At 45.6% G+C, this 72,089-nt stretch overlaps 1 protein-coding gene and 1 long non-coding RNA gene across 2 annotated transcripts; one reads left to right on the top strand and one right to left on the bottom strand.

The window, feature by feature from the left end:
• Positions 1 to 3,682: 3,682 nt before the first annotated feature.
• LOC144892492 (uncharacterized) lies at positions 3,683 to 6,347 on the bottom strand. The gene is made up of 2 exons (XM_078779455.1): positions 5,640 to 6,347; positions 3,683 to 5,550 (listed from the first exon to the last, which is right to left on the bottom strand). The coding sequence occupies exons 1-2, from the start codon at positions 5,733 to 5,735 to the stop codon at positions 3,985 to 3,987; spliced, it is 1,662 nt and encodes a 553-aa protein (XP_078635581.1). The 5' UTR covers positions 5,736 to 6,347; the 3' UTR covers positions 3,683 to 3,984.
• A 31,369-nt stretch (positions 6,348 to 37,716) lies between these two features.
• On the top strand, positions 37,717 to 52,601 carry LOC137429641 (uncharacterized). Its single transcript, XR_013623699.1, has 4 exons — positions 37,717 to 37,846; positions 37,998 to 38,056; positions 39,339 to 39,515; positions 52,527 to 52,601. It is a non-coding gene; the product is annotated as an uncharacterized LOC137429641 (long non-coding RNA).
• The last annotated feature ends 19,488 nt before the right edge of the window (positions 52,602 to 72,089 follow it).

The raw sequence follows: 72,089 nt of genomic DNA, 5'->3' as shown, positions 1-72,089 counted from the left end.
GAGGTGAGAAGCGTATGGAGAAAGAAGTGAGAAATAATACGGCTAGGTTACAGGGGAGCATAGAGGGTCTGACAGAGGAGGTGGAACAGCTGACGGAGGGACAAACTGAGTTAGTGGAGCAGGTTCAAAAGAACACTGCGGTACTAGGAGGGTTAAAGGCGACACAAAAAGAAATTAAAAACGAATTAATAGCGACGCAGAGGCAATGTCAGATGGTACGTGAGGAACTGACAATGAGGGTGGACGAGGTGACAGAGATAATGGAGACGAAGGACCGAGAGGTGAGGATGCACATAGAGACGGTCACGGTAGCCTTAGAGGACGAACTTGAGGAGACGCACCGAGAAATAAAAGAGGTTAAGCAAAAATTAGAGGAAGTGGAAGAAGAGGTGAGTGAAATTAAGAAGGGACGGACAGAAACTAAAAGAGAAATCCAGGAGGAGGTGATGGAATATGTGCAAGGTCGGTGCTCAACTCATAATGTGATGCTCACTAACCAAATAAAGAGTTTGCAGGTGGCAAAAGAGGTGCGGAGACGAGGTACGGAGGTGAGTGGCAATGTACATGATGTGAGGAAAGCTTCAGTCGGCTTGGGGATTGGTTTGGATCCGGGTGTTCGTGAGAGGCCGTTGGTGAAGTGTGCGACAGGTCTGGTGTGCGAAAAAAGAGGTGTGCGAGAATGTCCGACCATGGGGTGTGTGAGGAAAAAGTGCACGCCAAGGAGTGAGTGTGCCGTCAAGAGTGAGTTGGTCGAAGCGCGTGTGCGAGGGGGTGCATGGAAGCGCGGTGTGGTGAGTGTTACAGAGGAAGTAACGAGAGAGTGTACACCTGTGGTGAGTGTTACAGAGGATGTAACGAGAAAATGCACGCCTGTGGTGAGTGTTACAGAGGGTGTAACGGGAGAGTGTGCGCAAGAGTGTGCGCGAGAAAGGTGTGTAACGGACAGGTGCATGAGGAAAGAGTGCGCTGTCAAGAGTAAGGGTGAGTGCGCGACCGAGAGTGGAGGTGAGAGTAGTGAGAGTGACACGGAGCGTGAGTTGGTTGTGACAGGTGAGCGAGGATGTACACCTGGAATGGAAGAATGCACGCTGGAATTGGTAGTGAGGCATGTGGTTGGGTGTGCGAGTGAGGGCACACCTGTGATTGTCACAGAGGAGGTGACCGAGGAAGGGGCGTGAAGAGGTGTGTTGGTGAGGTGTGCGAGCGACGAATGTGTGCCAAAGTGTTCGGTGGTCAGGGGTGTGACCAAGTCTGTGAGCGGAATGAGTGTACCGAGGTGTGTAAGGAAAGGTACGAGGAGCATGGGAACAGCTGGAGGTATGAGCAAGAAAGGGGTAGCGTATGCGTGTCAGCATCCAGGTAAAGCATCGACGGTAACCGGGTTAGAGGTTAGAACGACTTATAGCCGAATCGGGCCCTCGGTGCGCGTCGGGCAGCTTCGCGTGCCGCGAGGACCAGCGGGGATCCGAACCACGGCGGTTTCGAAAGAACCGCCGTACGCGATCCACGCTGTGCCTCGCTTAGAACGGCCGCGTCCGGGCTCCACTAGGCGGAGCGGGCAGCCCGATAGGAAGGGTCGTCATGGCGACCACTTTTTATTGAGACGTGCCGGCAGGTCGAGATCGGGACATTGGATGGCTCCACGCCGAGGTGGTGCGTGGGATCTCGGCCCGGGTAAGCCCCCGTCCCTGCCCCGAATGCGGGACGTATCCAGCCGCTGGCACAAAAGAACCCGCGTTCATTGCTCGGCTGTACGAAGCCGAGCTTTAGAAGGGAATTGGCGCACCGAGAGGATGTAATAAGTAGACGGGTGATGAGGATAGTGTTTTGGACCCAAAATTAGAAAAAAGCAAAATTTGATGATGGTAGAGTGATTGACAAATTTTTGATTTGTTGGAATTTGGTAAGCAAAATTTATAGTAAGAGATGCCCCATGTGGAGGGATGGCAAATCCACCATCCCTCACAAGGGGGGCAAATGCGCTATAGCTTATGGGGTTGATGGCAGTGAAAACTAGCCCGGGTGGGTTAGGATATATCGTGTGTAGGGATCTAGCGAAGATGACATTAGGTAACGTTAAGTTTAGTTATTGACTGATACCTGTAGTGGGGACGCAGGTAGTTTAGTGTGGATGATAATGACGTGGGAGCGCAATAGTTTAAAGGGACGACTGGCAAGCGCAAGTTTCAGAAGGGAGTAGTTAGCTGAGATGATGCCGTGTGTGTGAAGATTGAACAGGTGAGAATTGAACAGGTGTGATTGCACAGGTGTGCAACTGAACAGGTGAATGGAGCAGTGTATGAGGGAGTAGTGGTGATTGCGTGTTGTGCTGACCAAATGGTCCAGGAAGAAAGGAGGGTGCAGGTGGCACCAGGTGTGAGGGCACAGGTGTGCAACAACAGGTGTATGTGGCTGTGTGGAATAAATGGTAGGGTGGAATAAATGGAGTATTGGAATGGATGGTCGTGGAGTGAGTATGGTGGAAATTGTGGAGTGGAGTGGATGGTGCGAAGGTGTGAATGGGGGAAGAGTGGACCCCCATCACGGATACCCGGGGCGGGTAGTGTAAGTGTTAGGTAGAGGGTATAGGTAAATTGTGGTTGGATATTGGCAGCTGTGGTGCGGGTGAAAGAATGGTCTTTGAATGGGTGCAGCAGTGTGCTGGAAATGGCTGGGCGTGTAGCCTGTTAGTGTGTGTAGTTGGTTTGGGCACTCCACCACTGTGAGGATGTCGGCCAGGTGAGGCCGCAGGTGGGCTCTGGGAGCCGGTAGTAGTTGTTGTGGATGGGGCCCGAGGATCCGGAGGATGGACCCGGGTAGCCCAGTGCCAGAGGGCACCAAGGGGTGACAGAGCCAGGAGAGGGCCTTCCCCAGTTAGTTAGGTTAGGGTGAGGAGCTAGGTAAGCTCGGGTGGCAACTGCAGTGGTGGAGGTGTGCAGGTGGGTAGACCTGCTGGGAGAGCTACACGTCGCAGCCCAGAAATTGTGCGAGGGCACCGGGAGATGAATCGGGGGAGTGAGACCCCAAATTGAGAAGCACCACAGTTTGGTCAATGGGAATTGGTTATTAGAACCCATAGTGTAAGTGGCCAATGGATTGGCAGGGAAAGACCCCAGGTAGTGTAAAGTGTGTTAATGTCATTTAGAAAGTAGTTAGGATGAAGTCTCCTCGCACCATCTGCATCCACTCACCTGAGGTGACAGGTACTCCACACCATGCCATGTTTTATTATTTTTTACTGTGCAAATGTTTTGGATTGTGAGACGCATCATGACGTGGGTGTGACATTGTGCATAATTCCATCTCTCCCTCCTTATGAGGATTGATGATGAATTGGTGATGGCAAATTTTGAAGTCGAGGGATTGTGGAGACGAATTTGGTATAGAGGAAATATGGGGAAGATGTGACAGTAGTGACGAATTTGTAAATGGGTAGATTTTGTAAATATGGGGTAAGGGCAAGGGTAGTGTAGGTGACAGGGGGGTGACGTACGGTAGGGACGAGCTTTCTCACTTCGCCCTCCGTACGCATTTCGCCTTGCATTGCCTTATTGACGTGTACTAGGGTGCATCAAACGCCCCATGATTTTCAAAAAGTTGTTGTATTTTAATGTCTATTCCCTCAAATGTTACACCTGTTGGTAGAAGTATGTATGCAAAAAATAGATGAAATCAGAGGTGGTCCTGGGTGGCCACCGGCCACTTTTATATATTTAGGGCCATTTAGGGCCACAGCTAAACTACTTTACAAGATAATGTAAAATTAACTACAAGATAATGTAAAATTAACCATTATACCTATATACAAAAGTAAAGTCCTACTTTTACTAAATGCCTAATATCAAACAGTTAAAACAACCTTACATGTCAATGTAAAATTAACCAAAATCGTTCTTCATATTACAAAGTTGTAGTACAGTGTTGTAGTATTGTACTTTCATTGATTAAAAGTTTGAAAATGTATTAAGCACAACGCCAATGTCACTACTCCAACTTTGCTCGTTTCCGCAAATTTGGCCTCGCTTTGCGGTCACATTCAACCACTTGAAGAAGATTTTGGAAGTGGTCTTCTCTTCTTGCAGTTGAGACAAAATCAGTTGCGAGCTTTACTGCTCTCTCCGCAGGGTCATTCACAACATTAAGCCCATCCACAATGGACTTGGCTGCCTTGAAGTGCTCATTGTTCTGCCAAGTGTCAACATCCTCTGTTAGGAAGGTCATATCTAGGTGAAGAAGGTTTACTGTAAACCACGAGTCCTCGTTCACAAGATCAGCCAGGGTTGTCGCTTCTGTAATTTTTGGAAATGACGGTTTGCCATATCCAGAACCGTAGCGGTGTTTTGGAGTGCTTGGCATTTCATCTGGTTGTATGGCCAGTAACACATCTGCAAGGGCACGACGATCCTTTTGAGGAATTGCATTGCTGAACAGTGCCAAAACAACCAGTTCTGGGGTTAAATACCACAAATGTCTATCAAAGGCTTTCACAGCGCTGACTGAAATGGTTGAGTTGACAGCTTTATAGTTGAGCAGAGTCTTGTAAAAGCACAAATCAAACCATGGGGCATTTGAAGCAGACTGACATATGAGCCACCAATCACAATAAATATAAACAACAAAAACAACAAACTCCTTCAGTTTTTTCTGTTGATGTTGTGTTGTTACAGTTCCTCGAGGTAGTAGAGAAATTTGCTCTTCAAGTAGGCATATTTTGATGGAATAAAGAATCTTTGACATCCACCTTGCTTTATGCATGGCCCCTGGTCTGTGGAGTGTTCCTTGTTTTGTGACATCATCATCGAGGACTACCTGGCAGAGTTGTGCCATTTCCTTGTAGTCTTCCCTACAGTATGAAGCGCTTGTGCGGATTGTGCTTAAAACCTTGTTTTTGCAGGATAAAAGCAGCTGTTGTGCATAGTCATTGTACATGGAAATGTCAATTTTGGTTAAACTTTCATTCTTTGCATGCGATATGCGTTCCCAATTCTTCTGGAATTTTTGGAACAAAGATACTTCTGGAGACTTTGATGCCTCAATTTTGAGAACGTCAAACACATGATCCAGGATTACCTCTCCAACATGATGGCGACATGCACACCACAGAAGAGCACGGTCCAGTTTTGATTGAATGGTAACACAGGCAGCTGTAACGTGTCCAGTGTTTGATGCTGTTGTGTCAAAACATAAGTTGACAACTGATTGTTTGCACTTCCATGAATGTAGATACGTGTAAGTGTGCTCGGCAATGATGTCACCTGATGACCTATCACTTCCAGGAGGATATCTAGCCACCCCCAGTAGCTTTACATCAGTGGCATTCCCAACCAACACTGGCAATCTTTCTTCCTTGACATTCTTGTTTGTGAGCGTTGGTATCTGCTTGCCATCCCAGTGAAGTGTTGCAGCTGTTGGGGCGATCCAATTTTCTTGAATATCTTTGGCGATAGCACTTGTTATTGATCGTCGAGCCTTATCAGCAGTTGAGTACGACTTGGCCACACGACGTGGATCACCTCCTGCCTCTTGAATTACAGCTTTGGTGAGCGCAACCTGTTGAACAGGAGTTATGTTTAGTCGAGTAGCAACAGACACAACTGAATGTCTTTTCAGAATATCATGAGGAATAAAGGCAGATGTACCTGCATATGTTGATCTGTGGTGACTACGCTTCCTTTGAAACTCTGGAATCGCCTCTTCTTCAGTTTCTTCCAAGCTATCTGCAGAGTCACTATCATCAGAGCATACAGAACTAATTGTCATCTCTTGTACACTGGATGATTCATGACGTTCTCGTCTTGAAGCTTCCGCTAAGAGGCGTTTTTCTTTTCTATGATCTTTATCAACTTTCTTCTTGTCAACACCACCAAATGAGGCTACTCTGTCAGATTTCATTGACTCTAAAAATACTCTATCTTCCTCATTCTTAATGTTTGTCATTGCATCTTTTGTCCATACACCAAAGGTCTTATCAAGACGTTCATTCATGGTTTGCAACTTAGCCAAAGTGCTTGGAGATTCTCGGCGAGAAACAGGTATTTGACGCAATTTGTTATTGTCATTAAGAAGGTCAAGTATTAGTTTGCAGCATTGATGGTCTGAAAGCATAGGAATATTTGCTTTAGTGTAGAATTTTTTCAGCTGGATAAGGACGATGCTGGCAGATTTCCATTTCAGTGGCTGAGTTTGTTTGCCTTCACATATTTCTTTCTGGATGTACCACATCACGCATCGAAGAACCTGCCGGCAAGTTGGGAGGCGGACTCCTGTCAATGTACCATCTGCTTCTGTAAAAGCATTGCCAAGACCAAAAATGGCACTTGCTAATCTGGTCTTCTTATCTGCCATCTGAAAGAAAATAAAGGATATTATTAGACTACTAGTATGGGACCCACGATTAGACCTCCGATTTCATTCATGTAAAAATACAAACTAATTATCAAACCATCGTTTTTTGCATAAAATTGTTATATTTGTATTCCTCTCATCAAGACCTTCAATTTGATACCAAACATGACTAGGTTTGGGTGTAAAATAACAAAATCAAACATTTTTACATAGTGCGGCCCCGAAAATGGCCCTAAATATATAAAAGTGGCCGGTGGCCACCCAGGACCACCTCTGATTTCATTTATTTTTTGCATACATACTTCTACCAACAAGTGTAACATTTGAGAGAATAGACATTAAAATCCAAGAACCTAAGGGCGTTTGATGCACCCTAACGTGTACCCTTGTGACCTTACCCCTCGCTCAATTGTCTTTCTTTTGTCTCGCACATGACCTGTGCGCCATTGGGTGCCGAGGGGAGCATGCGTGAGGTGGCCATTGTGCGCCCGAGATTCCCAGAACCAGCATGCATTGCGTTGATGTACCACTTTATGGACCGCTGTTCTGCGGCCAAGTACCACTTGATGGACCCCAGGTTCTGGGGCAGGGCACCTCTGTTGGAGACCGGCCATAGTGGCCAGGGAATCTTGCTTGCGGACCTCGGTAAGGTGGCACCTATGCCAAACAGGTGGACCACCCTTAGTTGGCCCCTGAGGCCCTAAATAAAAAATGAACACAAGTTGTGCTTTTTATTATGTCCAAATAGGCCGCATGAAGCCAGAAGACGTCGGGAAGAACATCGGCCCAGCAGAGAAAGTGAAGACCACCACCAGTTGTTTTGTTGTGTTTATTAAGAACCATGGTGACTGCGCACCGAGTGGTGCTTTTGGTGCTTTGTGGTGCTTGTGGTGCTTTTGGTGCTTTTGGGTGCTTTGGTGGTATTGGTACTGGTGCATCGATGCAATGCATGCTGTCTCCTCCCTCCCAACAGGAATTTCTTTTTCTTGTTCCCTAAGAAAGAAACAAAAAAAACACAGGTCCTGGGTTGCGTTGTAAATAAGAAATCACGTCATTGTAAATAATGCTCCCCACCGTAAATGTATAGTTTGAGAATAATTCCGTAATTCGGTTAGCTGTGGGCTTGAGTCTGTTAGATAGGGTGCAATGCAATAGGGGGACATACTTATTTGTGTTTTAAGATTGTCACACTCAGGGTCAGGTTAATTGTAGAGGGAATTACACCTATGTGTCACACTAAGTTAAAGTTTAGTAGGCCCGAGCACGGGCCTGAAGAAAGGAGGGTGCAGTGTAACGGTTCTGAGAAGTGTAACGGTTTTTTTTGAGAAGTGTAACAATTTTGGAGGAAGTGTAACGAATGTGAAAACGTTACAATGTGAACGTTACAAAAGTATGGTAACACCCTGGTAATGTAAATAATGGTCGCAGCCGTCCTCCTAGTTAATTCCATGAAACTTACACGCAGGTCACGATATATCTTTTAAAATAGTGTATTTCCTTATTCTATGTAGGCTAAATATGTGTTTCCCACTAGATTGACTTTGCATTGTATCAAACAAAATAAGCATAGGCCCTTGCAATTTCCCCAAACATCTCCGCTCTCCAAAGTTCCTTTAAAAAGGGTGCGAGTTGTGTTCAATCCCGCAAGCCGCCATTGCCCATGTGCTAACCTCGGAGAAGAAAGGCATGTCTTCACCTCGTCATAGAGGGGAGGAGTGAGCCAGCCCTAACAGCCAATCAGCACCGCGGTGAGCGACCCGGTAGGCGTGCCCTCGCAGCCGGCGGCTTGATTCCGCCTGAGGTGATAAAAGCGACTGTAAGGGACTGCTTCACCAGATGACCTGGGAGAGGAGCGAAGAGGCGGCACCAAGAGGAGCGGGGAGATGCGAAACGCTCCAAGCCAAAGAGGAGAGGTACGCGGAAAGGAAACCAGCTTTGGAGAGACGCGCTGAAAGGAGGGAGACGGCTCCACCAGAAGGAGAGGAGCAGGTGTGCCCGAGCCAGCGCGTGACGTCTAAAGCATCGGCAGCGGATACGCGACGAAGGGTTTTCCCGCCAAAAACCGCGAGGAATTGAGAGCTGCTGCCTCCGACCATCCTCCCTCTCCAGCAATCCACCTCAAGCCCTACCTGCCTGCAATATCCCCTGAGTAAGTGTGAACGTCGTCTGTCCTACTCGTTGTCTTGGGGTTAAGTAAAATGAATAGTGTAAGTTAACGATTCGCTGTGTGACTGCTACTTCCATCCATTGCTTGTGTGTGTATAATAAATCTGTTCTTCCTCCATACTCTGTCTTCTTCTCTTTTCATTCTCTTTCGGTCACTTTAGAGGTTTCCCGATTGAATATCTGCGGTGCGATCTGGTCAACGTCGGGTGGAATCGGGTTCTAATCAGGGAGTAACTGTTCGGACGCGGTAATACCAACCGCTCGGTAAAATAACATCAAAACCGCGTCTGTAACAATATATAGTATATATATATATATATATATATATATATATATATATATATATATATATATATATATATATATACACTCTAGGCCGATTTGCAACGTCACTACTGAATCTGACGTCAGAGGCTGTGCTGATAATAGTAACAAACATGATATTATTGGGTAGCGGTTCAGGTAATTGTTCCTCGTTTACATCTAATTGCCATCATCGGTTGGTGGATTCACATTTTTTAACACAGGTTCAAGCGGTAAATGCTATGGCATGCGGAATTTGGCACAGCACATGCAAGTTTTTTTTTTTCCAGCGAGCAGGATAGCGCACTTTGAGCAATGTAATATAAACACCGAACCAGTGAAATGGAGAGGACACATTTGGGACAGAAATTTGTGAAAGGTTGTTTAATTTGTCAAAGGGATGTTATGTTTACTATGATGTCACAACTTGTGATTATGATGATTAATTAATGTTCTTATTTTGTGTGCAGCACAAGAGGGCAAGTTTGAATCAATATTTTGCTGTCGGTGTGACTGTGCCACTGATGCAGTGCCCCCTGCAGGTTAGAGCAGGTATTGGCAGCTTGTTGAGGATGCTGGCAATAACTCGCTGACTCTTCCTGACAGTAAGATTTTTAACGTCTACCATTTAATACCAGTAGACGGGACACTCAGTTTAACGTCCATCTGATGACGCACACGTTGATGCATCGCCCTACCTGAGAAACACCAGGATGACAGTTTATAGTTCTGCCAATATTCAAACCTCGGCGAGGCAGCTCAAAGGTGGGTGTGTATACCTCTATGCTATCCTGCCAGCCCTATGAAAGTGTGAGCTATCTGTAGCGAAAATGTTTTCACTTTGTGCGAAGGGTTTTCCACCTTGGCGAGGTTAATCATCCAGCTTCTTCTTCTTCACTTAAACATCTACCGTGACAAAGGCGAGTGGATTTTCGCCAAAACGTCGGCTTACCGACTTGTAAGTGCAGCTTTTTTCAATTATAAACTTTTACTGATTTACCATCTTAGGTGTAAAAATAAAACTGCAAGACAATTATGTAAAGGCTTTACCACCTTTACCTTTCACCCAGCATGTTGTGCTCTAGAATGCAGCACTCTGCTGCCAACACGGCAAAAGGCAGCTTGCGGTTGGCTTGAATTTATAAAGGAGCTGAACTTCCATGATGATTCAAATTCATATGATATCAAGGAGAAATGCACCTGTGTGGAAGGACACCTCCCTCTGTTCCCCGCACGTGGTCTGTGCTGTTGCTAGAACCTGTCCACAGCCTCACTGTGACCACACTGGGTGAAGTAATCTAAACTTTGGGACATGAGCAGCATGCCTACCTGGCCAGCCTGTTGCCAGTTGCTCTGACGACATCATTGCACCTGTGATTTTCAACGTCAGCTCGAAGACGCGAAACAATAATTCTTCTGTCTTCGTATCTTACACTGATTGCACTCAAGTTGTGGAAATGTCGATGAAAATGGTGCTACATACGCGACAATATTGTTCATTGAACCTCCAATCATAACCTTCCTTCACTCCATTGTTTGTTTCAGCAGGCGGTATGCACCTGGCTAAAGCACATTTGGCTATAAACGTAAACTGTCAGAGGCTCTCTGCTATTGAAGAAAGACAAATAAGCAGCGATGTTTGAGGGATTGCGGTTCGGAAACAGAAGGTTGTTTGCGGCATTGCTTTTGAGGGACCGGCTCAGTCTGGGGACAGATTAAAGTTGGAGATTATCCCAGGTGTCTGACCCAGGCGCCGCTGTGAGAGTGATGACTCCATAACCAGGGTGTGTCATGCAATCCAGCTCAGTATCTGCTCTTCTCTATCCTTTCCTTTTCACCCTTCATAAAGTAGGTTACCTCATTGGTGGCCTACCTAGTCCAATTAACTTTCACTTCTCTATCTCCACCTGTCTGCCCATTTCCACTCATATGAAGAATGCTAACCCTAACCCTAACAAAAACTTTTGAACTCTGTTTACGCACCCCGGTGTACCAAGCTCATGCTCAATCCTAGCACAACATTCCACCTAACAAAAGTAAAAGATACTAAAAAAATAAGAGAAACTTGATCAAAAGAAAAATAAAAAGCAAGGTAATTTCCAAACAGGTTTGGGATTTGCTAAAATATGTGATTTTTCCATCTCATCTCAAATATCATCAGTGGAGTTGGGGTCCACATATAGCGGTTGTCCATAAGGATGTTAAAGGTCCATATGCCATGCTTCTTAGAGCATTGATAAGAGTATTTACCTCTTGGAAGTATCCAGTCCCATTTCTTCACTTGCAAATTTGTTTTGAACAGTAAAAACCTTATAGGAAGGTCTGTAAAATCATCAACCTGTTGCACAACTTTCTCTTCTTTCATTTCAATATCGACTGAGATCCTTCTGGATCTAAGACACATTTCCTTTGCTTGTAAGTCTGTACTACATGTTTTCATAACTGGAAATACACATTTGTGTTTGCAGCTTAAACAGGTGACTTGTAGCAAATCATTTGGCTACGCAAACTCAGGCCTTGGTGTTGTTGTTGTCTAAAGGGATGCCTTTGTTGTTGTTGTTGTTGTTGTTGTTGTTTTCAGAACTACTTTAGTTGCTGCTGCAGAAATGAATCATACATTCATTTCCCTTTTCTGATATATTTTTCATTTATCTTTATCCACAGATCCTGTCTCTGCAGGTAAGTGGATTGATCAAAGAGCAAGTTCCACTTAAAGAAGGATAGTGAGAGAGCCGTGAAATCTGCTATAATTAGTAGCCCACGTTGGACTTGGTCCGAAACGCGGGCTTTTGGATTGGGTCTTGTGCATCCGCAACCATATCTCAGAGATGTTCATACTTGGCATAAAGATAATACATGATTGTAAACACTGTATGCACATCGTGTTGTTTCATGACGAGATCGAAAATGGCCGACTGTCGGCCATTATAGTTGTAAAAAACCTAATGTTGAAAATGTCCTCAAATATTCCTCGGACCTGCATTTACCGATCTTGTACAAACTTGGCACACAGATAAAGGATGATGGGTTACATATTGTTATGTTTATGGGGGTAGGTGGAAGGATACCGTCAGGAAGGTATCACTGTATAATTATAGCATGGACCATGGACTCATTGGAGAAATCTCGATGTTCTTAAGTAGGGAAACTGCAGCTTAAGATTGTTTATGTGTTTTAACACAGGGGATGAAGCAGTGCTAATTAGCTATAAGGATTAAAGCTAATTTTCCCCAATGCATGCTTTCCCTCTGTAACTTTCCCCTAACGTTTAACATTTACCATGGCCAGCCATAAAAATCTCCATTTAACGACAATAACCATGCTGGCAAGACGCCAAACAGAGCCTATTGGACCAAGCCCCGCACCCAATGGACCTGTAAAGGAAAAAGGCCACGCCCCAGAGTGATGTGATGGGGGGTGGGGGTAGAGAGAAAGCCATCAGACCACGCTCCGAACGCACTGATTGGCTGACGTGAGTGAAGAGAAAGAGCGTGTGTCTCTGGGCTCTTGGAGAAGAAGGGCGCCATCTTTTTCAATTGGTGCTGACCAAGTTTGGTTCACGTTTTGGACGAGGAGCTCTTGGCGGGGACTGCAGCTATTGAGAGAGGTTTCGAATGTTGGACTCACCAGGGAGCTGAAGGCCACGTTGTGCTCGTGCAGGCAGTGGAGGAGGAAGGTGGCCATCCTCACGAGCTTACCACATTCTTGATAGCGAGAGCCTTCGATGCATGGCGCTGCCGCCATTTTGAGCTTCCATTTCCGTCATTTTCGCCACAGCCATTTTCGGCCTGCCGCCTCGGAAGTAAAAACGTTAGGCTATTTGTCATCCAGCGGTCTTAATTGCTGGTGACAGGACAATGTGCACGTCATTTTGCTTCGAGGTCAGATCCAAGATGGCCGACTGGGAGGTTTTGAGCATCGAGCTTCAATGGCCACCAACCTCCTCAAAAAGGTGTAATTTTGAGGCCAAAGTTAAGTGCTGGCACAAAAAGGACATTTTATTTTATTTTATTATTCCCCTGTTGTGTGTTGTGAATCTGTGTGGAGGTTCCTCACATTAGGAAATTAATTTAACTCCGTTTTTATTTTAATATTTTCATTCCTTTCTTTATAACATTTAAATCATTATTATTGTTGAATTTTCGTTGTCTTGTTTGCATGGTGTTGGGTTCGGGAATAAACCCGTGTGTTTTCAGCTCGTGTGCATCAGAATCGCCATTTTCGGCCTGCTGCCTCGGGAGTAAAAACGTTCGGCTATTCGTCATCCAGCGGTCTTAATCGCTGGTGACAGGACAATATGCACGTCATTTTGCTTTGAGATCAGATCCAAGATGGCTGACTGGTGGCCATTTTGTTACTTAAACATTTCCCCAAACATTTCTCAGACATGCATGGACCAATTTTGTTCATGCTTGGCAGAAAAACAATACATGAGAGTATGCATCAGGCGGACGATTTTGTTTTATAATTCGACCAAAGATGTCTGACTAGCAGCCTTTAACTCCGTACAGCAAAATTACTAAAACCACGGGGGCTATGGAACTTTATGTATTTTTCTCATTGTTTTTGTCTCATTTTGGCTTGAAAATACAGGCGGGCATTGTCGTCAGGTACTGGCACAATTCCCAACTTCTGCCTCCTAGGCCGCACAGCATAAGACTGTTTCCATGAGTCTGAATGCGATTACAAATATGAACACCAGCATAGCACAAGGACTACCATACAAACCAAGATGTCTAAATCAGTCATCTGAGTATTTGTCTGTTCCCAAGGCAAAGTAATAATAATTCATGTGTGTTTTTCATGGGAGTCTTTGTGTGTGGTTTGCACCATTTGGGGTTTTCCCTGAAATGCAGAGAAGAACAAAAAGAAGGAAAATTCACCAAAAATGCTTTTAAAAAAACACACGATGTTGAATCGTTCTAATCGATATTGTTATATTTGGGCCTATCTATTCATTAGGTCGTCACCGGTCGGATATGGAAGAGAGGGAGGGGATGTGGTTGGCTCGGAAGTAGGTCAGAGATTCCTCTACATTTCAGTGTGTAAGTAATCCATGGTCCCCTATCCTTGCCTTGTACGGCAATGCAAGTAGAGAGTGCATGTTTAATCCAGTAATTAAAGTTGAAATATACTGCCGTGACGAATATAAGGTTGAAAGATACTGCCATGTCAAAAACTGCTTACAAGAACTCATAAGGAAAAGCCTGAGGATTCCTTAGTTCGCAATGTATTAGTTCAGAAGTCAAGAATTACGTTTGTCTTCCTCAGGTGTCTTCCTCATATGAAGCCCCCACATCCACAATGTAGGAACCAAAGCAGTTGCATGTACTGTATATACAGGGTGATACAGAAGGGACTAAATATTTTTACAATTTTAATATGGTCTAGCTTTGTCATATAAATTACTAAAGAGTTCATAGAACACGTTACCCTGCACAGTGTTGATGCCTATGCTAATATTAAAATAAAATAATGATTTTTAATTTAGTTTAAAAAATTCCATGAAGTTTAGCGCTATTGAAACACCACCCTTATACACCACCTTATTTAACATGGCCAAGTACTGCAAAACTGGAGGTTTTTGGAAGCAGTAAAAAGACAAATTGTGTTCTACAGTGTTCAACTATATAATACAATTTAAATAAAATATAGATTGCAAAGATTGTATCAATTAATTAATTCTGGAATTTAACGCCATTGACACAGTGTCTGTGTCACCCTATGTAACACCACCCTATGTAACACATTCATTAGTTATTCATGCCTTGTGTTTGTGTCCTTTATGACTTCCTTAAAAACAATAAGTTTCCTGTTTTGAATGATTTTCAATTTTGTTTGACTGCTAAACAGCCAGATAGACAAAAAATAAATATCATTCCTCTGTGCCCATGTGTGATCGGGACAAATTCAGAGACCAAGTACTGTAAAACGGCAAGTTTGTTTTCCGATTCATGTTCAATACATAATGTTCAATTTAAATAGGTTGTTTTTCGATCATAAACTGACGTGTATGGACAGACTGACAGACATTAACCAATTTCATAGCCCTGCTTTTAACTTCACGTGTGCGGGTCCTGCATGATGGTGCGCCTGCGCATTATGCTGCCAATGTACGCAAGGCCCTTAATTTGAACTTTACAGACAAATGGATTGGCCATCGTGGTCCGGTTGAATGGCCGCCGCGGTCTTGTGATTTAACAAACGCCCTATGATTTCTTCCTTTGGGGTTTCCACACACACAAAGTGTATGCGAGGAATCCTACGACCCTTCGAGACTTGAAACAATTCAACCGTAATGAGACTGCTGCCTTAACGACTGAAATATGCAGAACTGTGTGTCAGAGTGCAGTTTGAATCTCTCTCTCTCTCTCTCTCTCTCTCTCTCTCTCTCTCTCTCTCTCTCTCTCTCTCTTTCTCTCTCGCTCGCTGTGTGTGTGTGTGTGTGTGTGTGTGTGTGCTTGTGTATGTGTGCATACACTACATAAACAAAAGTATGCGGACACCCCTTCTAATTAGTGGATTTGGCTGTTTCAGCCACACCCATTGCTGACAGGTATATATATATAATCAAGCACACAGCCATGCAATCTCCATAGACAAACATTGGTAGTAGAATGGGCCGTACTGAAGAGCTCAGTGACTTTCAACGTGGCACCATCATAGGATGCCACCTTTCCAACAAGTCAGTTTGTCAAATTTCTGCCCGGCTAGAGCTGCTCCTGTCAACTGTAAGTGCTGATATTGTGAAGTGGAAACGTCTAGGAGCTACAACAGCTCAGTCGCGAAGTGGTAGGCTACATAAGCTCACAGAACGGGACCACCAAGTGCTGAAGCGCGTAATGCATATAAATCGTCTGTCTTCGGTTGCAACACTTACTACCGAGTTCCAAACTGCCTCTAGAAGCAATGTCAGCACAACAACTGTTCATTGGGAGCTTCATGAAATGGGTTTCCATGGCTAAGCAGCCGCACACAAGCCTAAGATCACCATGCGCAATGCCAAACGTCGGCTGGAGTGGTGTAAAGCTCGCCGCCATTGGACTCTGGAACAGTGGAAATGCGTTCTCTGGAGTGATGAATCACGCTTCACCATCTGGCAGTCGGACGGACGAATCTGGGTTTGGCGGATGCCAGGAGAACGCTACCTGCCCAAATGCATAGTGCCAACTGTAACGTTTGGTGAAGGAGGAATAATGGTCTGGACTGTTTTTCATGGTTCGGGCTAGGCCCCTTAGTTCCAATGAAGGGAAATCTTAACACTACAGCATACAATGACATTCTAGGCGATTGTGTGCTTCCAACTTTGCTTGCTTCAGCAACAACCTGCTTCAGCATGACAGTGCCCCCATGCACAAAGCGAGGTCCATACAGAAATGGTTTGTTGAGATCGGTGTGGAAGAACTTGACTGGCTGCACGGAGACCTGACCTCAACCGCATTGAACACCTTTGGGATGAATTGGAACGCCAACTGCGAGCCAGGCTTAATCGCCCAAAATCAGTGCCCGACCTCACTAATGATCTTGTGGCTGAATGGAAGCAAATCCCCACAGCAATGTTCCAACATCTTTATAGCAGCAAAGGGGGGGGGGGGGGGGGGAGGACCACTCCATATTAATGCCCATGATTTTGGGATGAGATGTTCGAAGTTCGGGTGTTCACATACTTTTGGTCATGTAGTGTGTGTATATATATATATATATACATGCATGTCTCTCTCTCATTTCTCTCGTGGAATATTTATCCATTCAGCCATGTGCGTTGGGCCTGCTGCAACTTGCTGTTAACCGCCTATAATTGCCAATGTATAATTACAGAGACTTTCTGACCTCCGACTGAGCCAGCGACCAGATCAGCTCATGTGGTTTGGAACGGCAAGAAGTGACTTGTTTTTGTATACCAGGTCGAAACAGTTAGTCATTGATAGAACCTCATAATTGAATTGAAGTGTGATAATATTAATATATTCACTGTTTAACAAGTTTCTTTCATTGTGGGTGAAGTGCGCTGCACTTCATGTGTCAGCAGAATTTTTGTTCCGATCACAATTTTCCTTCGAGGGCAATTAACAGTAAACCACTAAGCGTGGATGTTTGCCACCTTTAGACCAGATTAGGCATGACAGGTAAGTTACCTACTTCTTGAGAATCATTTGCAAGTTAGATGGGTTGTTATTGACAATCCGACAGCGACATACAGTAATTCCCCTGGGATTAACTTGTAGCTCAGATTTCAGAACCTCAACATCCAAATCCTTCATAATGATGCCTCCATCCAAATGTGAACCAACAGCCAATGATGTGCCAATCTCACATCAATGGAAATAGATTCACAAGGTCAGAAATAACATTTTAAAATTTCACTTTTTCAAACATGAGTTAAAAGATGAATGTTCAAACTAGTAACTAATTTTCAGTCGGAATGCAACAATAACAGTTTTTAAAGTCTCACAGTGACCTTTTCTTATGCTATTTTTTATTATTGGGAAGCAATTACTTCTAGTGGGGCGTCTTAGCCCAAATATTCAAAAGAATTGTGCATTTTGTGAAACAAGCACCAAATTTGGCACAAATGTACATTAATATGTTGCGAACATTTTCAGATATTGGGCCACTTGAAATTCCGTAATTTTTTTTTTCAAATTTTTTCAAATTTCGTAATTTCAAATTTTTCGGGTGACCGTCACAATTTCGGTCTTCGAGGCCGGCCGATAGGCAAAGTGTGACCGGAAGGGACGAGGTTCTCCTGACCACGTGGCCCTCGATCTGGGAAGCGAGAGGCGTTCCATTAGTGGACGCGCCCCTCACGCCCGACTTTTGGGCGGCCCCGGCAGGCCGTTTGTTTTGACGTTCCGTGACAGGCCCCGCACCCCCACCTCCGGGCCGACCGGAAGCTTGTGCTGAGTACATCATACCTGAACAACTCAGTGAGGCAGAACACAGCAGTGCACACCAGGGTGACCCCTTCAGTGCATAAACCAATTAACCTGTCCACTGCAGGGCATATAGAAATGAAGTTATTTTCTGCATATAATAATAATATAAGTTCAGTTCTATATAACAATTTCTGTTATCACCACTACCACTACAACTACCACTACTACAAGCTTTGTCTGGAATTTTGTGGACTAACAGACAAACAGACATACAGACAAGCTGGGATCAAAACATTACCTCCTTCCACCATTGAGTATAGAGGTAAACATCATGGAAATTATATCATGCCCTAGATTTAATTCATGCTTACCCGTGTATTTGCTTCACTGGTTCACAAGGTCTTTTGCATACATGTAATTCAGACTCTCGTCTTCATTGCTGACCACACAATGTTCGCAACATATTAATGTACATTTGTGCCAAATTTGGTGCTTGTATCACAAAATGCACAATTCTTTTGAATATTTGGGCTAAGCCGCCCCACTATATCGGCCGGCCTCGAAGACCGAAATTGTGACGGTGTCACCCGAAAAATTTGAAATTACGAAATTTGAAAAAATTTGAAAAAAAAAATTACGGAATTTCAAGTGGCCCAATATCTGAAAATGTTCGCAACATATTAATGTACATTTGTGCCAAATTTGGTGCTTGTATCACAAAATGCACAACAGGTTTGCTATGCTGCTACACTATTCAGGTCGTGGGTGACATTGCCTGTCAAAGTAAATTTCATTTCATCTCATCTTTGTTTATGCCAAGAGGGGACATTTTCTGTTTGAATCCTAGCCCAACCAAGTCATGAAAATAAATGGTGGAAATTTTTGTCACTGAGAAATATAGTTATTTTATGACTCTCAAATAATCCTGAATATGCATATATGTGGGGCATTCAAAAGTTTCTTTGGATTCACTATAGTTTAAAACATGGCAAAAAAGTATGAAGTACGTATGTGTGTGTGTGTGTGTGTGTGTGTGTGTGTGTGTGTGTGTGTGTGTGTGTGTGTGTGTGTGTGTGTGTGTGTGTGTGTATGTGTGTGATATATATATATATATATATATATATATATATATATATATATATATATATATATATATATATATATATATATTGTCGCATCTAGCCTGTAGTGAAGACCTCAGGGTGACAGATGACCAAACGAGCTTTAACTCCGAGGCGTATACCCAACTATGGTGGTACCTTTTGCACGTGTGGGGGTGGCGGAAGGTAGCGGGGTCCTATCCTGCACGGACGAACTGCACACGGGGGGGTTATCCAATCCCCACATCAAATAAACGTACAAGACAGGAAAATCAACAATACAACAAATGAAATGCAACAAATAATGGTTTAATGAAAATAAATGCCAGGATAACAAAAATGAAAGGTAAGGTAAAATCTAATTCCTAAATGAGGGACCCTCCATATGGACTAGTATACAACACAAGGGGATGATGAAATAAAAATAACATGTAGTGTGGTGCGTTCGGTGATACCCGCCTGGCGTCTTTGACCGGTCTCGGAACAACCACGTGGGAATCGCACAAGATGGTGCGCAGTCGCACCCAGAGCAGCCACCGACCCGCGGAGCGATGGCCAAACTCCCTCCTCCTCCGATCGTCCCACGCTCACAAAGCTCCGATGTTTCTCTCAGGCACACACGGCAAGAAGCACAGACATCACGAAGCCAGCGCCAAAGAGAGGGAAAATATGCAGCCGCTTCCATCAATGCCAGAACAGAGAGAGACAGGGAAGTGTGACCACTTGCGCTCAAGTACAGGACAGAGAGAGAATGCAAAATGCGACCTTCGTGCGAGGGACAGGGAGAGCAGGAAGTGCCAACGCTCGTACCAAGAGCCCGGGCCAAGAGAGAGAGAAAATGGCGGTGCTTTCGCTTTTTACTCCGATTGTCACGAACGTTCTCTCTGACGTCTCCCACGCTCCAATCAACGAGAACCACTCGCTCACCTCATCGTTCTTTACCCAATCGTTATTTGGGGCATGGCCTCACGGCCACACTTGGCGCCAATCAAGATGATTCAGCTAGGTTGTGTAGTCTCGTCTGGGTATCGTCAGCAATGATGTTATTTGCAATTCCATGCTGATCGCATGGCTGGCCGAGTGTGCTTTATAAGAATGAAAGGAAAAGTCGCAAGGGTAATTACACACTGGGAGTTTGTCCATATGCCCTGACTAATTAGCATAGCTCCACTCCTCACATGGAGACACATAACGCTTACACGGACATCCGGCCTTGACTTAAATACATGATTTCTTCTTCGCAACATCTTGAGCACACTATACAATTCTACCTCAACTAAGGTAATTCATTACCGACCCCCATACACGTAACAATATATACCACATATATATATATATATATATATATATATATATATATATATATATATATATATATATATATATATATACAAAATCCTGCTTCAGCAAATTTATGTTTATATATATATATATATATATATATATATATATATATATATATATATATATATATATATATATATATATATATATATCTTATATTATAATAGCCGTAGATGATTCTGTCTGTCTGTCTGTCTGTCTATCTGTTGGGTGTCTGTCCGGGGTGTGGCTTACTCGGTTTGCAGAGTAGCTCCACCCATAGCTCCACCCATTCTGGGAGTGGCTATAAACAAATATCCACCATTTTATTAACTCGCATAGCTTTGAGATTGAGTCCTGTTTTGTAGGCCCGTGGTGTCTTGCTCTCCCCCAGTTTTATTTCAAATCAAATTCGATAAATCATTTCATTTTTCACAGTCGCTAACATAGTTTTAGACTCGGTTGAAAAAAAACGGGAAGAAAATCCAATGAAAGTTGCCGTTTATAGAACGAAATGAATTCTCAAAGGCCTGTAACTTCAAGGCCATTGAGTCTCTCTCACGCCTTTATCTCCAATCTAACTCACCATATGATTTCATTTTTATCGATGGTTTTACTTTTAGACTCGGTGTCAGCAATAATTGAGAACAATCCACACACGCGGGAAAATGCAGAGATATATTTTTTAAAATCGCGTCATGGTGTATCATACACCGCCCAACATGACACCGCCGGCAATGTGTCGATATATATTAAAAATTCGCTTTTGCTTTTCCGTTATGATATATTACTATTTCGTTTGATGATAGTCGTCACAAAAACGTCAACAATGATGCCGACATATATTTCTTCGTTTTTATTTCATTCAACATATTAGCCGGAAGTAAAATATGTTTCAGGAAATTACCGAGAGATATTTCTTCGTTTTTTTATTAGTTATGTGCGCATACACTTTAAATAGGTTTATTTGAAATCTTTAATTTTCCACAAACATTCCACACACGCGGGAAAATGCAGAGATATATTTTTTAAAATCGCGTCATGGTGTATCATACACCGCCCAACATGACACCGACGGCAATGTGTCGATATCTATTTTAAATTCGATATATCATTTCAATTTTCACAGTCGCTAACATAGTTTTAGACTCGGTTGAAAAAAAACGAGAAGAAAATCCGATGAAAGTTGCCGTTTATAGAACGAAATGAATTCTCAAATGCCTGTAACTTCAAGGCCATTGAGTCTCTCTCACGCCTTTATCTCCAATATAACTCACCATCATGGTTTTAGACTCGGTGTCAGCAACGCGGGAAAACGCAGAGATATATTTTTAAAAATACACCATATCACCGCCCAACAGCCAACAAGTATCATACACCGCCCAACATGACACAGACGTCAACATTTCGACATTATCGCTTTTTCTTTAAACCGAGCCGAACCGAATAAACCGAGTGAATTCACCGTTTACCTTTGGTGACAGTCGTCACAAAACGACATATATTTCTTCGTTTTTATTTCATTCAACATTTTTAGCCGGAAGTAAAATTACCGAGAAATTACCGAGTTCAGGAAATTACCGAGACATATTTCTTCGTTTTTTTATTTATTAGTTATTTGCGCATACACTTTAAATAGGTCTATTTGAGATATTAAATTTTCACAATGTAATTTACTTGCCATTTGTCATTTGATAATTATGAGACACTTCCTATTGAGGATCGTGACAATTCATGCGGTGCGTGGAAACTTCCATTTCCAAAATGGATGAAGAACGCAGACCTGAACAGGATGCAGCTAGAAAACGAATGAGAAGGGCGAACGAGTCCGTCGTCGAACGTCAATGCAGACTTGAACAGGATGCAGGCAGAAAACGAATGAGACGGGAGAACGAGTCCGTCGACGAACGTCAATGCAGACTTGAACAGGTTGCAGCAAGAAAACGAATGAGACAGGAGAACGAGACAGTTGAGGAACGTGAACACCGACTCGCACAGGATGCTGCTGCAACAACGATGAGGAGGGAGAACGAGACCCTCGACGAACGTGAACACAGACTCGCACAGGATGCTGCTGCAACAACGATGAGGATGGAGAACGAGACCCTCGACGAACGTGAACACAGACTCGCACAGGATGCTGCTGCAACAACGATGAGGAGGGAGAACGAGACCCTCGACGAACGTGAACACAGACTCGCACAGGATGCTGCTGCAACAACGATGAGGAGGGAGAACGAGACCCTCGACGAACGTGAACACAGACTCGCACAGGATGCTGCTGCAACAACGATGAGGAGGGAGAACGAGACCCTCGACGAACGTGAACACAGACTTGCTGCAACAACGATGAGGAGGGAGAACGAGACCCTCGACGAACGTGAACACAGACTCGCACAGGATGCTGCTGCAACAACGATGAGGAGGGAGAACGAGACCCTCGACGAACGTGAACACAGACTCGCACAGGATGCTGCTGCAACAACGATGAGGTGCGAGAACGAGACCGTCGATGAACGCCAACACAGACTCGCACGGCATGCTGAGCAACAAAGACGTTGGAGTGCTCAGCAAACATATACAACCGCAGCCATAATGAATCCGGCCGAAGTATCCGATAATATTGTTCAAGAGCATAAATGCGGTCCAATGACGTCACCATGTGTGTACTGTTCTGCACACCATTTCACAAATGAATCAACAGGACAAGGGGATGGATTTACACTGTGTTGTTCCAAGGGAAAAGTTAAATTGCCTCCACTATTTGCCGTACCTGCTCGACTGCAACAACTTTATCAGGGTGACGATGGAAAATGTCGCAACTTCCGAGACAATATCCGGAATTACAATTCGGCATTAGCTTTTGCATCAATGGGTGCTCAGATCTCATCTCCTCCAGGAAATGGACCATACTGTTTCAAAATCCACGGTCAAATTTACCATCGCTGTGGTCCATTACATCCATCACATGTACATGAACAAGCACAATTTGCACAATTATTTATTTTGGATACAGCTCAAGCTACAAAGGAACGTATGAATCGACCTGAGAATCACAGATGTTTGCAAGAATTGATGGCAGAACTGCACAACATACTATCTGACGTTAATCCTTATGTCACATGTTACAAGACTATGTTCGAGCGTGAACAGGAAGAAATCAGGAAAGCTGTCCTTGAAGATCGCCTCCCTTCTACCTTGGAAATGCATTTTCGTCGACTGTGTGCAGACGACCAAAGACGTTACAACATACCAACTGCTGATGAAATTGCTGCTGTCTTCGTTAGTGGACAAGATGGTGAACCACCTGCAAACAGGGATTTCCAGGTTCATTTGCATGACCAGGGCTTACACAATCTCTCTCCACTTTCCTCTCACATTGATCCCATGACATATCCCATTCTCTTTCCACATGGCGAGCCTGGATGGATGATAAACATGCCTCACCAGCGACAGACTGCGGTTCGAAACAAGGTAACTCATCGTGAATTCTATGCCTACCGACTGGCTATTCGAAATGAATTCAACACTATCCATTCTTCGGGGAAATTGTTCCAGCAGTATGTTGTCGACGGTTATTGCAAGGCAGAAGCAAATCGACTGCAATACTTCAAACAAAATCAGGAAACCCTTAGAGCCATGGAATACAGAGGACTACTGGACCACGTCCAGAACGTTGCTGCTGATAACCAACGTCCTGTCGGTCGTATCGTCATTTTGCCGTCGAGTTTTGCAGGGAGTCCCAGAGCTATGCAGCAGAACTACCAAGATGCTATGGCCATTGTTCGCAAATTCGGAAAACCAGATCTTTTCATCACGTTCACGTGTAATCCAAAATGGACAGAGATACAAGAAAACATCGGCCAACACCAACGAGCTGAAGGCAGACCAGATTTAGTGGCACGCGTGTTTCATCTGAAATTAAAAGAGTTAATCGACGATATAACGAAGAAGCACGTGTTGGGCAAAGTACGTGCATTTCTCTACGTCGTCGAGTATCAGAAGCGTGGCCTACCGCATGCCCACATATTACTCATGCTGTGCCAAGAAGATAAAATTTGTACCGCTGAAGACATTGACAGAATTGTTTCCGCACAAATTCCTAATTCAAATGAGTCACCAGAGATCCATTCCTTGGTGAAGTCTCACATGATACATGGTCCGTGTGGCAATTTAAATCGCCATTCGATTTGTGTGAAAGATGGAGTGTGCAGTAAAGGCTTTCCAAAAGCGTATGCTGCAGAGACACTTGCGAGCATAGATGGCTATGCCCTTTACAAGCGTCCCCCAAATGGACCCACCATAACCGTTCATGGAACCGATGTTGATTGCCAATATGTCGTCCCATTCAATGCTTATTTACTGAAGAAGTACAGAGCACACATCAACATTGAGGTTTGCGCAAGCATAAAGAGTATAAAGTACTTATTTAAATATGTGTACAAGGGACATGACTGTGCCAGCATCGAAATTCGAGAGCGCGGGAGAGTGGAGGTGGACGAAATAAAGACCTATTTGGACTGTAGATATATCAGTGCCCCAGAGGCAGCATGGAGATTGATGGAATTTGAAATGCACAAACAGTCCCATTCCATCACCAGACTTGCGGTACACTTACCTGAATTGCAGACTGTTGTGTTCAGGGATGGTAACGAGGAAGAAGCCATTGTACGACATAGGGGTACAACACTTACAGCTTGGTTTCAGTTAAACCAGAGAGACCCTGAGGCACGAAGTTATCTGTACCATGACATTCCAAAATATTACGTATTTGAAGATGGACAAAAGACATGGAAACTTCGACGCCGGGGCGGCAACAAGGTTATCGGACGCATGGTTTCGGCAAGCCCTATGGACATTGAGCGCTTTCATCTTCGTGTACTCCTGCTGCACTGCCCTGGTAAAACATCATTTGAAGATCTCAGAACCGTAGATGGAGCAGTTTGTGAAACATACAAGGATGCAGCCAGGAAATTACATTTAACAGAAGATGATACAGAATGGGACAGGTCCTTAGCTGATGGAGTTATCTTTGCCATGCCACAACAATTGAGATCTCTTTTTGCAACCCTATGCATATTCTGCACACCAACAGACACGTCGGCACTGTGGGAAAAATATAAAAACGACCTTTGCGAAGATTTTGTGCACAGCGGCCATATCTTGGAACAAAGTATTTTCATGGCATTGCGAGAAATACAGTCCTTCCTCCTAAGACATGGACAGACCTTGGAAGCATTTCAGTTACCAGTACCTCCAGACACTGTTGAAGATCTTTCGAGCGATGATTATCAGTATGTACCGGGAGATGAACATGAAAAAGGTGAAAACAACAGACAACTACTAAATGATGACCAAATCAAAATTGTAGATGAGGTCCTACAGGCCGTTCATTGTAGGGACCAGTACACAGGCAACCGGTTGTTTTTCGTTGATGGACCGAGCGGAAGTGGCAAGACCTTTCTCTATAATACGCTTCTGCACATCTTGCAAGGCCAGTGTCGTTTGGTTCTTCCAATGGCGTACTCGGGCATTGCAGCAACATTGCTAGCAGGGGGCCGTACATTGCACCATCGATTTAAATTGCCAGTGCCCATTTTGGAAAACTCCACATGCAACATATCACCTACGAGTAAAGATGCAGATACTCTAAGGAAGGCCAACCTATTCATTTGGGATGAAGCACCTATGGCTCCAGCATATGCTTTAGCGGCTGTTGATCGATGTCTCCGGGATGTAACCAGCAACAACATTCCTTTTGGTGGAAAGGTCTTACTTCTTGGTGGGGACTTCAGGCAGGTTTTGCCCGTTGTACCTCGCGCTGCACCTGCAGCAATCATCGCCACATGCATCAAGCGTAGCAAGTTGTGGCCAAAGTTCAAACTGCTGAACTTAAAATCAAACATGAGAGCTAATGATGACGAAGAATTCTCAAAATGGTTACTGTCGGTTGGAAATGGGACTGTGGAAACAATTCCTGACTCAGATTTAATACGACTGCCTGATCGTATCTGTGTAGAAGACAACATGTCTTTAGCAGAGGCTGTTTTTGGTAATTTGAACGAAATCCATTCAAACTATGATGCGCTGGCACAACGAGCCGTGTTGTGTCCAAAGAATGAATCCACATTTGTGATCAACGATGAGATACTGGATGCATTTCCTGGGGAAGAAAAGACGTACTTCAGCGCTGATTCCATTGTCTGTGATGACCCTGAAGAGGCACTAAATTATCCTATGGAATTCCTAAATCAATTAACTCCTTCTGGAATGCCATTGCACAAACTTCGTCTCAAAGATGGTGCTGTCATCATGTTACTCCGTAACTTTGATCCGAAACAGGGACTGTGCAATGGTGCAAGATTGGTTGTTAAAAGATTGTTGCCAAACATAATAGATGGAGAAATAATTTCTGGCAGTCACAAAGGAACACGCACATTTTTACCCAGGATTAGTATTGCACCTTCCGATACAACACTACCATTCGTACTCAAACGCCATCAATTTCCAGTTCGTGTGGCATTCTCTTTCTCAATAAACAAGAGTCAAGGTCAAACATTACACAAAGTTGGGATTTACCTACCAGAACCCGTCTTCAGCCATGGCCAATTATATGTTGCATTGTCGCGTGCTAAACGATTTGAGGATGTCAAGGTAAAGGTAGTCAGTAATGGCCAACAGGGAAAAATTGATGGCCGCAGTGGAATCTTCACCCGTAATGTTGTTTACCCGGAGGTCCTGCAGTGACACCATTCAGGCAACAAAAGGAGGTCACGAAGGAAAATAGTTAATTACTCCGACACATTTAGTTGCGGTGATTGAAAAATCACCGGACTATTGTTGCTGTTTTGATGCTTTTTACTGCTGTTTTGATGCTTTTTCACTGCTGTTTTGATGCTTTTTCAGGGCTGTTTTTTCACAGCTGTTCTGATGCTTTTTCACTGCTGTTTTGATGCTTTTTCACTGCTGTTTTGATGCTTTTTCAGCTGTTTTGATGCTTTTTCACTGCTGTTTTGACGCTTTCCACTGTTGTTTTGATGCTTTTTCACTGCTGTTTTGATGTTGTTTCACAGCTGTTCTGATGCTTTTTTGCCGTTTTGCCTAAAAATCTCATTTCAAAAAAAAAAATTCCAAAAAAATCTCACAATGATGACATATAATTCAACGAAAACGTTGAAGCAACCGCATAATATTACGGTGTTGTTTAACTCTGAGTGAGAATAGTTCTAAATTTTTAAAACTTTCTTCTGATATTTGTGATTTCTTTCAAACAAACTGTATTTCCCATCTACACGGGCATGTATGTATTCCTATTAACGTTATGTAAAGTACATAAATTGTGTGGATTACATCATTTGTGGATGTGATCAATTATTGCCAGTAACCATTTTATATAACTGAATGTGCAGGTGCAGCATCTAACTCAATATGTCGAAATGTCACACACATCCATGCCCGTGGGATTCCCACGGGTGACCCCGCTAGTATATATATATATATATATATATAGACTTGGCATTTAATATGGAATATTTTTTTTTTCTTGACTTCGGTTTACGTTCTTAACTCAGTATATCAATCTGGTGAGTTTCTTTTACACTTTGGTGATTTATTTGTTAAAAGAACCATGTCACTGATTGTCTGTCGCAGCAAGAAGTCAACAACAGGATTATATCACAGGTGGCGTGGCAAAATGTACGGACAGGTGCATTTGATGATTGGCTTCACAGTCGGGCATACAAGGGATGTTGCGTTCTGTATTAGTGGAAAACAACTGCTGCACGTCTCCAAAAGTTATTGCCGCTTCCTCTGGAGATGGTCCGTCAACTCGACAATGCTGTTTGTCATGGAGTGGTGGCTTTACGAAATTCTGGCATGAAACAGCGTGCTATTGCTCGGCAGTATGGCATCACTCAAGTTCAGGTGTCAAAGATCCTGAAACGAAATGCTCAGAGGGGTGTCCCTACTCCAATACTGAGGCCAGGACATCCACGCAGAACCACAAGGAGAGATGATCGCCAGCTGCACCAGTTAGTCTGCAATGGCCGTACCAAGTCAGCTATATCTTCATTTCTTTGGATGTTTGGCCGTACCAAGATTTGATCTTCATTTCAACAATATTGATTGATAAAGGTAATATAATATAACAAATATCATGAAACATTTACATTTTGTAGTCAATTGTATAATTTAAATACACATAAATGCAAATTTCGCATGTGGAAAAAGTAAGTACACCCTTTGGCTCTAATAGGTGGTATTGCCCCCTTTGGCAGAAACAACCCCAATGAGGCGTTTCTTATAACTGTCTACCTGTCTCTGACATCGACTGGGAGAAATTTTTGCCCACTCCCCCATGCAGAATTCTTTCAGCTGTGCGATGTTTGAGGGGTTTCTTGCATGCACAGCTCGTTTCAAATCCCCCCACAACATCTCGATGGGATTTAGATCCGGGCTTTGACTTGGCCATTCCAGAACCCTCCATTTCTTTCTTTTCAGCCATTCCTTCATGGATTTACTGGTATGTATAGGGTCATTGTCATGTTGCAAGGTCCACCCTCGGTTGAGCTTCAACGTTCCGACAGATGGCCTCACATTATCCTCAAGCACCCTCTGGTACAATGAAGAATTCATAGTGGATTCTATGATGGTGAGCTGCCCAGGCCCCGATGCAGCAAAGCTGCCCCAAACCATAATATTTCCACCACCATGCTTTACAGTTGGTATCAGGTTCTTGTGGTCAAATGCTGTCTTTGGTTTTCGCCAAACATGTCTCCTGATACTGTGGCCAAATAGCTCTACCTTTGACTCATCTGTCCAGAGCACATTGTTCCAGAAGTCTCTTATCTGTCTCCCTCTTCCAAATCCTGGTGGCGTCTGGTCAAATCTGTTTCTGGTGTTTGTTCCCCCTCCATCCCCTCCCTCACCTCAAACGGCCACACGGCTGACTCCGCACGTGAAAAAGCCGAATGCCTCAACTCTGTGTTTGCCTCTATATCTTGTGTCCCAAACCCATCCCTCTCTGTACCCACCATACCCAGTCGTACCCAGCTGCTCCTGGACTCTGTGTCCTTTCCTCCTGACAAGGTGGAAAAGTTTCTGTCAACCCTCGACTCTGATTCTGCAACTGGTCCTGACGGCATCAGCCCACGGGTCCTAAAATCATGTTCCTCCGCTCTTTCACTCCCTCTTTCTGTTCTCTTCACCCTCTCCTTTGCTCAAGGTCATCTGCCATCTGCTTGGAAATCAGCCAACATCACCGCTTTGCACAAAAAAGGTGCAAAAACAGATCTCAGCAACTACAGACCAATCAGCCTTCTCCCAATTATCAGCAAAGTCATGGAATCCATCATTGCTTCAGATATGAAATCTTTCCTCTTCTCCAATGGCTTGATCTCTGATCATCAATTTGGTTTCAGACCTGGTCACTCTACTCTGGACATGCTGCTTCTGCTTTCTCAACAATGGATGGAGGTCCTCAACGCCAAACAGGAAATTAGAGCTGTCTCCCTTGACATTTCACGTGCCTTCGATACGGTCTGGCACCCTGCTCTGCTCACCAAACTCTCCTCCTTTGGTATCCATGGAAATCTCCACGCATGGCTGGCGGACTTCCTCTCTGGTCGTAGTCAACGTGTGGCCCTGAATGGGTTTCTCTCATCTCCTCTTCCTGTTCAGGCTGGAGTTCCCCAAGGTAGTGTTCTGGGCCCTGTGCTTTTCCTGGTCTTCATCAATGATCTCTCTGACTCTCTTGAAAATCCTCTCTATCTCTTTGCTGACGACTCTACTCTCTGTCGCTCCATTCCTCATCCCTCAGATCGGCAGACTGCAGCCTCCTCACTCTCTGCAGACCTGGACAAAATCACAGACTGGTCAAACAAATGGAACATGTCTTTCAATCCTGATAAATCTCACACTCTTGCGATGTCTCTCCGAAAAGACCGACTGGAAAACCCTCCCATCCACTTTCTGAATAATCCTCTCCAAGAAGTTCTGTCACTCAAGCTTTTGGGTCTCACTATTTGCCATGATCTTTCCTGGGAAAACAACATTTCAAATCTGGCCTCCAAAGCCAGTCGCCGACTGGGCATCCTCCGTCGTGTGAAGTCCTTCCTTGACACACCTGAGCTCCTCACCACATACAAGGCTTTCATCCGCAGCTCTATGGAATACTGCTCTCCCCTCTGGTCTGGTGCTCCTGCCTCACACCTAGCCCGTCTTCACTCTGTTGAAACCAAAGCGTTCAGAATCATTGGAATCTCCCGCGATGAAGCTAACTCCAAGGGCCTTTCACTCACTCACCGCAGGCAGGTTGGTGGTCTTTCCGTCTTCTACCGACTCCTCTCTGGCCTTGCCCCCCCCCAGCCCTCTCTGGGCTCTGTCCCCCAAATATTCCTACAGGTCGCACAAGATCTGCCTGCAACCCTCTTATGGTTAAACTGCCAAAATCAAGACTTTCTGCTCACCTTCACTCCTTCATTCCTCTTTTCTCCCGCCTCTGGAACAAACTCCCTCACTCTCTTCAATCCCACTCTACCCTCCAGGTCTTTAAAACAGCTGTTCACCACCATCTCTTATCCTCCCCCATCCAAAACCTTGATCTTTTCTACCCGCGCTAATTTCGGTCCCCATGTGTTTTATACCTCTCCCCCCCCCCCCCTCCCCTTCCCACGCCTCCTGCCCCCAAGCCCTCTCCCTCCCACACTTCTCCCTGCTCTCAAATGTTGTGGTTGTGTGCTTCCCCTTCTCTCCCCATCTTGGCTTCCGCTCCCTCTTTTGTATATTTTGTTTGTCGGGTTGATTTGTTTGTGAAATAAATGTTAGCTCTTTCACGAGCCTCGATTCAGTATACAAAAAAAAAAAAAAAAAAAAAAAAATGAAATCTTTCCTCTTCTCCAATGGCTTGATCTCTGATCATCAATTTGGTTTCAGACCTGGTCACTCTACTCTGGACATGCTGCTACTGCTTTCTCGGCAATGGATGGAGGTCCTCAATGCCAAACAGGAAATTAGAGCTGTCTCCCTTGACATATCACATGCCTTCGATACGGTCTGGCACCCCGCTCTGCTCACCAAACTCTCCTCTGTTGGTGTCCATGGAAATCTCCACGCATGGCTGGCGGACTTCCTCTCTAGTCGTAGTCAACGTGTGGCCCTGAATGGGTTTCTCTCATCTCCTCTTCCTGTTCAGGCTGGAGTTCCCCAAGGCAGTGTTCTGGGCCCTGTGCTTTTTCTGGTCTTCATCAATGATCTCTCCGACTCTCTTGAAAATCCTCTCTATCTCTTTGCTGATGACTCTACTCTCTGTCGCTCCATTCTTCATCCCTCAGATCGGCAGTCTGCAGCCTCCTCACTCTCTGCAGACCTGGACAAAATCACAGACTGGGCAAACAAGTGGAACATGTCTTTCAATCCTGATAAATCTCACACTCTTACGATGTCTCTCCGAAAAGAATGACTGGACAACCCTCCCATCTACTTTCTGAATAATCCTCTCCAAGAAGTTCTGTCACTCAAACCTTTGGGTCTCACTATCTGCCATGATCTTTCCTGGGAAAACCACATTTCAAATCTGGCCTCCAAAGCTAGTCGCCGACTGGGCATCCTCCGTTGTGCGAAGTCCTTCCTTGGCACACCTGAGCTCCTCACCACGTACAAGGCTTTCATCCGTAGCTCAATGGAATACTGCTCTCCCCTCTGGGCTGGTGCTCCTGCCTCACACCTAGCTCGTCTTCACGCTGTTGAAAGCAAAGCATTCAGAATCATTGGAATCTCCCGCGATGAAGCAAACTCCAAGGGCCTCTCACTCACTCACCGCAGGCAGGTTGGTGGTCTCTCCGTCTTCTACCGACTCCTCTCTGGCCTTGCCCCCCCAGCTCTCTCTGCGCTCTGTCCCGCAAATATTCCGACAGGTCGCACAAGATCTGCCTGCAACCCTCGTATGGTTAAACTGCCAAATTCAAGACTCTCTGCTCACCTTCACTCCTTCATTCCCCTTTTCTCCCACCTCTGGAACAAACTCCCTCACTCTCTTCAATCCCACTCCACCCTCCAGGTCTTTAAAACAGCTGTTCACCACCATCTCTTATCTTCCCCCATCCAAAACCTTGATCTTTTCTATCCACGATAATTTCACCCCAATTCCACTTTTTGAAATACCAACTTCTGTCCTGGAAGTCCTTGGTGTCCTTGTGTTTTATACTTCTCCCACACCCCCCCCCCCCCCTTCCCACGCCTCCTGCCCCCAAGCTCTCTCCCTCCCACACATCTCCCTGCTCTTAAATGTTGTGTGCTCTCAAGTGTTTGTGTGCTTCCCATTCTCTTGTCTTCCGCTCCCTCTTTTTATATATTTTGTTTGTCTGGTTGATTTGTTTGTGAAGTAAATGTCAGCTCTTTCACGAGCCTCGATTCAGTATCCAAAAAAAAAAAGTGCTGGTCTTTAGCTGGGTGTTCATTGGCAAACTTTAGTCTTGCCCTGATGTTCTTTCTGGACAGCAAAGGTTTCCTCCTGGCACACCTCCCATGCAGATCAAATTTGTGCAGCCTCTTTCTAATGGTAGACTCGTGCACTTTGACATCAACAGTGGCAAGAGCTACCTGTAGGTCCCGTGATGACATTCTGGGGTTCTTAGAGACTCCTTTCAGCATCTTGCGGTCTGCTCTCGGGCTGAACTTGCTGGGGCAGCCTGGCCTGAACAAGTTGGCAGTTGTTTGGAATCTTCTCCACTTGTAGATGATCTTCCGGACAGTCGAATGATTGATTTCAAATTGTTTGGAGGTCTTTTTGAATCCCGTCCCAGACTCGTAGGCATCTATAACCTTCTTTCTGAAGGCCTCAGAGAGCTCTTTTGATCTAGGCATGGTGACGCCACACACTTCAACAACAAAGTGCAAACCAAACTAAATGTCTGAGGTTTAAATAAGACAGGTTCCTCCAAGATCCTCTCTAACGATGTTCTAATCATTTGCACCTGAGCTGGTGCCCCTGATTCTAATTTTAGGTATTTGAAGTAGTGATAAATGTGGGGATGTGCTTTCTTTTTCCGCATGCGAAATTTGCATTTATGTTTATTTAAATTATACAATGGACTACAAAATGTAAATGTTTCATGATATTTGTTGTATTATATCACCTTTATCTATCAATATTGTTGAAATGAAGATCAAATAGCTGTATGTTGAAATATGTTGAAAAAGTCTAAACTTTACATGGGGTGTATTTACTTTTTCACGTGACTGTGTATATATATATATATATATATATATATATATATATATATATATATATATATATATATATATATATATATATATATATATATATATATATATATATATATACAGACTTGGCATTTAATATGGAATATATATTTTTTCTTGACTTGGGTTTACTTTTTGAACTCAGTATATCAATCTGGTGAGTTTCTTTTACCCTTCGGTGATGTCTTTGTTGAAAGAACCATGTCACTGATTGTCTTTCACAGCAACAAGTCAATAACAGGATTATATCACAGGTGGCGTGACAAAATGTAAGGACAGGTACATTTGACGATTGGCTTCACAATCGGGTATATCAGGGTTGTTGCGTTCTGTATTAGTGGAAAACAAACGCTGCACGTCCACAAAAGTTATTGCCGCTTCCGCTGGAGATGGTCCGTCAACTTGACAATGCTGTTTGTCATGGAGTGGTGGCTTTACGAAATTCTGGCATGAAACAGTGTGCTATTGCTCGGCAGTATGGCATCACTCAAGTTCAGGTGTCAAAGATCCTGAAACGAAATGCTCAGAGGGGTGTCCCTACTCCAATACTGAGGCCAGGACGTCCACGCAGAACCACAAGGAGAGATGATCGCCAGTTGCACCAGTTAGTCTGCAATGGCCGTACCAAGTCAGCTAATCGGCTTAGGGCTGAGTGGCAGCAACTGACAAATGTGCCTGTATCCAGAAGGCTAGTCAACCAATGACTGGTTCAAGCAGGCTATCGTGCCATCCGTCCCCTGAGAAAGCCACACCTGACCAGACAACACAGCCAGCGCCGATTGCAGTGGGCCAGAGAGCACCGTCAATGGCAGCCAGAACACTGGAATCATGTGACCTTCAATGTCTAGTCTAGATTTCTGGTCTATCGTCAAGATTGCTGCGTCCGAGTGCACAGACAAGTGCATGAGGCCCACAACGAAGATTGTGTAGTGCCAAGAGTCCAAGCTGGAGGTGGTGGGGTGACTGTTTGGGCTGCTTTTCATGCAGGGGGCAAAACTGACCTGGTTGTTCTGAATGGAAACCTGAACCAGTTCAAGTACAGGGTCATTCTGGAAGAAACATTGCCTCTATTTCCTCGTGCAGCCTTTCGAGGAAACTTTGTCTTCCAAGATGACAATGCATGGCCTCATCATGCTCGCATGATCCAACACTTTCTTGCTGACTGTGGTGTGGAGCATATGGGGTGGCCTGCCATGTCCCCGGATATGAATCCGATAGAAAACTTGTGAGCAGAATTAACGCGTCAAATCGACAACTTGGACCAGCAGCCTGCCTCTGTGCGTGAATTGCAGCAGGCTATTGTCACTGCATGGCAAGCGATTCCTGTCCAAACCTTGGCAAATCTCGTGAACAGCATGCCTCGACATGTACGTGCTCTCCTGAATGCTCGTGGGGGTTACACAAAGTACTGAACTGTAATTTTACTGTCCGTAATCCCAGTCATAATTTAGCTTTTGTTTTTGTTTAAAAAAAATTTGGCTAATGTGCAAAATAAAGAGATACTTCTGGAAGACGTACAGAAGTTTAACACAGTACTGTCCGTGAATTGAGTTCGATATCAGTTTACATCACTTTCAAGGATCAATTTATTTGCTTTGAAATGTCAAATGTGGTTTTTGTTTCTTTTAATGGTCACATTAACAAAATTTAGAATAATTTCAACATAATTCCAATGAACTTTTGGTTCTAAGTCATCTTGAAAAGTAAGTTCACCCCCACAAAAAAATATTCCATATTAAATGCTAAGTCTGTATATATATATATTGTTGTGGATATGAGGATTGCATTTTTTTTGATTGTGTGTATTGTATTGTGGTAAATTGTTGTGTAACATTGTTGATTATGGCCCCTCCTGCCTCCGGAGTTGTGTAAAGGTAAAAAGGGCGTCCCGGTAGTTAATTCCATGAAACACCACATTGCAGGACACGATAAAACCCTTGTTCAGTAGTTTATATCCTTATTATGTGTTTTAGAGTAAGGCCTTGTCTTCCATTAGAATGACACTCCATTGCACCAAACCAAAGAGATAGATGCCCTTCATTCCCATTCCCAAAAACCTCCATTTCCCCCTTTCGTCATTGCCAAGCCTCGATTGCCAATTACATCCCCTCCAATTGCCGCCATTGACCACAAGGCAGGGTTGGGGAAGAAAGGCGGGTCCCCACCTCGTCAGAGAGGGGAGGAGTGAGTCAGCCCCACTCAACCAACCACGAACAAGGGGTTGGACTTGGAGAGGGTGTGGAAAGGAACAGCAAGGAGGTTCGAAAAGGTTGAGGGGCGGGGGCTATATAACCCGCCGCGGGACGTTCCCGAGAGAGACATGAGATGGGCTGAGAAAGGAGAGGAGCTTTTACGAGAGATGAGCTGAGATCTGAGATGAGCTATGACAAGAGCTGAGTTGTGAGGTCAAAAAGCAGAGGTCATCCAGGGAAGCGCAAAAGCCTGCTATTCGTCACCTTGCTCGCCAGCGGCAGCGTCTACAGCAGCAGCAGCAGCAGCGTCCCCAGCAGCCACAACGCTCGCCAGCCATTTGGGGCCTGGACGGCAGTTTGGAGCAGGGCCGCGAAGGAACGGCAGCTGCGTCAACGCGCGGATCGTGCTGCCGGACCAATTGGACTTTCCTCTCCTTCCAGCCAATTCCTATCATCATTCCCCGTGTGAGTCGTCTTTGTTTGTTCTGTCCTGGGTAGGTAACTAAGTCTGTATAAGCTAGTAATTTGCACTGTGTTACCTGTTTTTTTCATGTCCGCTGTAAATACCCGTGACTGCTCTTTTTGCTTATGTGTGTGTAAATAATAATAAACCCCGTTACTCTTCTGTACGTCTTCTTCTTCTTCCTCTTTGCATTCGTCGTCTTAGTCTTTTCCATATTGAGTAGCTGTGGCGCGATACGGCCAACGTCTGGGTGAATCGGGTGAGTCGGGAAAAAAACTGTTAGGTCGCGGTGCCTTCGCTCGGCAAACAACATCCTTAACCGCGAACCGTAACAATATATATATATAAGTATATGTGCACTACATGTCCAAAAGTATGTGGTCACCCGAACATCACTCTGTATGTGCTTGTCGAACATCTCATTCCAAAATAATGGGCATTAATATGTAGTTGGTTCCCTCTTTGCTGCTATAACAGACTCCACTTTTCTGGGAAGGCTTTCCACCAGATGTTGGAACATTGCTGCGGGGGTTTGTTTCCATTCAGCCACAGGAGCATCAGTCAGGTCGGAGATTGATGTTGGGCGATTGGGCCTCGCTCACTGTCGGCATTCCAATTCATCCCAAAAGTGTTCAATGTGGTTGAGGTCAGGGCTCTGTGCAGGCCAGTCAAGTTCTTCCACACTGATCTCGACAAACCATTTCTATGTGGACTTCGCTTTGTGCATGGGGGTATTATCATGCTGAAAGAGGAAAGGGCCTTCCCCAAACTGTAGCCACCAAGTTGGAAGCACTCATACCTTTCACCTGTATTCACCTGATCAGACTGTTTCATGGAAAGAGCAAGTGTTCCTCATGTTTTGTGGACTGAGAATACAGATGCAGAAGATTTTGCTTTGTAATCCGATCAAAGATGGTTGACTGGCGGCCTTTAACTCTGTGCAGCAAAATTAATAAAACCACGAGGGTTATGACATTTTATGTCTTGTTCTCCTTGTTACATTTGCTTTTAAGGATGTGATCAGAAATATAACAAGACAAATGACAACTAATTTTACAAGGAAGACAGACGAGCCAATGATTCTTTATTGAGTAATCTGACTTCCAATGAGGAAGTTCATCCAAGACTTCCTTCTACTTCCTTCTTCATTCATAAGAAAAATTATGTGTTGTTTTTTTTACCACTTAGCCCCTTTTGTCAAATGGGTATTGTGGCTGTTTTTGTCTGTCCATCCGTCCATCTGTCTGTCTGTTCGTTGATTTTCGTTTCTGGCCCAAATCTCAACAATTAGAGGATGATGAAACTTACATGGTATCTCACCTGACTTATGTTGATGTGCTTGTTTACATTTATGCTTCAGACCTCTGGCTACGGCTTCCCCTTCGCTCCCACCTCTTGTTCATATGTGTGTTGTACCGTCCACCAAACAGTGATGACTCCATCTACAGTCCACAGACCTCTGTCTGTATGTCCATCCTTCTGTCCAACCTTTTTGATTTCAGGACCATATCTCCTTAAGCAGTTGAGGCAGGTTGATGGATCATATGTGGTGTATTGTCTGACATATGTGGATGTGCTCTCTCGAGGTATTGTGTTGATGAATGTGTAGATGTGACTTTTACGTGTTACGCCCATTCCTCACCTGACAAGAAACATGTCCAACGCCCCAATTTGCCCCATTACATGAAATTACCTCCTGCTTTTGCTGCTACGTGAATGGGATCCACAACTGGTTTGGTTATGTCGACCTTTTTGAAGCATTTATGCATCAGATACAGGGGCATGATGCTTCACCCTGAATATGGCACCTCCACAGGGGTATGCTGATACTAATCATTATTTAATTTACTGGTTAACATACCATTAACCTCAGTTTTTCTATATATACTATCAGGGATGTACTCATTAAAAATTTTTTAGAATTGATGCTGTGTAGCAGGTACTTGTTAAAATTGTTTTGTGTTCCCAGGTGAAGGCCTACGATTTGGGTGATTTACCAGATTATCACTCCTAATGCATGGAAACAAGGTATAGGTGTGCCTCGTATTGTGAATTGATCCCCGGTGGATTAAAACCTATGTTGTCATGCGATTCCAGCAATGGGCGCTGTATGTAAGCGGGAAGTTGTTTTTGTCGATGTAGATGCTGAAAATCCCATGATACATTTAGTGTAGTAATCCCGATAAGGTGTGTTCACAGAGAAGGTTTCATCCGACGTAAATCTGAACATTCAAGAGATGTGATGTATGTGACCACAAGTTAGTACGTTGAAGTTTCCGAATTGTTAATCCATCCATGCCGATGGATTAGTAGTACGGATTAAAAGCCATGTGGAGTGTGTAACTGACTATCCGTGCGAATCCACTGCGGCAATCCTTACCACATCAGCAATCACGTGATATAGCACCACGCCCTCTTGCGATGCTGACAACTTCATCACCCGCCGTCTGGTCCACATCAAATATTTTGAGATGAATTTCAAAACTTCAATACGGGACAACATTATCAGGTATTGTACGGACTATAGTTAATACGGATTAGGTGTGAGCACCACTTAAGCCACACAAACCTTGGAAAGAGCAGGTGTGATACATAAGCGCACTCAATCCCACTTTTCCACATTTTCCATTTTCCCACATTTCAATCCCACTCCTCCGTCCAGGTCTTTAAAACAGCTGTTCATCACCATCTCTTATCTTCCCCCATCCAAAACCTTGATCTTTTCTACCCCCGTTAATTCACCCCAGATCCACTTTTTTGAAATTTCGACTTCTTTCCTGGAAGTTCGAGCAGTGTCCATGTGTTTTATACTTCTCCCACCCCCCCCCCCCACCCCCTTCCCATTCCCCTCTCCCCCCAAGCCCTCTCCCTCCCACAGATCTCCCGATGTCGATGCTCTCAAATGTTGTACTTATGTGCTTCCCTCTCTCTCCCCATCTTGTCTCCCGCTCCCTTTATCTTATGTTTTATGTCAGTTTGTCTTTTTGTGATTAACATTAGTTCTTACACGAGCCTCGATCTTGTATACAACAAAAAAAAGCCTATTTAATTGATCACACATTAAGGTTTGAAATCATTATTCAAATTAATTAGATGGATTATATAAACAAAACAGCTTGTGGCCATACAATAGATCTCTAAAATGCTGAGAGTTAGTATATAATTTTATCGGTGTAAATTTTATAACTCGTGTAAAGAACAAAAGACATGCTTAATCTAATGTTAGAATCCATATTGCTAATTTATGTTGTAGTGAATCACCCTCGAGGAGTGTGTGCTACATCAGATGGAGAACCACGTGTGCGTGCAGGCTTGCGCAGTCTGGGTGGTGCGTCACGGATTCCTTTTGGAACAACATGGCCATTCAGGCAAGAGGAGGAGGTGAGGCATCGAGGACACGCCTTCTCCTTACTGTTATTCGTCTCTTCTGTCTTCGCTATCACATCAACATATCTTATACCACTCGGAGTCCCACAGGATGACACAGGTCTGTTTGATCTTGAGCTACCTACACTGAATTTGATTTCCGACCTGACTATAAATTGTTGGGCTTGGCACACTGTCTAGTTGGTAGACCATAAATATCCCAGTCTTTCGTGAAGAGTAGGTGAATTATCTTACAAATCTTACTAAACAAATTACAAATTCCTGCCCGAACTTCTGCTGGCAAGGCAAAGGCAAACCCTCGAGTGTAATCCTTTTCGAGAGACTGCTTTAAGCCATCCTGAAACCGCCTCAGCCTGAACACCAGTTTAGACAACAAATCTTAAGGCTCCAGTATATTTCCAAGAAAAGTCGTAAATAATTTTTTTTTAAACTGAAACAATCAGATTGAACTTAAAAAAAAACAAAAAAACCAGCAGTCATCAAGAGAAGGTCGTGATCTTGACAGCAGTGCTTGATGATCTCTCGCAGGTTCTTGGTGTGACCTCATCTCAGCAGTGTATATTTATGTGTGCCACCAGGTGGCGCTGCAATCTATACAATCACTAATACTATGTCACACTTCGATTCAATCTAAAAAAAATATTCCATGAGCGACTTGAATTCAGAACAACCTTTCATTTTGATAAATCTAATCCTTTACTTGAAATTTGATCAAAATGGTAAAATGCCACAATGCTAGATTCCAGTATTGAAAGATGTATCGGAGTAAAATTTTATCATTTACTCGTCTTATTTCTGAAGAATGCTGCAGAAAATGCAAATTTTATCGATTTACTTTTTCACATGTAGAAAGTGAATAAATGTACTGTCATCGCTTAATTTCTTAACAAGATCTAGGCCTTATGTATGGAATATATATATATATATATATATATACTAGCAGAAGCACCCGGCATTGCCGGGTGGGGGAGGAGGAGGGGAGGGTTAAGAGGAGGGGAGGGTTAAGAGGAGGGGAGGGGAACGGGGGGAGGGGGAAGGGGGGGAGGAGGAGGGGAGGGGGAGGAGGAGGGGAGGGGGAAGAGGAGGGGAGGGGAACAGGGGGGAAGGGGAGGGGGAGGGGGAAGGGGGGGAGGGGGGAGGGGAAGGGGGGAGGGGAGGGTGTGGGGGTGCCCGGGGAAAGAAGGGCCCCTCCCCCCTCCCCCTTCCCCTCCCCCCCTTCACCCCTCCCCCCATTCCCCTCCCCTCCTCTTCCCCCTCCCCTCCTCCTCCCCCTTAACCCCAGGGGGATTGACTCAGCCTGTCATCCTACCGCAGTCGGCAAATTGAGTACCAGTTCACTGGTAATTCCCTGTGTGCCGCAAGAGGCGCCTAACAGGGTTGGCGGCACGAACCCGGAAGTCGGAACTCATTGTCGTCAAATAAATGTAGCATGTATGTTTCACTCTCTGTCGCATGCCGTTGGTCCCATGTCAATCGGATGAAGTTGAAAAATTAACATTACGAAGTTTCTCGGGGAGGTACTGATTCCGAATAATGAAGTTGAAAAATTAACGTTCCGAAATACGCTAATTACGCTAACAGAAGCGCTGGCGCTGCGAAGCGCTAGAGGGAGCGCTGCGCTCCCTCCCTTCGATTCCCTCCCTCTTCTGCTAGCGTTTCTGCGCTAATACCATAACTTTAAAACCCGAAGTTTTTTAATATTTAAGGTGTGCTGTAGTTGCTCTGAGACGTACTGATTCCGAATATGCCTTTGATTTTTCTCTGCGATGAGTAGTTCTCGAGTTATAAGAGGACAAACAAACATACTTTACTGCTTTATATATGTGTCAGAATTTTGAACGAGCTACAAATCCCAAAAAACACACATTGATTGCTTTAAACCTATATAACTTTGTCCCAAATGTTCTGAATTAGTACATTTAGGTGTCATCTTGTAGAACACAATCACAGCTTTCAGAAAATGTATAGTTTTATATACTTTTTATCAATTATCTACATGTTATAAGCCTCTGAACCTCAAAAAATGGTGAAAAAGGGCATTTTTTTTAGTATTTCGTTACCCTTCAAAGCCATGCATTCATTATAAAAGCCTTTTTCAGATACTTTTCACAGCTGGAATAAAAGTAGATCTATATAACTACTCTACTGAATGTGTTTTTGTGTTACTCATGTCAGTTCCTGAGTCACAGCTCCTCCTCATATAGGATGAAGCAGATGAACCGTAATGTAAGAGATTTTTTTTTTTTTTTTTTTTTTTTTTTTTTGTATACAAGATCGAGGCTCGTGAAAGAGCGAACATTAATCACACAGAAAGACAAACCGACACATAAAACATATAACATCGGGAGCGGTAGACAAGATGGGGAGAGAGGGGGAAGGACACAAACACAACATTTGAGAGCAGGGACCGAGAGACATGGAGACATCGAGAGATCTGAGAGAGGGCGAGGGCTTTGGGGGGGGGGGGGGGCATGGGAAGGGGGCGGTGGGAGAGGTATAAAACATATGGACACTGCCAGGACTTCCAGGAAAGAAGTTGGAATTTCAAACAAGGTGGATCTGGGGTGAATTAGCGGGGGTAGAAAAGATCAAGGTTTTGGATGGGGGAAGATAAGAGATGGTGGTGAACAGCTGTTTTAAAGACCTGGAGGGAGGAGTGGGAATGAAGGGAGTGAGGGAGTTTGTTCCAGAGGCGGGAGAATAGAGGAATGAAAGAGTGAAGGTGAGCAAAGAGCCGAGATTTCGGCAGTTTAACCATCAGAGGGTTGCTGGCAGATTTGTGCGACCTGTAGGAATATTTGGGGGACAGAGCACAGAGAGAGCTGGGGGTGCAAGGCCGGAGAGGAGTCGGTAGAAGACAGAAAGACCACCTACCTGCCTGCGGTGAGTGAGTGAAAGGCCCTCAGAGATAGCTTCATCGCGGGAGATTCCAATAATTCTGAAAGCTTTGGTTTCAACAGCGTGAAGCCGAGCTAGGTGTGAGGCAGGAGCACCGGCCCATAGGGGAGAACAGTATTCCATTGAGCTGCGGATGAAAGCCTTGTATGTGGTGAGGAGCTCAGGTGTGCCGAGGAAGGACTTCGCACGACGGAGGATGCCCAGTCGGCGACTGGCTTTGGAGGCCAGCTTGGAAATGTGGTTTTCCCAAGAAAGATCATGGCAGATAGTGAGACCCAAAATCTTGAGCGACAGAACTTCTTGGAGAGGATTGTTGAGAAAGTAGATGGGAGGGTTGGCCAGTTGATCTTTTCGGAGAGACATAGTAAGAGTGTGAGATTTGTCAGGATTGAAAGACATGTTCCACTTGTTTGACCAGTCTGTGATTTTGTCCAGGTCTTCAGAGAGTGAGGAGGCAGCAGACTGCCGATCTGAGGGAAGAGGAATGGAGCGGCAGAGAGTGGAGTCATCAGCAAAGAGATAGAGAGGATTTTCGAGAGAGTCAGAGAGATCATTGATGAAGACCAGAAAAAGCACGGAGCCCAGAACACTGCCTTGGGGAACTCCAGCCTGAACAGGAAGAGGAGATGAGAGAAACCCATTCAGGGCCACACGTTGACGACGACTAGAGAGGAAGTCCGCCAGCCATGTGTGGAGATTTCCATGGATACCAAAGGAGGAGAGTTTGGTGAGCAGAGCGGGGTGCCAGACCGTGTCGAAGGCACGTGATATGTCGAGGGAGACAGCTCTAATTTCCTGTTTGGCATTGAGGACCTCCATCCATTGTTGAGACAGCAGAAGCAGCATGTCCAGAGTAGAGTGACCTGGTCTGAAACCAAATTGATGATCAGAGATCAAGCCATTGGAGAAGAGGAAAGATTTCATATCCGAAGCAATGATGGATTCCATGACTTTGCTGATAATTGGGAGAAGGCTGATTGGTCTGTAGTTGCTAGGATCTGTTTTTGCACCTTTTTTGTGCAAAGCGGTGATGTTGGCTGATTTCCAAGCAGATGGCAGTTGACCTTGAGCAAAAGAGAGGGTGAAGAGAACAGAGAGAGGGTGAGATAGAGCAGCAGAGCAGGATTTTAGGACCCGTGGGCTGATGCCGTCGGGTCCAGTTGCAGAATCAGAGTCGAGGGTTGACAGAAACTTTTCCACCTTGTCAGGAGGAAAGGACACGGAGTCCAGGAGCAGCAGGGTACGACTGGGTATGGTGGGTACAGAGAGGGATGGGTTTGGGACACAAGATTTAGAGGCAAACACAGAGTTGAGGCATTCAGCTTTTTCACGTGCGGAGTCAGCTGTGTAGCCGTTTGAGGTAAGGGAGGGGATGGAGGGGGAACAAACACCAGAAACGGATTTGACCAGACGCCACCAGGATTTGGAAGAGGGAGACAGATAAGAGAGTTCGGTCTTGAGAACGGAGAGATATTGTTTCCTGGCTCTCCTGAGGGTGGACACACACTTGTTTCGGGCTTTGTGAAAGGAAATGAGATTTCCTTCCGTTGGATTTGCTTTCCAGGAGACGAAGGCAAGTTGTTTCTGGGCAACAGCCTCACCACAAGATTCCGTGTACCATGGACGGGAGGAAGGGTATGACAACTGAAGACGAGATGGGATAAATCTGTGCATGAGAGAGAGCAATTTACTTTGGAAGAATTCCCAGGATGAGTTGATGTCAGAGGTGGTAGAGATGGGAGACCAGTCCAGATGATTGATGGCTGCTTGAAGACCGTGCCAGTTGGCCTGAGTGAAATGCCAGACTCGTCGACGCTGAGCAGGCTCCCTGAGGATGGTCAGAGAGATGTCCACTTTAACAAGGACATGATCAGATGATCCGATCGGAGCAGAAGAAGAGCAGCAGACATTTTCAGGGAAGTTAGTCATAACCAAGTCCAGAAGAGAAGATGTTCCGTTGACTGAGATCCGGGTCGGGAAATTGACAGATTGTGTCAGTCCCAGTGAGTCGCAGAAGTCCTTTGCTGAAGAGCCATGGCTGGTGAGAGAGGTACCCACACCCAGCCAACTGGCATGGTGACAATTGAAATCACCACATATGAGGAAGAGAGAGTTGGGATGAGTAGATAGAAGTTGGTCCATATCATCAGACAGCGAGATGTAGATGGAGTCATCACTGTTTGGTGGACGGTACAACACACATATGAACAAGAGGTGGGAGCGAAGGGGAAGCCGTAGCCAGAGGTATTCCTGGGGGTGAGGTGGAGAGAGTGCAGTGCAGGGCGAGTGAGGAAGAGAGTTTTTGATAAAGATAGCAACCCCGCCTCCAGGACGAGGCTCAGGTCTATCATACCGGAGGAGGGAGTAGCCCGGGAGAGATACTATGGAATCAGAGACATCATAAAGGAGGAAAGTTTCTGTTAAGCAGATCACGTCTGGTTTGACAGAAGCAACCTGTATGGAGAGATCAGTTAAGTTTGAATGAAGGCCCCGGATGTTTGAGGTCCATACCGTTAATGAAGAGGAAGGGGGAGCATCAGATACAGAACAGGGGGGAGGAGGGGTAGGGTAAGATGTGGAAGAGGTGGAAGAGATAGGGAGAGCTGTTGAAGGTGTGTCAGAGATTTCAGAATAGCTCGGAGAAAGGGAAGGATGGGGCGGACAAAAGGTTTGATGGTGATTGGGTGAGCCACAATGAGGTGTTATTTGAGGAGGGGGAAGAGCGAGGCAGAAGGTTGGGGGAGATGGAGGTGAGAGTTTGAAGGGGGAAGAAGCGGGGAGGATGCTTTGAGGAGGGGGAGTGAGAGGGGGGAAATTGAGAAGCAATGAGGGTGGGGAGATTTTAAGGGGAGGGGTGAGGGGGGAGTTTGGGAGGGAAGGGACAAGGGGAGGGATTTGAAAGGGATGGGATATGGGGGAGATTTGGAGGGGAGGGTGAGGCAGGAGTCTAGGAGGGGAGGGGCGAGTGGGCGTCTTGGCGGGGAGGGGTGAGGGGGTAGTTTAGGAGGGAGGGGGCAAGGGGGGAGATTTGAAAGGGATGGGTGATGGGGAAGATTTGGAGGGGAGGGGTGATGGGGAAGATTTGGAGGGGAGGGGTTATGGGGAAGATTTGGAGGGGAGGGGTGAGATTGGATTTTTGAAAGTGTACGATTTATGGGAAACGAACATTTATTGCAAAATGAGTTTCTTGTGACGAAAGCCCTGTTTTATTTATATAAGAGAGATATTTATATAAGCCCTGTTTTACACATATCAGGGTGTTCCATAGTTCTTCTTTAGGGCGCAACAAACAGCACTTATACATATGTATTAACTCTGTAAAAATCATTGACCTCCTTTGTTTCTCTGAGACACAACAAGCTTGAGTGTGAATTTAGAAACCATAACGGTCTCTTACGTTACGCACGTCATGCTCCCTGTAAGCCAGGTAAGTGCATATCGAAGTGAAATATACCATCAGACCATCACATTAGCTTGAATTCTATGCCATTTCAAAAGATCGTGACGCTCCTGGTGCGTTAAGTACGCAAAACTAGCCGAAACAGCATCTTCGGGAAGAAGAGGAAGGAATTCATATATCTTATTTTGGTCTCTTACGTTATGCTAACAAGGAAGGGAAACTTTGACCATGAATAAAAACGGAACCTCTGGGCCGATCGGTGTCAGTTTGGCTGCGTTTGATAGCCCAGGCTTAGGGCTTTAAGGATATCAAGGTGATTTTTAGCTATTCCCCCCCAAAAAATTTTGACCCCTGGGAGGCCCAAATGTACCTCGTTCAAAATTCTGACCCATATATAGAAGTTGGTACGATTCGGCCAAGGAATCCCAGAGATAATTGCAATTAAGTGAGCCGTGACGTCACGGAACGCGCCGCCAGTAATATATTATAATTTATGGTAATCTATGCAGCACGACATGGTCATCACGGAAAACAAGGCGCCTTTGCCGGCGCAAAACGGCTCTCCCAGGGTCAAAATCGGTATCGTTGTGAGCGCACGGTTCAGCCCTTCAAGAGAAAGTTTATTTTGTAAAAATCGATCCACGCGTTAAAAAGATATGACTGGTTTTGTTCGCCGGCACGTCGGCGCTCGAATCGGCTCGCGATAAAATCCAACACGTCCTTTGTCGGGGTCGTCTGAACCAACCACGGGGCCTAGAAGTCTGGGACCGGTCTCAAAAGTTAGGTCTCGATCATATCTCGTAATGCTGGAAGCTGCACGTCTCTGTGATAATCTTGTGGACCATGACAAGAGATCGTGCGAGTCGCTCGCAACGGCTTCAAGCACTTCCACATTCGACCATTTCATGAACGCCATACGCCCCGCCCATCAAAGCGCGTACGTATTAAACGAACATACAGTGGCCCATGTGTCGTCATTTGCGCATGCGCCAAAGTCTTTGCAGGAACATGAAGCATCGGAACAGCGCATTTGCGCATGCGCAAGAGTGAGAACCGCCTGTGCACCATTATGCTAACAGAAGCGCTGGCGCTGCGAATCGCTAGAGGGAGCGCTGCGCTCCCTCCCTTCGATTCCCTCCCTCTTCTGCTAGCGCTTCTGCGCTAATACGCTAATTTTAAAACCCGAAGTTTTCTTTTTTAATTTAAGGTGTGCTGTCGTTGCTCTGAGACGTACTGATTCCGAATATGCCTTTGGTTTTTCTCTGCGATGAGTAGTTCTCGAGTTAAAAGAGGACAAACAAACAAACATACTTTACTGCTTTATATAGATATATATATATATAGATATATATATATATATAGATATATATATATATATATATATATATATATATATATATATATATATATATATATATATATATATATATATATATATATATATATATATATATATATACACATATATACATATACATACATACATACATATATATATATATATATATATATATATATATATATATATATATATATATATATACAGTGGTACCTCGGCTTACGAGTTTAATCCGTTCCGTGACGGAGCTCGTAAGCCAAATCGCTCGTAAGTCAAAGCAAATTTTCCCATTCAAATGCATTGAAATGCTATTAATCCGTTCCAGCCTCAAAAAAAAAACACCAATTTTTTTTGTTAGGTGCTTTTAAATAACAAAAATGTACTTTATAAATAACAAATAATGTATAAACAAGCACGACCTCGTATATACTGTACATAATACAAGAGAATGTAAAGAAATAAACTGGACCTCTATCCATGAAGATATGGAGAAGTTGTTGTTTGTGTGGTTGAAGGAGAAGCAGCTCGCAGGAGATACCGTGACCGAGAGCATCATGTGTTTGAAAAGATTGAAACTCGGATATCGAGCACGGACCACGAGGTGTTTTTTCTTTTTTCTTAATCTCGGTTTCAGTGAACTTTTGCTCTGTGCTCACGTGTACTGTACCTGTACCTGTAATGGTACGTCAGAGGATGGCACCTGTTGTCATCATATTAAGTGCAAGATGTTCTGCATCGTAAGTTGGTACACCGTGGTCTTTCGGCGGTGTTTAAGCCGGCCGTCTTGGCTTCTGTCACCATTGGCATTGAGTCTTTCGATGTAGGTAGGTCGTTGTGTGCCGGTGCCTTGGCCGAATTCCTTCATTGCTGCATTGTTAGCTCACCTGGTTTTTTATACCACATCTTTGGTTATCGGACCAGCGAATGACGTCATCTCCAAAGTATGGCTTATTCTCACTTGTCTTGGACGATCTTCTACTTCTAGCCTTCCACCGTGCATTTGGTGTCCACTGTACTTACTGTACAGTGCCTGGTAAAATTGATGTAATGGGTTTTTGACCGTCAACGCCATGAACCGTCATGAACCGTCAACGCCATGAACCGCTAACACTCAAAAGCCCATTTATCGCGCCTTATAAAGCAAAACGCAAACCGAAAGCCATGCCTCTCAAGCGAGGCGTGCTTCCGTGGTCACGTGATCCACAGGTGTAGCTCATTATACCCGCACGCGCGACACGCTTTGGCGGTCACGTGACCAGCCACTCTGGAGGCGGGGATCCCCGCCGATGACGTCACCGGCTGGAGCAAGGAGATTCCTCGCTAATGTATTTCGACGATTGCGTGTTTTATATCCAAGCAGAGATGCTTTCACGGCAAGATAACCACGTGACCGGAACCGGAAGCCACAACCGGAAAATTCAAAAAAATAAATTTTTTGAGCTCGTACATCGGATCTCGGCTCGTATCCCAAAGCAACAAACCGCCCGAGCGACGGCTCGTATCCCGAAAAACTCGTACGTTGGGGCACTCGTAAGCCGAGGTACCACTGTATATATATATATATATATATATATATATATATATATATATATATATATATATATACACAAAGAATTAAGTTAAGCACCCCTACACAAAGAATTAAGTTAAGCACCCCCTAATATATATTCTTTGTGTAGTGCGGCACCCTCCAATAGCCAATCTGGATGAATTGGAACGTGCATTACATCGGGAATGGAACAACCTGCCACAGCAACGCATACGACGGCTTACAGGGTCTATGAGACGTAGGGTTGAGTCAGTGATCCGATCACGTGGGTCCTACACACGTTATTGACGCAAAGATCGCTAGAGGTCTTCTCAGAACAATGACTGTACGTTAGAAAACATAAACGTCATCCACACTGTCCGTGATGGACCTATAGCTCCATACTTAAATTGAGGTGAAAATATGCCTAAAATTCCCAAAAAATTTCACCTTAAATTATTCAGAATAAAATATTGAAAACGGCATGATTGTTATGTTTTTATGTGACCATAATATCACTTCTCCAGAAAATATAGCAATATCATGGGTATATTACACTGTTTTGACGACAACAAACTTGTAATGTGCGAGGTTGTAAAAAAACGGGGGGGGTGCTTAACTTAATTATTTGTGTATATATATACATACATACATACATACATATATTCAGGGTCTTTTGGGTCATCTGGGCCTTTAAGGGTATCTTGGGTCTTTGGGATGTTTTGGGTCTTCGGGGTCTTTTGGATCTTCGGTGTCTTCAGCGGCTTTTGGGTTTTAAGGGTATTTTGGTTCCTCTGGGTTATTCCGTTATTCCCCTCATAGTCGAGGGCCATTGTGTGCGGGCTTTGGTGGATACAGGGTCTACGGATAGTTTTATCGATCAGCGACTAGTGCACAGGCATGGTTGGCAGGTCTTGGGGACTACGAGACGGATCTTCATTGCTTCCCAGGGCCTTCGGCTCAACACGAAGGGGGAATGTCGATTGAAACTCGTGATAAAGGGACGGGTTTTCCCAGATGTACACCTCATGGTTTTACCTGCTTTATGTGCTGACATTCTGTTAGGACACGATTTCCTTAAGCGACATGGACGACTGGAAATGGAGTTTGGTGGGCCAGACACGCTCGCTGTTGGTGGGACTGACACGCTTGCTGTGTGTGCCCTAGCGAAAATGGAAATTCAGCCACTTTCGCTGTTCCCCAATTTAACCTCCGACTGTACACCTGTAGCGGTAAAATCACGGCGCTACTCTCGAGCAGACATGCAATTCATTGCGGGAGAGACGGCTCAGCTCTTGAAAGACGGCATCATAGAACCCAGCCGGTCGCCGTGGCGGGCTCAGGTCTTAGTGGTGCGGAGCGAAGCACACCGCAGATGCATGGTAATCGACTATTCCCAAACGATTAACCGTTTTACACAGCTGGATGCCTACCCCCTTCCGGGGATGGACGCGCTGGTGCGACAGGTGGCCCAATACTCGGTCTACAGCACTCTCGATCTCCGTAGTGTGTATCATCAGATCCCTATCTCGAGGGCAGATCGTATCTATACCGCTTTTGAGTCGGGGCAACGGTTGTACCAGTTTACTCGATTGCCTTTTGGGGTAACGAACGGGGTCTCCTGTTTCCAGAGGGCCATGGATGACCTCATTGCAAGGGAGAACTTGACCGATGTTTTCGTCTATTTAGACAATCTTACGGTTTGTGGGTATGACCAAGGGCACCACGATACTAATCTGAAGCACTTCCTCGAGGTCGCGCAGAGGTATCGCTTAACCATGAACGAGGCTAAGTGTCAATACTCCCTACGCAAGATAAATCTTCTGGGGTACACCGTGACCCATGGCTCTGTCGCCCCGGATAAGGAGCGTCTGCGACCTCTGCTCGACATGGCCCCTCCCAGCGATCGGGCGTCCCTGAAGCGCGCTCTCGGGCTATTCGCCCATTACTTTAAGTGGGTCCAAAATTTATCCGCGAAATTTCGCCCCCTTGTGACCTGCGACACATTCCCTTTGTGTCCGTCTGCGTTAGCGGCCTTTGGAGGCCTAAAGGCTGACATCGCCAGTGCCGCTGTGGCAACGATCGACGAGAGCGGATCTTTCGTCCTAGAAAGTGATGCCTCGGATCATGCCATAGCGGCGACCCTCTCCCAAGGAGGGCGCCCGATGGCTTTCTTTTCATGGACTCTTACCTCCGCTGAGCGGCGACATTCGTCTGTCGAAAAGGAAGTGTACGCGATCGTCGAGTCGATTCGGCGGTGGCGCCCGTACTTACTCGGGCGGTGCTTCCAAATCATCACGGACCAACAAAGTGTTGCATTCATGTACGACACCTTACACGCCCAGCGCATTAAGAATGAGAAAATCACTCGCTAGCGTATAGAGCTTGCCGACTTCTGCTACACTATCAAATACCGCCCGGGGAAGGATAACCAGGTCGCCGACGCCTTATCGAGGCCGGTTACGTGCGCGGGTATCATCACTCTGGAGGGCCTACGCATTTTGCACGCAACTGCTGGGCATCCGGGCGTGACGCATTTCGCTCATTTTGTGCGTAGTGGTAATCTGCCGTACTCGATTGACGATATCCGCCGTATCTGTCGCGACTGCGCTATATGCGCAGAAATCAAACCACGTTTCTATAACCCTCCCATGGGGACACTGGTTAGGGCTACGAGGCCGTGGGAAAGATTGGTGATGGATTTCAAGGGCCCGTTGCCGGTGTCGAGTAACTCTCGCTATCTGCTCACTATCGTCGACGAGTACTCGCGATTTCCTTTTGCTTATACGTGCGTGGATATGACGGCTGCCACGGTAATGCGATGCCTGCAAAATTTGTTCTCTATGTTTGGGTACCCGGCCTACGTGCATACGGATCGGGGTGTGGTCTTTTTGTCTCAGGAAGTGCGAGGCTACTTGCTCCAAAATAACGTCGCTTCTAGTTACACCACGCCGTACAGACCCCAAGCGAATGGGCAGATCGAACGCTTCAACAGGATTATATGGAGGGCCGTCGTGCTCAATCTCCGGACCCTCGGCTGGGGCCTCGATAAATGGGCTTGGTCGCTACCTGCGGCGCTGAACTCGATTAGGGCTCTCCTATGTACGGCCACCAACCAGACTCCCCACGAGCGACTTTTCCACCACCCGAGAAGCTCGGGGTGTATCCGGTCTTTACCCAGTTGGCTCGCTGAGCCCGGGCCGGCCTATCTCAAATGGGCGGTCCGCACGAGCAAGTACGACCCCTTAGTGGACAAAGTGCAAGTGCTCCAGGCTAATCCCGAGCATGCACGTGTGATGACGGCAGATGGGCGTGAGTCCACTGTCTCCGTACGCCATCTTGCCCCATGCGGGGTCACCGACCCTTATAAGGAATCGGACGGGCCAATCTATGAGACTATGGACTCTTCCGACACTTCCGTCACTGAACGTCTGCCGACCCTCCCTTCGCCACAACCGCCCTTGCCTGACGGCTTGGCGGTACCCCCTTCGTCACCTGACTCCGGCAGCTACTCCGACGCCGGGGTCCCTGGGTTACGTGGTGCCGTACCTGGGGAATTTCGGACACGTGCTGGCAGGGAAATTCGCCGCCCGGACCGGTACGGTTGGGCCGACTGATACCATATTCCGCAACCTGTTAATGCTGACGCCTCGCTCGCTTCTAGCCGCACGGCAGTGTAATTCTAACGGTGGGGAGAATGTAGTGAAATCATATTATGCTGAACCCAGGTGATGCTCGCTGCTCGCTGACACCGCTAGGGGGGCGCGGCTATAAGACCCGAACGGCCGCTGCTCTAGGCGTCTTCTCCTGTGACATGTTACATTGACTAGTAGACTCGTTAACGGTACGTACCGCATATCATATTACGCTTGCTTTCATTGAATGATATTGTGGATTGACCTATGTGAAACCAAACCTTATTTCTATTGCATCCCTGTATTTGCAGAATGATGTCAAAGGTCTTAATGGAATTAAACCAACAGATGGACTAAAGTTGTGACTTGAATTGATTTCCACAACATATATATATATATATATATATATATATATATATATATATATATATATATATATATATATATATATATATACATATATATATGTATGTATATATATATATATATAAATATACACGTATATATATTATTACATATACATATACATATACCCGCTATTCGCGGGTGATAAAATGCGACCAGTTTCTCTATTCGAGGAAGTGTCCCACGAATTCGTGTTTTTTTTTTTCTATTCGCGGCGGTGTTGCGCGAATTTGCGGTTTTTTCTATTCGTGGCGGTGTTGCGCAAATTTGCGGTTTTTTTCTATTCGCGGCGGTGTTGCGCGAATTTGCGGTTTTTTCTATTCGCGGCGGTGTTGCGCAAATTTGCGGGTTTTTTCTATTCGCGGCGGTGTTGCGCGAATTTGCGGTTTTTTTCTATTCGCGGCAGTGTTGCGCGAATTTGCGGTTTTTTTCTATTCGCGGCGGTGTTGCGCGAATTTGCAGTTTTTTTACTATTCGCGGCAGTGTTGCGCGAATTTGCAGTTTTTTCTATTCGCGGCGGTGTTGCGTGAATTTCCGGTTTTTCAGGGGCGCAAAATAAAACAATTTTCACGAGCCGTTTCATGTTTCACGTTTCACATTTTCATGTTTCGCAGGATATCCCGCTGTTCACACTGTGAACAGCTTCACGTGATATTATATCCCACCGTTCACAGGTAAACATTGCTTCTTGGGTTATTCCACCAGCTGCATAACACGTCATCCCTGCGAGTTACTGTACAGAATGAAAACACTCCACAGTATCTATTAATGCAATGAGCTGTCTTCCTTTCCCCATTGAAACAATGGCACGGCATTTATTCGCGGATTTTTATCGACATTTGTGGATTATTACTGATATTCACGGGTTTGTCACGCCATTTCCGGGACGTTAATCGACCTTCGCAGATTATCATCGACATTTTTGGGATTTCTGTCACTATTCGCAGACTTTGCCTCACTGTTCGCGGTTTGGTCCTCTCTATTAGCGGATTTTCGCGACTCAGGAACCTGTCCCCCCTTTTTCCATTGAAACAATGCCCCGCTATTCACGGGTTTCGCTATTTGCAGATTTTCCAGGAACGTATCCCCCGCGAATAGCGGGTTCTGGCTGTTATATATATATATAAGTTCAAAACACACCTGGTCACAAGTGTGCCGCACTGACCGGGTCCTCAGTCGAGGTCCTCAGCGTCATCCCGTTTCGGCCCTTCCACCTCGATATGGTCAGCTAACACGGCCGGGAGAAACAGCCAGGTAGCAAGCCACAGTGTTGTTTGTCCTGGGGTTATACTTCAGCAGGGAAAGGATGTGAGGAGGAGAGTGAAATGGCCAGGTATGGGTGAAAGGGAAGTATGGGAGAGAATGGATGGAGTGATGTGTGGGGCGCTTCATAGGTTGAAAGGAAGGGCGGAAGATAGATTGAGAAAGATGAATGAGATTGTGTTTGAGTATGCATGTGTCACGTTTGGAGTGAAAGAGTGTGTAGAGAGGGGTGAGAAGGAGGCATGTTTGAGCAGGAGGCAGAGGGAGATCCATGAGTTGAGAATGGAGTTGAGGAGTTTGAATGGAGTAGGCTTGAGGTGTTGACGAAGCATGTGAGGATGAGGTTGGTTAAGTTGAAGAGAGTGGAAAGGATGAAGAGGCGAAGAAAGGAGAGGCAGAGGAAGAGAAAGAGGTTCTTTGAGAAGCCTTTTCAGTTTATGAAAGATCTGTTGGAGCCGTCTCGATTTGTTGTACTGAAGGTACCAAAGGAAGAGTTGGAAGGTCACCTGCGTGTCACGTACGCAGACACAAGGAGGAACGAAGTGGTGGAGGACATCGAAGGATTGGTGAGACCGACAGAGCCAGGTGTTCCATTTGATTTGTCAGAGCCAAAGATGTCTGAGATTGAGGCAGTTTTGAGGAAGGCACGGGCGGCATCGGCTCCAGGACCAAGTGGAGTGCCATACAAGGTGTTTAAGAGTTGTGAAGGCATCAGGCAGTATCTGTGGAAGGCTCTGAAGGTGGTATGGAGGCAGGGAGTGGTGCCCAGTCAATGGACTAGGGTGGAAGGAGTTTATATTCCAAAGCAGGAGGAGGCTGTGACAATGGAGCAGTTTAGACCAATATCATTGCTCGATGTAGATGGGAAGATATTGATGCGTCTTTGCGGCACGGCTCTCAGGCTTCATCAGAGGGAATCGTTTTGTGGATGGTTCTGTGCAGAAGGCAGGAATACCAGGATCACCAGGATGCATTGAACACTCGGCAATGATCTGGCAAGTGTTATAGGAGGCGAAGAGGCAAAGGAAGGATGTGGCGGTGGTATTGCTGGATTTGGAGAATGCATATGGGTCAGTGCCGCATGCGTAGATCAGGTATGCCATGGATTTCATTTTGGTGCCACGGAGATTTAGGGATTTTTTGATGGCATATTATGATCAGTTTTGGATGCGGTTTGCGACACAGTCCTATGTAACAGAGTGGCAGAAGTTGGAAGTGTGGATCCTGATGGGATGTACCATCTCCCCTATTTTGTTTGTGCTGGTTATGGAGTTGTTGATACGTGCGGTGAGTGGACATGGGAAAGAAGTGGAGCTAGCCCCTGGTCAGAGGTTGCCAGCAATGTTTGCTTTCATGGATGACCTGACAGTTGTCCAAAAGTCCGCTGATGCAGCAGTAGAGGTACTGGGACGACTGGAAAGGTTGATGCGGTGGGCGGGCAAGAATGGGATTTAAAGCAAGAAAGTCGAGGGGAGTGGTCGTGAGACGAGGAGTGGTGGATAACATGCACAGGTTTGAGCTGGGAGGGGTATGTGGTTCCATCATTGGTGGAGGCCCCTGTGAAGAGTTTGGGAAGATGGTATACAGTGGAGTTGAATGATGTGGGAAGAGTGGAGGAGGTCAGAAACAAGCTTTTGAGAGGTTTGAAGAGACTTGATGGATGTGGTTTGCCAGGTAAGTTGAAGGTATGGTGTTTGAAGTTTGGATTGATGCTACGAGTATTGTGGCCATTGGTGATGTATGATATTGCGATTGGGCATGTAGAGAGGATGGAGGTTGTGGTGAGCGGGTTTGTGAGGAGGTGGTTGGGAGTGCCACGCTGTTTGACAAACATTGCCTTTTATGGTCAGGGTGGAAAACTCCAGTTTCCCTTGACATCATTAACCGAGGAGTTTAAAGTGGTGAGGGTGCGGGAGTTCATGATGTTGCGAGATTCAAGTGATGCAGTGGTAAATAATGCTCTCCCAGAGAAGAAGGGAAGTTGGAAGTGGATTGCAAGAGCAGAGGTGGACGAGATGGAGGAGCGGTTGCAACAGGAGGAGGTCATGGGTATGGTACAGCATGGGAAGCATGGCTTGGGGTGGATGAAGCATGAGCGATGGGGAAAGGCATGTGTGAAAGAGAGGAGGAAGATGGTTGAGAGGGAGGTGAGAAGAAAGGAAGAGGAGGGAAGATATGTGAAAGCAGTCGGTCAGGCACAGCAAGGTGCTTGGACTAAGTGGGAAGGTGTGCGGGTGAGGATATTGAAGTGGCAAGAGATTTGGAGGATGGAGCCAATATTGTTGAATTTCCTGTTGCGGGCAACATATGATGTGTTTCCGTCACCAGTAAACTTGAGATTGTGGGGGTTGTTGCAGGAGGAGAGATGTTATTTGTGTGGAGGTGTGGGAACGGTGCAGCATGCACTGAGTGCATGTTCAGTAGCATTGGCAGCAGGACAATACAGGTGGCGACATGATCAGGTGCTGGCAGTGGTGGTGCAGATGGTGCAACAAGAGGTGCTGACATCGAGAGAAAGAAGAGTGGAGAAGGAGACTGATGGGGGAGAGGTGTGGTTTGTCAAGGAGGGCCAAGTGGTAAGAGGTGTAAAGAGGAGGACGTGGAAAGCAAGAGGGCTGTCAGATGCTTGTGATTGGCAGGTGGTGGCAGACCTAAAGCCACAATTGGTATTCCCAGAGGAGATCTATGTGACAAGGTTGTGGCCTGACATTGTCATTTGGTCAGGTGCAACAAGACAGGTCATCTTAGGGGAATTGTCTGTACCTTGGGAGGAGAACATGGAGGAGGTGCACGAGAGGAAGAGAGGAAAGTACAGTGACCTGGAGGCAGAGTGCCGGGAAAAGAGTTGGCGAGTTTCGTGTCAGCCATTTGAGGTGGGGTGCAGAGGGTATATTGGCAATTCCTTTTCTGCATTTCTTGCTCGGCTTGGAGTGTGTGGTACAGAAAGAAGGAGGATGTGTGACAAGGTGGCCCAGATTGCCTTGAATGGCTCATTTTGGATATGGAGGAAGTTTATGGAGGCAGGTCGAACGGTGTAGGTTGAGGTTACGGAATATAAATGGAGGTGTGTGTGTGTGTGTGTGTGTGTGTGTGTGTGTGTGTGTGTGTGTGTGTGTGTGTGTGTTGCAGGAGTGGGTCATGAGTGGGTGTGGTTTTGCATGAATGGTTTTGCATGTTTGCATGAGTGGTGCATGTTGGTAAGGGTTGGTGGTTGGTTGTGTGTGGGTTTTTTGTTTGTTTGTTTTTTCGCTATTATTATTTCTTATTTTGTGTATGTGAGTGAGTGAGTGGGTGAGGGTGTGTGTTTTTGCATGAATGAATTTTTGCATGAGTGTGTGTTTTTGTATGTTGAGTGATGTATGTTGTAAGGGTAGGTGGTTGGTTGGTGTTGTGTGTGGATGTGTGTGGATGTGTGTATATGAATGATCTGGTGTGTTTTGTTGGTGAGTGGTGAAGGGTATAAAGGTGGGTGTTTGAGTGTTCCACCATGTTTGTTTGGTGCTGTAGATTCTGGATGTGGAGGTGTTGCTTTTGTAGTCTGCGTTTGCACTGGGGGGGGGGGGGCGGTGGGGGTATGTCCGCATCCGGGTGTAGTTGCTGCATGTGGATGTGTATGTGCCCCCTGCTGGCCCACCTTAGCTGACCGTATCGTGGTTGAAGGGCCGAAACGGGATGATGCTGAGGACTTCGACTGAGGATCCGGTCGGTGCGGCACACTTTTTCTTTTTCTTTTCTTTTTTTGTATACAAGATCGAGGCTCGTGAAAGAGCTAATATGACCAGGTGTGTTTTGATCTTATAATACATATATATATATATATATATATATACATTATACAGTCACGTGAAAAAGTCAGTACACCCCATGTAAAGTTTTGACTTTTTCAACATATTTCAACATACAGCTATTTGATCTTCATTTCAACAATATTGATAAATATAGGTGATATAATATAACAAATATCATGAAACATTTACATTTTGTAGTCCATTGTATAATTTAAATAAACATAAATGCAAATTTCGCATGTGGAAAAAGTAAGTACACCCCTACATTTATCTCTACTTCAAATACCTAAAATTAGAATCAGGTGCACCAGCTCAGGTGCAAATGATAAGAACATCGTTAGAGAGGATCTTGGAGGCACCTGTCTTATTTAAACCTCAGACATTTCGTTTGTTTTTCTCTTTGTTGTTGAAGTGTGCGACGTCACCATGCCTAGATCAAAAGAGCTCTCTGACGCCTTCAGTAAGAAGGTTATAGATGCCTACGAGTCTGGGAAGGGATATAAAAAGATCTCCAAACAATTTGAAATCAATCACTCGACTGTCCGGAAGATCATCTGCAAGTGGAGAAGATTCCAAAAAACTGCCAACTTGTTCAGGCCAGGCCGCCCCAGCAAGATCAGCCTGAGAGCAGACCGCAAGATGCTGAAAGAAGTCTCTAGGAACCCCAGAATGTCATCACGGGACCTACAGGTAGCTCTTGCCACTGTTGATGTCAAAGTGCACGAGTCTACTATTAGAAAGAGGCTGCACAAATTTGATCTACACGGGAGGTGTGCCAGGAGGAAACCTTTGCTATCCAGAAAGAACATCAGGGCAAGATCAAAGTTTGCCAATGAACACCTCGGCAAAGACCAGCACTTCTGGAACAATGTGCTCTGGACAGATGAGTCAAAGGTAGAGCTATTTGGCCACAGTACCAGAAGACATATTTGGCGAAAACCAAAGACAGCATTTGACCACAAGAACCTGATACCAACTGTAAATCATGGTGGTGGAAATATTATGGTTTGGGGCAGCTTTGCTGCATCAGGGCCTGGGAAGCTCACCATCATAGAATCCACTATGAATTCTTCATTGTACCAGAGGGTGCTTGAGGATAATGTGAGGCCATCTGTCGGAGAGTTGAAGTTAAACTGAAGGTGGACCTTGCAACATGACAATGACCTTAAACATACCAGTAAATACACCAAGGAATGTCTGAAAAGAAAGAAATGGAGGGTTCTGGAATGGCCAAGTCAAAGCCCAGATCTAAATCCCATCAAGATGTTGTGGGAGGATTTGAAACGAGCTGTGCATGCAAGAAACCCCTCAAACATCGCACAGCTGAAAGAATTCTGCATGGAGGAGTGAGCAAAAATTACTCCCAGTCGATGTCAGAGACTGGTAGACAGTTATAAGAAACGCCTACTTGAGGTTGTTTCTGCCAAAGGGGGCAATACCACCTATTAGAGCCAAGGGTGTACTTACTTTTTCCACATGCGAAATTTGCATTTATGTTTATTTAAATTATACAATGGTCTACAAAATGTAAATGTTTCATGATATTTGTTATATTATATCACCTTTATCTATCAATATTGTTGAAATGAAGATCAAATAGCTGTATGTTGAAATATGTTGAAGTAGTCAAAACTTTACATGGGGTGTACTTACTTTTTCACGTGACTGTATATATATATATATATATATATATATATATATATATATATATATATATATATATATATATATATATATATACATATATATATATAAACCACCTTTAGAGGCCATTTTTCCCCGCAAGGCGGGAGTTGGCCTTTTTCGTGGTCCGTGGTTGTTGTTGTTTTTTGGTCCCCTTTTTGAAGCAATGTTTTACGGCCGGATGCCCTTCCTGACGCCAACCCTTTTTGTCACCTTTTACGACAAGCAGGGAATTACCAGTGAACTGGTACTCAATTAGCCGACCTCAGAAGGATGACAGGCTGAGTCAACCCCCCTGGCGTTAATTCAGCGATCGACCAGGATTCGAACCCAGGATCCTAGGATCCTAAGCTGGCACCCTAGCCGCTAGCCCAACACCAGGCTTCTATATATATCTATATATATATATTTATATAGATAGATAGATAGATAGATAGATATATATATATATATATATATATATATATATATATATATATATATATATATATATATATATATATATATATATTGTAACGAATTTGAGAAGTGTAACGGTTTTGGAGAAGTGTAACAATTTTGGAGAAAGTGTAACGAATGTGAAAAGTATGGTTTTGTTGTGTGTAACACCCTCGTAATGTAAATAATGGTCGCAGCCGTCCTCCTAGTTAATTCCATGAAACTTACACACAGGCCACGATATATCTTTTTTAAATAGTTTATTTCCTTATTCCATGTAGGCTAAATATGTGTTTCCCACTAGATTGACTCTGCATTGTATCAAACGAAATAAGCGTAGGCCCCTTTCAATTTCCCCAATCATCTCCGCTCCCCCAAAGTTCCTTTCAAAAGCGGTGCGAGTGGTGTTCAATCCCGCAAGCCGCCATTGCCCATGTGCTCATCTCGGAGAAGAGGGGGGTAGGAGCCGCCAACTCACAGGCGTGGCACGTCGTCATGATCAAAGGAGGAATCGGACAGCCCTAACAGCCAACCAGCACCGCGGTTAGCGACCCGGTAGGCGTGCCCTCGCAGCCGGCAGCTTGATTCCGCCCCGAGTAATAAAAGCGACTGGAAGGGACTGCTTCAGGAGATGACATGAGAGAGGACATGAGAGATGAGCTGTGAGCTGTGAGATGAGAGACGCTCCAAACCAAAAAGGAGAGATACTTGGAGAGGAAACAAGCGTTGGAGAGACGCGCTGAGAGGAGGGAGACGGCTCCACCAGAAGGAGAGGAGCAGGTGTGACCGAGCCAGCGCGTGACGTCTACAGCATCAGCAGCGTCGACGCGACTGAGGGTTTTCCCGCCAAAAACGCGAAGAATTGGGAGCTGCTACCTCCAGCCCTGCCGGTTGCAGGGACCTGACCCTGCCTCCCTCTCCAGCAACCCACCTCCGCCATCCCTGCCTGCAATTTCCCCCGTGTAAGTGTGAACGTCGTCTGTCTTGAATGTTGTCCTGGGGTTAAGTAAATTGAATAGTATAAGTTAACGATTCACTGTGTGACTGCTTCTTCCATCCATTGCTTGTAAATAACTTTGGTCGCTCCTTCTTTTTGCTTGTGTGTGTATAATAAATCTGTTCTTCCTCCGTACTCTGTCTTCTTCTCTTTTCCTTCTCTTTCGGTCGCTTTAGAGGTTTCCCGATTGAATATCTGTGGTGCGATCTGGTCAACGTTGGGGGAGTCGGGCCAATCGGGGATCCTGTAACGGTCGCGGTTGGACCATCCGCTCGGCCCATCATAACATCTAAACCGCGATCCGTAACAATATATATATATATATATATATATATATATACGTATATATATTGTTATGGATATGAGAATTGTGTTTAATTGTTGTAAAATATCACCCTCCTTCCTCCATTTGTTGTGTATAAAGTTCAAAGGTCGTTCCCATAGTTATTCCATATACAATCACGTAGCCAATCATATATCCTTCTATACAGTTATCTCCTTATTCTATGTAGGTTAAGGCTCTGTTCCCACTAGTTAACACTGCATTGCACCGAATTCAAATGAAGTAGATTCCCTTCCAATGCCCCTTTTGTCAGCTATTGCCAACTGCATTCGCCGCTGCTGCTTTGGGGTTGCGGTTTTCGCCGCAAGACTCCATTAGCCATGAGGTAAACTCGGAGAAGAAGGGCGTGGATGCCCATCGTCATCAGGGGTGGAGAAAAAGAGCCCGTGCCAGCCAACCGGCACTGCAGTGAGCGGCCCGGTAGGCGTGTCCTGGAGGCCAGTGGCTTGATCACCCCAGGCGATATAAAAGTGCGTGTGAAGCCTTTTCGTGGCAGATGCGTCGGAGAGAGAAGTGCGTAAGAAGTCCACCGGTGGTTGTTGTTGAAAGTTCAGTGGAGGAAGAGCAGTCCACCAGTTGAGTTCAGAGCTCAGTGGAGGAAGAGCAGTCCACCGAGAGTGGAGTTGAGCCCAGTGGAGGGAGAAGCAGCAGAGTGGAAGTGCGTAAGAGTTCAGTTGAGGAGGAGAGAGTGAGCTCTGGAGAGGAAAGCGAATAAGAATCGGCACGCCCTGCTCGCGATACCAACCAGCACCCTGAAGACCAACCAGGGTGGGCACGCGAACCTTGACGTGCCGCGGTCTTCGGATCTCCCTGTCGCCCGTTCTGTAAACCAGAGTGCGAGGAGTCGGAGCTGTCACCTCCAGCCCTGCCGTTTGCACGGACCTGAACCTTCTCATCCCTCCACCCATTCCTGCCATTCCATCCTTTTGTGTACGTGAGTTTGTTCTGTGTGTCTTGTCCTGGGGTATAAGTTAAGCCTGTTTAGAATAAGTTAATATTGCACTGTGTCCTTCTGGTCCGTCCCTCTTTCTGCCTTATTTTCTTATCTTTCCTTCTTCCTTGGTTTCTTTGATTGTGTAAATAATAGTAATAAATCATATTCGTATTTCCTACCTTTTGCCTTCTTCTTCTTCACATCCGTTCGTCTTTGTCTTTTCCCCATTGAAAACCTGTGGCACGATTTGGCCAACGTTCAAGGATCGGGTCTAGTCCTTGTTAATAGTTCGTGCCGCGGTTGCTAAAACCGCTCGGCAATTAACATCTGTCCGCGGTATGAACGGGGCTGTGCACCTGCCTTTCCGAAGGTAGCTGGGCAGCGTCAGGGACCACGTCGGTCAGTCATAAACTAGGGGATTAATTCCCCCTCGATAAGGGGAACCGAGGCTGACGTTGGGTTCCGTAACAATATATATATATATATATATATATATATATATATATATATATATATGTATATATATATATATATATACATATATATATATATATGTATATATATATATATATATATACATATATACATATATATATATATATATATATACATATATACATATATATATATATATATACATATATATATATATATACATATATACATATATATACATATATACATATATATATATATACATATATATACATATATACATATATATATATATATATATATATATACATATATATACATATATACATATATATATATATATATACATATATATACATATATACATATATATATATATATACATATATATTGTTGCGGATATGGGATTTGGCCTCCATATCCGCTTGTAAATATTCCCCTATTTCCCCAATACTCCCCAACTATCCCCAATCCCCATTCCCTAGTCCCATTGTCTGTAAACAACACTCTGTAGAACCGACCTTCCCCTTTTTCCCCCATTAAATGTCGTACCCAGGTCCACCGCATCTCACGTAGACAACTTTCGGACATCTTGCTAGTTATTCTTAGTCTATGTCAGTTAAGGACTCGTTTCCATTAATTCTGACTCTCCGTTGCACCAGAATGTGATTGTATGGCACCAGTAGTGAGTTTAGGACCTCCCCATACCTCCTCCCATCTTCACCATGAAACAACAACAACAACAACAACTACAACAACAACTACAACAACAGAGGGGGGCGGAGCGGCGCGGCGCGGGGAGTGTGCGTCCTCACTCCGGCTTGGTTAGCCGCCATTGCCCATGCGCTCCACGGGGTTACCACGAAGGGGCTGGCTGTCAGCTCCTCGTCAGGGGCGGAGCCCGGTAACCCCCCGCAGCCAGTGAGAAGCGGCGGGCCGATTCCATCTGGGGCGGAGCTAACGAGCCGAGGGCGTGTCACTCCCCGCCGGATATGCACAGCCACTTACCGGACGTGAGGTCAGATGCGCCCCCCAGCTTGGAAAGACAAGTCGCGACCTCCGAGCGCTGAGCGACCTCCCCGCATCTTTGGACCGGACCGGGTCGATTTTGCCCCCGAGCCAAGGTGCACCTTGAGCCATCGAATACCTGCCCCTCCTTGCCATCAATCCCCGTGTGAGTCAGTTTTGTCCCGTTTATCTGTGGCCTGTCGGGAATAAGATAAGACCGTGTTTAAGTGCCCACCTTTCTATGCTGTCTCTCTCATCCCTGTAATCTAACCTTCCGCAATATTATAACCTCTCCGGAGGCCTTGAGAACTGTACCCCTGGTGTCGTGTCATTTAACCTAGCCGTTGTGTCCTTTCCTTCATTGATCTAGCGTAGCGCGACTCGGCCAACGTTCGAGTATAATCGGGTAACTTGTGCGAACACGGCGGCCATTCCGCTCGGCCCATCATAACATCTAAGTCGTGTACGTAACAAATGGTGTCAGGAGTGGGATTCGAACCCACGCCTCCACAGGAGTGAGATTCGATCCGGAGCGCGTTTTACGCGCTCGAAATTATAACGGCGAAATTTGATTGTGTTTTACAAAATATCAAAACCCGAATTTTGAAAGTCGCGCTATGGCAGACCAAGTCGGCTGGGGTCCGGTAGAGGAGAGTGAGGCAGGGTCGATCCAGGACCAAATTGAGGGACATGAGGAGAGCGAAGCAGTGAGGGTAGCAGACGCACAAAATAGCGTCGTTGCGCCCGACGTTGCGGGCGCGCAAAATGGCGCCTCGCAAGAGCGCGCGGTAGCCGAGCCCGCTGTATCAACGGGCTTTAACATGCAGCCGATTGACATGCAGGCCCTCATTGCGCAGCTACAGGCAGCTGTACAGATGAGTATGGGGAGCCAAATTGAGCGATTGGGTGAGCGGTTGGGAAACCAAATTGTGGGAATGAGGGCTGATAGTGAGCGATTGGAGGGCCAAATGGGGGTAATGGGAAACCAAATGGGGGCAATGAGGGACGAAGCGAGGGTTACCGGTGAGGGGTTAGACAAGAAATTTGGGAAGTTAGACAATAATTTTGAGGGGTTAGACAACGGGATAAAAGAGGTAAAGAATGGGTTAATGGGGGTAGAAAACAGAATGGCCGCTCAAGAGAATCAAATGGAAGGGATGCAAAAGGGGTTAGAGGGGTTAGAAAACAGAATGGAAGGCAAATTGAGGGACATGAGGGACCAAGCGGAAAGGGAAGTTAAACAAATGGGGCAGCAGATAGAGGGGGTCAGAATGGGGGTAGAAACCAAACTGGATGCTCACAGGGAGGAAATGGAGCAGATGAGGGTGGCATCTGGCAGGAGATGCAGGTGATGGGAGAGGAGATCAGGAGAGGAGTGAGTGAGGAGGTCGGAGGAGTGCGCGAGGAGGTGAGGCACTGTAAGGAGCACATGGAGAAGGAGGTGAGAAAGGGGACTGTAAAATTGCAAGGGGGTATAGAGGAGTTGACGCTGGGAGTAGAACAGCTGACGGAGGGACAAAAAGGACTAACGGAGCAGGTTCAAAGGAACACTGCGGTATTAGGAGGGTTAAAGGCGACACAGAAAGAACTAAAAGATGACTTGATAGCGACGAAGAGGGAATGTCGGATGGTACGTGAGGGACTGACAACGAGGTTGGACGAGGTGGTAGAGGTAATGGAGACGAAGGACCGGCAGGTGAGGACGCACATGGAAACGGTCAAGGTAGCCTTGGAGGACGAGCTTGAGGAGACGTACCGGGGAATAAAAGAGGTGAAGCAGAAATTAGAAGAAGTAGAAGAAGGGATGAGCGAAATTAAGAAGCGATGGAGAGGGGATAAGAAAGAGATAAAAGAGGAGATAAAAGAATTGGTCCGAAGTCTGTGTTTGGATCGTGATGACGTGCTCATTAACCGGATGAGGGATTCGCAGGTGATGGAGGAGACGCGAAGAGGAAGAGGACCCGGTGTAAGTGGTGACCAATATGGTCGTGCGTATGATGCGCCAGGTGATTTAAGAAGCTTGGGGGTCGAGATGGACCCGGGTGTTCGTGAGAGGCCGTTGGTGAAGTGTGCAACAGGTCTGGTGTGCGAAAAAGGAGGTGTGCGAGAAAGTCCGACTCTGGGGTGTGTGAGGAAAAAGTGCGTGCCAAGGAGTGAGGGTACTGGCGAGAATGAGTCGGTCGTAGCGTGTGTGCGAGGGAGCACATGGAAGCGCGGTGTGGTAAGTGTTACAGAGGGTGTAACGGGAGAGTGTGTGCGAGAAAGGTGTGTGACGGACAGGTGCATGAGGAAAGAGTGCGCTGTCAAGAGTAAGGGTGAGTGCGCTGTCAAGAATGGAGGTGAGAGTAGTGAGAGTGACAAGGAGAGTGAGTTGGTTGTGACAGGTGAGCGAGGATGTACACCTGGGATGGGAGGATGCACACCTGGAATGGTAGAGCGTGAGTGGGAATGCACGCTGGAGTTGGTGGTGAGGCACGTGGTTGGGTGTGCGAATGAGAGCACACCTGTGATTGTCACAGAGGAGGTGACAGAGGAGGGGGCGCGAAGAGGTGTGTTGGTGAGGTGTGCGACCAACGAATGTGTGCCAAAGTGTTCGGTGGTCAGGTGTGTGACCAAGGCTGTGAGTGGAATGGGTGTACCTGGGTGTGTAAGGAAAGGTACGAGGAGCATGGAAACGGCTGGATGTGTGAGCAAGGAACGGGCTGCGGGGTGTAAGCGTCCAGGTGAAGCATCGACGGTAACCGGTTTAGAGGTTAGAGCGACTTTTAGCCGAATCGGGCCCTCGGTGCGTGCTGGGCCTCGCGTTGAACGGCCGCGTCCGTGCTCCACTAGGCGGAGCGGGCAGCCCGATAGAAAGGGTCGTCATGGCGACCACTTTTGTTGAGGCAGTCCGGCAGGTCGAGATCGGGACATTGGATGGCTCCACGCCGAGATGGTGCGTGGGATCTCGGCCCGGGTAAGCCCCCGTCCCTGCACCGAGTGCCGGACGCATCCAGCCGCTGGCACAGAACAACCCGCATTCATGGCTTGGCTTTACGAAGCCGGGCTTTGGACAGGAATTGGCGCACCGAGAGGCATTAGTGAGTAGACTGGGTGATGAGGTTAGTGTTTTGGACCCAAAATTAGAGAAAAACAAAATTTGATGATTGGCAAGGGATTGGCAGTAGTGATTGGCAGATGATGGGTAGTGATTGGCCAAATTTTTGATTTGTTGAAATTTGATGTACAAAATTGGTAGTGTGCGATGGGCCCGGTGGGTAAGGGTGGCATCCTTGCCACCCTTCCCATATTGGGGGCAAAGGCGCAATAGTTTATGGGGTGTATGGCAGTGAAAACTAGCCCGGGTGGGTTAGGTTATATTGTGTGTAGGGATCTAGCGAAGATGACATTAGGTAACGTTAAGGTTTAGATAGTGACTGATACCTGTAGTGGGGACGCAGGTAGATTAGTATGGATGATAATGACGAGGGAGCGCAATAGTTTAAAGGGACGACTGGGAAGCGCAAGTTTCAGAGGGGAGTAGTTAGATGAGATGATGCTGTGTGAGAACTGGACAGGTGTGTGGAGCAGTGTGGAGCAGTGTATGAGTAGTGAGTGTGTGGATCAGCGCGAATGCGCTTGGGGAGAGAAGGGTGCAGGTGGCACCAAGAGTGAGAGCACAGGTGTGCAAGTGCAGGTGTGTGGAATATATGGAGCAGAGAATGAGGTGTGTGGAGAGAGTTGGAGTAAGTGGTACGGAGTGGAGTGGATGGTGCGAAGGTGTGAATGGGGGAGAGTGGACCCCATCACGAATACCCGGGGAGGGTAGTTTAAGAGTTAGGTAGAGGGAGTAGGTAAATTGTTGTTGGATATTGGCATCTGTGGTGCGTGTGGAAGAATGGTGTTTGGTTGGGTGCATTAGTGACGTGGAAATGGCTGGGCGTGTGGCCTGTTAGTATGTGTAGTTAAATGGGCACTCCACCACTGTGAGGATGTCGGCCAGGTGAGGCCGCAGGTGGGCTCTGGGAGCCGGTAGAGTTGTGGATGGGGCCCGAGGATCCGGAGGACGGACCCGGGTAGCCCAGTGCCAGAGAGGGCACCGAGTGGGGAGAGCGCCAGAGGGCCTTCCCCAGGTAGTTAGGTTAGGGTGAGGAGCAGGTAAGCTCGGAGGCAACTACAGTGGTGGAGGTGTGCAGGTGGGTAGACCTGCTGGGAGAGTTACACGTCGCGGCCCAGAAATTGTGCGAGGGCACCGGGAGATGAATCGGGGGAGTGAGACCCCAAATTGAAAAGCACCACAGTTGGGTCAATGGGAATTGGTTTTTAGAACCCATAGTGTAAGAGGGCCAATGGTTTGGCAGGAGAAAGACCCCGGGTAATGTAAAGTTGTTAAAGTCATTTAGGAAATAGTTAGGATGGATGAACCTGTCGCACCATACGCAGCCACTTACCTGTGGTGATGATGACTCCACACCTGTGTTTTCTTTGTTTTGTTGCAGGAAATGAGAATTGCTGTGAGGATTTGTGAGACGCATCACGACGTGGATGAGACATTGGGGTGATTCCATCTCTCCCTCCTTAGGAGGGACTGATGATGAATTGGTAATGGCAAATTTTGATGTTCAGTTGAAGATGGCAAATTGTGATGAGAGTTGGAAATGGCAAATTTGATTGGTTAGGAGGGAGAGAAGACGAATTTGGTTTATGGGAGGAACGGGGAAGACAGTAGGGACGTTTGTTGATTTGTAAAATAGATGTTTATGGGTAGTGTTGTGTTTTGTGGATACAGTAAGGGGTAAGGGAGGGGCAATGTAGGTTACCTGGTGGGGGGGGGGGGGGCGTACGGTAGGAACGTACCTGTCTCACCTGGTTCCCATGTGCCCCTAGTGTGCATTACCTAATGTTGCGTGCACTTTTGCGCCCTCACCACCTTACTCACTTGTCTTTTCTTTTGTCTCCCACCTCCGAGGATCTGGCTTTGGGGCAGAGAGAGAGGAGAGAGAGATGCTGGTTCCGCAGTTGTGGGCCTGCACTTTCGCTGCTTGCTGCCTGGATCGATACACCATATGGACCGCAATGTTTGTGGCCGCCCACCATGGACCGCAGTTCTTTTGCGGCCAAGCACCACCCATTGATGGACCTCTGGGTCAACGTGGCACCTATGCCAAACAGGTGAACCACTAATAGTTGGCCCCCTGACGGCCACAATAAAGAAATGGACGCGGTTGGCGCCTTTCTTTATTTCTAGGGAAGTAAGAAGGCCAAGTGCACCACACGAAGAGCAAGAGACACCTGCAGGGTTAGGGGTTGTTGTTTTTATTTTAATGAACAATGGTGACTGCACCGATTGGTGCTGGGGTGGTGCTTTTGGTGCTTGGAAGGGGTGCTCTGCACATTATTAAAGGCCGTAAGGCCACAGAGCACTCGTGGGTTGGTGTATCGATGCTGGCATGCGTGCTCTCTCTATGCATAACATCTGCATGTGTTCCTCCAAAAACAGGTCCTGGATCGTAGTGTAAATATCAGCGTAGTCTTGTAAATAATGCTCCCTACCGGCTGTATGTTTAGTTTGCGAATTCTTTCCGCAATTCGGTTATCCTGTGGGTGTGTTTCTGTGAGGAGAAGGGTGCAACGTCGCAGGGGGACATATTTACTCATTTGTGAATATCTGTAAAACTGTCGCACTCAGGGTAGAGTTAATAGTAGAGGGAACTACATCTGAGTGCCACACTAAAATAGGTAAAAATTTATCGGGTCGGGACGCCCCGAGGGTAGAGAAGGGTGCAATGTTGCGGATATGGGATTTGGCCTCCATATCCGCTTGTAAATATTCCCCTATTTCCCCAATACTCCCCAACTATCCCCAATCCCCCTTCCCTAGTCCCATTGGCTGTAAACAACACTCTGTAGAACCGACCTTCCCCTTTTTCCCCCATTAAATGTCGTACCCAGGTCCACCGCATCTCACGTAGACAACTTTCGGACATCTTGCTAGTTATTCTTAGTCTATGTCAGTTAAGGACTCGTTTCCATTAATTCTGACTCTTCGTTGCACCAGAATGTGATTGTATGGCACCAGTAGTGAGTTTAGGACCTCCCCATACCTCCTCCCATCTTCCCCATGAAACAACAACAACAACAACAACAACTACAACAACAACTACAACAACAGAGGGGGGCGGCGCGGCGCGGCGCGGGGAGTGTGCGTCCTCACTCCGGCTTGGTTAGCCGCCATTGCCCATGCGCTCCACGGGGTTACCACGAAGGGGCTGGCTGTCAGCTCCTCGTCAGGGGCGGAGCCCGGTAACCCCCCGCAGCCAGTGAGAAGCGGCGGGCCGATTCCATATGGGGCGGAGCTAACGAGCCGAGGGCGTGTCACTCCCCGCCGGATATGCGCAGCCACTTACCGGACGTGAGGTCAGATGCGCCCCCCAGCTTGGAAAGACAAGTCGCGACCTCCGAGCGCTGAGCGACCTCCCCGCATCTTTGGACCGGACCGGGATTTTGCCCCTGAGCCAAGGTGCACCTTGAGCCATCGAATACCTGCCCCTCCTTGCCATCAATCCCCGTGTGAGTCAGTTTTGTCCCGTTTATCTGTGGTCTGTCGGGAATAAGATAAGACCGTGTTTAAGTGCCCACCTTTCTATGCTGTCTCTCTCATCCCTGTAATCTAACCTTCCGCAATATTATAACCTCTCCGGAGGCCTTGAGAACTGTACCCCTGGTGTCGTGTCATTTAACCTAGCCGTTGTGTCCTTTCCTTCATTGATCTAGCGTAGCGCGACTCGGCCAACGTTCGAGTATAATCGGGTAACTTGTGCGAACACGGCGGCCATTCCGCTCGGCCCATCATAACATCTAAGTCGTGTACGTAACAATATACATATATACATATATATATATATATACATATATATATATATATATACATATATATATATATATACATATATATATATATATATATATATACATATATATATATACATATATATATATATATATACATATATATATATATACATATATATATATATATATACATATATATATACATATATGTATATATATACATATATATATATATATATATATATATATATATATATATATATATATATATATATATATATATATATATATATATATATATATACATATTTATATATATATATATATATATATATATATAGATATATAGATATATAGATATATAAAAATACATACTCTGTATACATAGGTTTGCCATGAGGTGAGACCCCTTGGTTTCCTCTCAAACATTGGTCCTGAGGCCATCGGTCACGGATAACTCCACAGGCCGGTGGGTTCCTAGTCAACCATGAATGCCAAACTACCAAATCTCTCAGGGTCCTCCATCTAACACCATTTACCTGAGCGTGATGTGACTGAACTGACCGAGGATCGTGCCGTCGATGCATACTCGATTACTTAATCAGGAACAGTCAAGCAGTACTGTTGAATACACACCGTCTAATGTTTGGAGCCAATTGATTGGGGAAAACATCCCGGCTATCACTAGTACAGACTATGCTATTTCTATGGAGGAAAAGACATCACATGCAGATTGGAAGAACAAGTGTGAGGGGTTTTATTATTTTGGGGGGGGGGGGGGGGGGTGGGGGTACGGAAAGTTATGTGTACATTCAAAGCAAAGGTCTATGATGTGCTGATGTGCCAAGCTTTTAAACTATTACAAATCATTGGGAAATTTGCCCACAGAACTCAGAAGTCATTTTTTTGCATTCCTAATATTTGTGTTTGAAAAACCGAGGAACAACCAAACTCAACATCAAAACATATGTTCATTCAAAATACCATGATGTTTGCAAATAGCAATCCAAGCTGTCAGCATTCGTATTTGACCAACATGCTCACTACCTGGGAAACAAGCCTTGCAAATTGCTGCAACACGATGCCGTACCAACACCCTTCAGCCACAAATCTTACACAGTGCCCTCATCACGACTCTCTATGGTTTGGAGACATAATGCTGAATCTATAATATAAAAGGAGCTCGGCCTTGGAAATGCCTTCCTGCCTGCTTGCTTTCGCCCCGTGCATCCACAATATTAGCTTTCACAACCTCGTCAATGTCGCTCGTTGCATGGAGACAGTCCACTAGTAATGTACATACTACACCGGCATTATATTCAGCGAGTATAGCAGAGAGGTACTCTTTTCCCCCACCACTCGCCTCATACCCCCCCCCCCCCAACCTCCACACCTCCAGCCTATCAACTCGACCCATGTTTTTCATGATTTTTGTAATAAGCCATTCATTTCCCATAAAGATATATGATCAAAGGTTTCTTCCCCTTTCTCTACGAGTAAGTAAAATAAAAGTCATTGATTGATTGGGGCTTCCAGAGCTGTCATTCGGGTCTACTAGCTAGTATTATGCCATTGCTGGCGGAGTGTACTGGGCTAGACACAGGCAAGAGTTACGTGTTGATTTGAAGCCAAGCCCATGTGAGTCAAGCGCAGAGTTAGCTCGGCAACAAATAGTTATCTGTATTAATAGAATACAAGCAGAGCCTACAAGTCGCTTTGCTGACAGACCAATTAGTCGTACTGTTTGCC

The sequence above is a fragment of the Myxine glutinosa genome, chromosome 6 (genome assembly GCF_964187855.1).
Source record: "Myxine glutinosa chromosome 6, kmMyxGlut1.1, whole genome shotgun sequence".
NCBI lineage: Eukaryota > Metazoa > Chordata > Myxini > Myxiniformes > Myxinidae > Myxine > Myxine glutinosa.
The sequence above is the reverse complement of the archived record's forward strand: the minus strand, read 5'-3'. Positions and strand labels throughout refer to the sequence as shown.

Coding starts and splice junctions, on each gene's coding strand:
- LOC144892492 (XM_078779455.1), bottom strand. CDS start 5,735: ATGATAGTGACTCTGCAGATAGCTTGGAAGAAACTGAAGAAGAGGCGA. Junction 5,551..5,639: donor CCACAGATCAACATATGCAG/GTACATCTGCCT, acceptor CCTGTTCAACAG/GTTGCGCTCACCAAAGCTGT.